Source organism: Artibeus jamaicensis, unplaced genomic scaffold (genome assembly GCF_021234435.1).
Source record: "Artibeus jamaicensis isolate MK-2021 breed Jamaican fruit bat unplaced genomic scaffold, CSHL_Jam_final contig_233, whole genome shotgun sequence".
Lineage (NCBI taxonomy): Eukaryota > Metazoa > Chordata > Mammalia > Chiroptera > Phyllostomidae > Artibeus > Artibeus jamaicensis.
The window spans coordinates 23,224,244-23,289,130 of NW_026521486.1; the positions used below are offsets into that span (position 1 = coordinate 23,224,244).

Consider the following 64,887-nt stretch of genomic DNA (forward strand, 5'->3'; position numbering starts at 1 on the left):
AAATTACCATCTTCACTACCTCTAGAGTGCTTCCACGGACTCCACTATTATTAATCTCCTCCTGTAAAATATACATGTTCTTTGTCTCATATTAATGCTCTTGGTGTTTACTTTAAATTAGCCATATTCGTAACTATAATATGCTGCATCCTATGGGATCTGATTTGACAGTGGAGGACTTATGTAGAATGTTATTTTTATGAGCCTGTATTGAAATTTCATACTTACTGGTGAAATTTTATATATATATATATATTCATTGCAAGAATTATGTCTTCATTCACTAGGATAGTGTAATTTTTAAAAAATTTTATTTAGTTATTTTTCAAGTACAGTTTTCTGTTTATTTCTCCCATCCCAGCCCACCCCTCCCCCATGCACCCCACCTCCCTCCCATTTCCACCCCCCTTATTGTCCCTGTGTCCTTTATACTTGTTCCTCTAAATCCCTCCCATTTTTCCCCTTAAATTCCCTCCCCTCTCCCCTCTGGTCGCTGTCCCCCTGTTCTCTATTTCAGTGTATTTGTTTTTATTTTGCTTGCTTGTCAGTTTTGTTGTTTAGCTTCCTGTTTAACAGGATAGTCTAATTTTTATTCTGTTTAAAACAAAGAGATCAAAATTTCAAATTCCAAGATACTGACTAGATTAGAACTAGATATAAATTGGTTTTATTTTTTCACTCTTCCTTTTATCTCAATTCAAAGCAATATAAAGTGTGCAGATATTATCTGTGCTGGTTCACACTACACTTTATTTTCTCAGTGGGATAGAAATAGGAAGTCAGAATCATTTAGGACCGTGATTTATCAGAAAAAAACCCCACATTTTTATTTGTTGCAATTTTTTTACAATGCAATTTTTTCCATTTATTTATATTGTTCAAGTACAGTTTTCTGCCTTTTACTCCCATCCCAGCCCACCCCTGAGTCTCCCCACCTCCCTCCCATTTCCACCCCCCCTTAGATTTTGTCCATGTTTCCTTTATACTTGTTCCTGTAAACCCTTCCCCTTTTCTCCTGAAATTCCCTCCCCTCTCCCCTTTGGTCCCTGTCAGCCTGTTCTCTATTTCAGTGTCTTTGGTTATATGTTGCTTGCTTGCTGTTTTGCTGTTTAGGTTCCTGTTAAAGGTAGGATCATGTGGTATTTGTCTTTCACCACCTGGCTTATTTCACTCAGCATAATGCTTTCCAGTTCCATTCAAGCTGTTGCAAAGGCTAGGAGCTCCATCTTTCTTTCTGCTGCATAGAATTCCATTGTGTAAATGTACCATAGTTTTTTGATCCATTCATTTACTGATGGTCACCTGGGCTGCTTCCAACACTCGGCTATTGTAAATTATGCTGCTATGAAAACAGGGGTGCATAGGTTCTTTTGAATTGGTGTTTCAGGATTCTTAGGGTATAGTCCCAGCAGAGGGATCGCTGGATTAAAAGGTAGGTCCATTTTTAGTTTTTTGAGGAAATTTCATGTTTTCCACAGTGCTCAGCCTTCTTTTTCTGTATTCCAGCAGGGACTCAGATGAGCAAAACCTTCAGTTCCACCTGTGAACTGGTGCTCTCTAGTGGTTGTGTGAGGCCTTAAGGAAAGAAAGAGCCAGCTTCTATGTCATTGTGAGATGGACAACCCTGCAGAAAATGAAGTTCAAAACCCTCATGCCGCTCTCCTTGCAAACATCTCCATCCCCCAGGTGAGTACATTTATGAGGTTCTACCTTCTTATTCAACCTTTAGCCAAACAGTAATGAAATCTCCTGGCTAGTCTTTGGGTTTCCATTCTAGATTTGCTACAATTGGCAGAGATTTGGGATCTAGTTGTCTAAATTTTAAACTACTTTATCTTAATGAAAGAAGTTAGTTTTTCTAGAACTGTGTTACTCTGTTTAGTTTGGGCCAAAGTGAATGTTTTACATTGATAGAAAAATTGTAAACTAGATTTGGTGATGATTATGAATATTTATATGTTGGCTAAAATTCATCCAATCATATACATGTAATAAATGCACATGGCTTGTAAATTAGACCTCCCAAAAGCTAAGTGAAAAAAAATCTAATTTCTGCCCTGCTTCATAAATATTGGGCCTTCTTTTCAAATATTAGAAAAGATCATTGGAAAACATGGTTTCTTTACTAAATTCTCCCCAATATTTTAAATACTGGAGTGGGCAGTAGGTTTACAGATGGAAAATAATACAATAATCAATGAACAATAATATAAGAATAAACTCTGTATTTCACATCATTGAAGCTGTAATCCTGCTTTTGCCAAATGCTGTATATATTTTGAATGTCTTTAAAATGCCAAAAATTGCCAGTTAATTTCTGTTCAAGTTATGTAATTATATCATTATTATAATTTGCAATATTTTTTGGATCAGAAAATAATTTAACCATTAGGTAATTGCAAGCTAGTATATTGAATTATATATTTGTGGATGAAAATGCTAAGCCTGACAAGCTCAGGGGAGGTCTGTGTGATGGCCTTGCAGACTCGGAGGCTAAAGTAGCCACATAGAATGGTGTCAAGTGAGAGCCTTTCTAACTAAAAGGTCATGGCGGGCAGTAATGTCCTACGCTGGAATCTTCCCTGACAAAAGTTAACCTTTACGTCAGTTGTGTCTACTGTCTTTTTGTGCCTAGGATAATATACATTTGGAGTGTCGAATTTCCTCTTTCTGGATCCCTCAAAGCACAGGCACTGCAGCAGAGAGACCCTGCAAAACCCCTCACTGTTACTGTTAATTGTTGAGTGTTAACTATTGTGTACCACCTGTGTGAAAGACGTATGTGTTTATCATTTTATTTTTTACTCAATCTCCGCTTTGCTTTCTCCTGCCTCCCTAATCTATCACTGATAGATTTCATGTAACCCAATTAGGCCTCCTCTTTTGATTTTTATGTGTAAAATAAGGTGCGAAACCGCCATTTTCCAGAGTGATTTCTCAATCTGTTGAGGTTTTGCTTCTCAGCAATTGTCAGTTTGGCTCAAAAAACCTCATAAAAATTCTCACTGGTTTGGATGTTTCTCATATTGACATATTAATGTATTAGGTAGAGAGCATAATCCCAAATACTCACATACCTATTTTCCATTCCCCTGACTTTACAGGTTATCAGAGTTTTTAAAAGAACAAATACAACATTAAATTTAATATATAGTGTAAACTTGAGAAATTGTGCTATCTAGGTCATGAGAAAAATAAAACAAGACATTTCCTCTGAGGTTTTCACCAGAGATGAAACTGTGAACCCTTGTATGTACCCTGTGTGGACAATGTGAGGACAAGTCAGTAGTTAGAGGACAGTCCCCTGATTGGCATCAGGTTTATTATTTTCATAATACATATCATATTAAAAAACAAAACATACACATACACACTTATCACACTGAAGATGCAAGATGAAGAGAGATACATGACATTGAACATGCATTTGAAAAGAAGGACTTCCATCCAATCATCCGAACTTACATATAAAGGTACCGAATTCAGTTTTTTCTAGGTAGTGTGGATTAATATGGGTGAGGATAGGTTAATATTAACATGAATATTAATGTGGATAGGGATTTCTAATATCTGTTCTTGAATTGTTTTATTTTTATTTTTTGATGTTTTTCTGTGTTTGTCTCCATCTTGTCTCTTACCTGCCTCTCTCGTTTATCAATGCGGGACTAACATTTGCTTTTTAAAATAACATTTGTCTCATATAATTACTTTTACTTTTTAATTTTTATTGTTGTTCAAGTAAAGGGATCTCCATTTCCCAGCACCACTTTCCTCCTCCTCACCGATATTCAGCTCCCACCCTCAATTTTAATCTTCTTTGACTTTGTCCATGTGTCTTTCATACATGTTCCTTGACAACCCTTCCCCTGCCTTCTTTCATTATCCCTCCTCACCTTCCCTCTAGTTTCTGTTGGTGTGTTCTTAATTTCAATGTCTTTGATAATATTTTGCTTATTTATGTTATTATGTTCCAGTTAAAGGTGAGATCATACGGTATTTGTCCCTCAATGCCTGGCTTATTTCACTTAGCATAGTGCTCTCCAGTTCCATCCGTGCTGTTGCAAAGGATAGGAGCTCCTTCTTTCTTCCTGCTGTGTAGTATTTCATTGTGTAAATGTACCAGAGTTTTTGATCCATTCATTCACTGCTGGGCATTTAGGTTGCTCCGAGCACTTGGCTGTTGTAAATCGTGCTGCTATAAACAATGGGGTGCTTAGGTTCTTTTGAATTGGTGTTTCAGGATTCTTAGGGTACAATTCCAGCAGTGGAATTGCCAGGTCAAAAGGTAGCTCCATTTTTTATTTTTCTGAGGAAACGTCATACTGTTTTCCACAGTGGCTGCACCAGTCTGCCTTCCCACCAACAGTGCACTAGGGTTCCCTTATCTCTACAGCCTCGCCAGCACTTGTTGTTTGTTGATTTGTTTATGATGGTCATTCTCACCTGTGTGAAGTGGTATCTTATTGTGGTTTTAATTTGCATCTCTCTGATGGCTACTGATGCTGAGCATCCTTTCATATGTCTCTGGGCCCTCTGTATGTCCTCCTTGGAGAAGTGTCTGTTCAGGTCCTTTGCCAATTTTTTAATTGAATTGTTTGTCTTTCTATAGTGGAGTCACATGGGTTTTTTATATATTTTGGGGATCAAACTCTTGTCTGAGGTACCATCGGCAAGTATATTTTACCATAAGGTCAGTTCCCTTTCCATTTTGCTGTTTTCTTTAGCTATGCAGAAGCTTTTTATTTTGGTGAGGTCCCATTTGTTTATTCTGTTCTTTATGTCCCTTGACTAGGAGGCATACTGAAAATATTGCTACATGGAATATCTGAGATTTTCTTGCTTATGTTCTTCTCTAGGACTTTTATGGTTCATAACATATTTAAGTCTTTTATCCATTTTGAATTTATTTATTTTTTTGGTATAAGTTGGTGGTTGAATTTCACTTTTTTGCATGTATCTGTCCAGCTCTCCCAACACCATTTGTTGAAGATGCTATTTTTACTCCATGTTATGCTTCTGCTCCGTTTGTTGAATATTAATTTACTGTAGAGACACAAATTTATTTCTGGGCTCTCTATTTTTAGGAGACTCTCAGAAAATATGTGCATTAAATTAAAATAAATAGTTAAAATTAATATTTGCTGTCGGTCATTCATCTCCTTATTATTCATAAAATATGGCATCTTAATACCAAATTTTACTTTACCTTGCCAAGACTTTAAAATATGTTTTTCATCAGGTGAATAACTTTGTTTTTTAGAAATAGAGATATTGGTGTGAAAGGTCACAGAATGTAGTAACTCCTCTGTGCAAACCTTTTCATATTCATTTTGTAGATGTCACTTGAAAACCAAATGTGTTTTATTCAAAAAAGGAGCTCAGGTTTCCTGTTAAAGGTGAGATCATATGGTATTTGTCTTTCAACTCCTGGCCTATTTCACTCAGCATAATGCTTTCCAGTTCCATCCATGTTGTTGCAAAGGGTAGTAGCTCTTTCTTTCTCTCTGCTGCATAGAATTCCATTGTGTATATGTACCACAATTTTTTTATCCATTCATTTACCATATGATCTCACCTTTAACAGGAAGCTAAACAACAAAACAAACAAGCAAACAGAATAAAAACAAAGACACTGAAATAGAGGACAAGGAGACAGTGACCAGAGGGAAGGGAATTTAAGGGGGAAGAAGGGGGAGGCATTTGGAGGAACAAATATGAAGGACACAGGGACGAGAACTAAGGGGTTGGAAATGGGAGGGAGGTGGGAGCACAGGGCGGGGGGGGGGCTGGGCTGGGAGAAATAGACAAAAAACTGTACTTGAAAAATAACTAAATAAAATTATTTAAAAAAGGAGCTCAGGAAGCTACAAATAATAAATTTGCAACCTTTAGTTACTTAAGTAGTATAAGGTAATATTTATATATTACTAATGTACCCTTTGTAAATATTTAATAAAGCTTGGTCAAATTTAGTAAAGCTTGGGTAAAACATTACATTTGAATCTAATTGACAATTTAATCCTTTTTATAATACATAGGGTTTTACTTAACTTTGTAATTGTATATTTGTATACCTTTTTCCATATCATGGCATTAATGATAATAAAAAGTTATATTTTTGTCATATATATAAACTTTCAGAATAATTATATGTAGTATTACTAATAATATAATAATTTAAAACAGATTGAAATGCACTGGAGAGTTTTCTAATCCTTAGTATATACTCCATTGTACTTGCACAGTCCGATTATCTTTTAAAATTACTTAAGCCCTGAACGGTGTGGCTCAGCTTGTTGGACATCATCCTGTAGACCAAAAGGTCACCAGTTTGATTCCTGGTCAGGGCACATGCCTTGTTTGGGGTACAGGTCCCTGGTTGCGGACATAAGAGAGGCAACCAATCGATGTTTCTCTTACACATCAATGTCTCTCTGTCTCTTTTTCCCTCCCTTTCTCTACTCCAAAATAATCTTTAAATAATTTTTAAAAAATGAAATTACTTGAAATATTGCCACTAACTTAATGCCCAGTTGGATTCTTTACTTTGTATTCCATTTTAGTTATGGATCACTTAAAATTTCTGGCTTATCTTATTTTATATATATGTATAGGTAAACACATTTTGAAATGACGATTATGTGATACATGTCAAACAGTATAATATAATTATTTTTTAATTATGTAAAAACATGTATTTTCAAAGTCAAATCTGTACGGCAAGGTAATTGCAGACATTTGCAGCTCCCATCCTGTCCCTTCCAGCCAGCCCCCTGCTGTGGGACATTTATGATGTTTGCATACTTTATTATATTTCTACTATAAGGCTTTACACATACATTTTTTCATATTTTCCACTATATCACTGGAGCAGATTTCTAGAAAGAATATTATTGGGTGATCATGTAAGTAGCTATAGAATTTTGCTAATTTTTTCTAAATATCCCTCCATAGCATTGTACCATTTCATATTTCCACCTTTTAAATATTTTAATTGCTTAATCTCTTGGTTAGCTCACTTAGTTGTTCCAATTAATTTTATAATAAATTTTGCAGACATTCAGCCCAAACATCTAAACCAAAACAAAAGTGTAGTTCAGTGTACTAAATTCCTTCCTGCTTTATCAATTACCTTAGGGAAAATTTATCTCTTTGACACTCAGCTTCCAGTTCAAACATGGTTGAATTTCTATTTCTTCAAGTCCACATTTATGCTTTTCAGTTATTTATATGTTTGTCTAGTTCTCCTCATATTGGTTTGGGCAATTTATTTTTATTGATTGATTGATTGGCTTGGGGAAACTTTTTATTTCTAAACTTCTTATTTGTTTTTGTTTCATTCACTAGCCAAAGCAATGCCTTTTCTTTATTTATACTTTTAAATGATATTGTATATAAAAGGTAATTGATTTCAGTATGTTAATTGTATGACTGCAGTCACTAATTATTTTATTCTCTGTGGTATTCTTTTAGTGTTGTGGAACCCATACTGATATTGTCTTTAAATAATTGTACGTCTTTTTTAATTGTTTTCACTTCATTTGGGTTATCTTGTGTGACTGCATTGAATAAAGCCTTCCAAGTATGATATAGTAATGGAGATTTGGGATTTTCCCCAAACTTCATTGAGATACAGTTGATATATAACATCGTATAAATTTAAGATGTATTGTGGACTGATTTGGTACATTTATATATTGCAAAATGATGACCCGGCAGGGTTAATAAATACTTCCATCAACTCACATAATTACAATGTTTTTGGAATAAGAACATTTAAGATCTGTTCTCTTAACAAGTTTAGAGTATATAATACAGCATTGTCACCTATAATCAGTATCTGTACTGTGGAACCCCAGAACTTATTCACCTTATAACTGGAAGTTTATACACTTGGACATCTGCCCATCACCCCTACCTACGGTGCTTGGAAATTATCATTCTATTCTCCGCTTCTGTAATTTTAGCCTTTTTAGGATCCATGTATAGGTGACATGTACAGTATTTGTGTCTGTCTGTTTTTACTTAATGTACTGTCCTCAAGTTCCATCCACGTCGACCCAATAGTGTATACGTATGTGTCATTCTCTTCATCCTTTCATTTGTAGACAGATGCATAGAATGTTTCCATGTCTTGAGTCTTGTGAATAATGCTGCACTGGCCACAAAAGTGCAAACCTGTCTTTGAGCTACTGCTTGCAATTATTTTGGTTATACCCAGAAGTGGGATTTATGAATCATATGGTAGTTCTGTTTTAAACATTTTGAGGAGCCTCCATACTGTTTCCTGTAGTGGTGGCATCATTTCACATTCTCACCAACACTTGTGATCTTTTGTCATTTTGGTAAGAGCCACCCCAACAACTGCGAGAAGGTAAGTCGTTGTTGTTCTGCTTGATGGTTAGTGGTGTTGAACATCTTTTCAGGTGCTCGGCCATTTGTGTGTCTTCTTTGGAAAACTGCCTATTTATTCATATTACATGCTTGGTAAATGAAACAGGTGAAAATGATTTGGGAATGCTACATTTAAACCAATGGTTAAGAGGGAACGGAGATGGTGGTGGAATCGGTAGATGTTACACTCACCTCTCCCAGGAACAAATGAGAATATATCAACTAAAATATAGAGCAAAAACTGGAATAACCAACTGAAGACTAGCTGAAGAGAAGTCTTATAACCAAGGACTTGCAGAAACCATATTGAGACTGGTAGGAAGGGCAGAGACACAAAAAGGACTTTGATCCCACAGGCAGGAGCTGAAATTCCAGACGGCTATTTCAGCTGCAGAGATTTCCCCTGAGAAGTGTAGAGTCTCAGCCCTAAGCTGGGATCCTGAGCCCAGAACACCAGAGGCAGGAAGGGCCTCCCACATAACACCTGGCTGTGAAAATCAGTACTGATTCTGTCTGCCACGAAGAGAAGGGAATCTGGTAGTGAAACTGGCACCCTCTTAAAGAGTCAACACACAAAGTATCATTCATGGCCACTCACCCTGAGCTCCAGGAGAGTGAGGGTGGGTCAGACTAAAGTCACATGAGGGGGGGACTGGGGTTTGTGGCTCTTGGGAGAAAGCTGAAGTCTCAGCCACCAGGATCCCTGTGCTGAGTCACTCTGCCACACCAGACACCATATCTCTTGGGTGGAGCGCTCACCTGCATATAGCATCAGCCTGGTAGCAACAACAGTCCCACCCTCTGAAATCCTTCTCTCTCCGCCTATGAAGCTTGTGTTCTGCTGAGGAATTACCTGCCTGGGCCTGGGTGTAAAGGTCTAGGCAGACAGGGGATGTCAGTGACTGAGTTGTGTGGGTTTTGGTGGGGGTCATTCCTCCCACTTTTTGTAAACCGGACTAGCACCTCCTCTATCACAGGAGATCCACTAGGGGAACCCACTAGCTCCATGTGCCTGGCTCCAGAGGCCCCAACTTCCTGACTCCTGGTGGCTCCACTCTGCTGAAGTCCAAGCAGAACACAAGATAATTGAGATGGATGGCTTGAGAAAGGGACCATTTTCCCCACCTTCAGTTCAAGCCCAACTGGCAACTGCCCTTATAGGACACTCACTAGCCTCATCTTCTCCATGTCAACCCCCTGCTGAGTTTGGGTTCCTGGCAGAATCTGGACCAGACTGAATTGTGTAACTCTGGATGACTCCCCCTTGCACTCCTAACTAGTTCAGAGCCTTCCCTTCACATGCCCAAATCTTGGTCTGTTTAGGCCTGATAAACTCTTCTAGCCTCACCCTGATGGTTCCCTGAGACCCGATCCCACAACAGATATGTGCACACACCCAGTGGGTAAAAACTAGACTTGGTATTATACTCTGGAACATTTGCTGAGTGGCCTCAGACCCAGCACTGCCATCAAGTTGGAACCTCTATCAGTCCGATGAATGCAACATGACGACTCCCTGAGAACATCATGCAATTTGAATACTGTCAGAGGCTTATTTGTGACTGAGCCTAACAGGCAGCTGGCAGATGATGGCAGATGGAGGCAGATCTTTGGGTGCCTTGGACTTTTGCTGACCTGTTCCCAGTCCTATGTTGGTAAAAATCAGCCTTGGTATGTAGCTTGGTTTTGTCCTCACACGCACAGGCCTAGCAGAGGTTGCCACTAACTGTGTATTGTTTTGTAACTCCAAGCTGTTGCCCAGGGCCAGTCACAGGCAGCGTCAGGTATTGCTATAGACAGGAATACCTCCCAAGAAGCCTCAGAACGAACACACCTAGTGGCTGGCTTCAGACAACATCTGAGCTAATCCAATAAGCTTCACAAGAGAAATATCCCAGAGAGATATGTGCAAATAAATGAAATTAGACTACCACCTTATACCATACACAAGAAAAACCTCAAAATGGATTAAAGACTTAAATGTTAGACTTGAAACTATAAAAATACCGGAGGAAAACATAGGCATAAAATCTCAGACATTTCTTGTAGCAACATTTTTTCTGATATATGTCCTTGGTAAAGAAAACAAAGAGAAAATAAACAAGTGAGACTACAACAAACTAAAGAGTTTTTGCACAGCAAAGGAAATCATCAACAAAATAAAAATAACCCACTAAATGGAAGAACATATTTGCCATTAATATATCTGATAAGGGATTCACATCCAAAATTTATAAAGAACTAATTAAACTCAACACCAAAAAGCAAACTATGCAATTTAAAAAATGAGTAAAGGACCTAAATAGACACTTTAATCCTTTGAAAGGACCAAATGGGATGCATAGATGGACAATACACATATGAAAAGATGATTAATGTCACTAGTAATCAGAGAGATGCAAATTAAAACCACAATGACATATCATTTCACACTTGTCAGAATGGCTATCATCAATAAGTCAACAAACAAGGGTTGGCAAAGATGTGGAGAAAAGGGAATGCTAGTGCAAATGCAGATTAGTATAGCCACTCCGGAAAACAGGATGGAGGTTTCTCAAAATGCTGAAAATGAGAATGCTTTATAACCCAGCAATTCCACTTCTGGGAATATATTTAAAGATACCCAAAACACTTATTTGAAAGAATATATGCACTCTTGTGTTCACTGCAGCCTTATTTACAGTAGTCAAGATTTGAAAACAACCTAAGTGCTCATGAGTATGTGAGCGGGTTAAAAAGCTGTGGAACATTTACACAATGAATATTATTGGCCATAAAAAAAGAAAATTTAACTTATGTGACAGCATGGATGGAACTGGAGAGTATCATGCTAAGTGAAATAAGCCAGTTGGAGAAAGACAAATACCATATGATTTTACTTATATGAACAAAATCTAATGAATAAAATAAACATAAACAAAATAGAAACAGACTCACAAATACAGAGAAAAGACTGATAGAGGGGTGGGGGATGGGAGGCTGGGAGAAGGGATTAAACAAAAAAAGAAACCCTCATGGACATGGATAACAGTACAGTGACTGGAGAAAAGGGGCATGGGGAGAGCAAGAAGTGGGTGCAGGGGGGTAAATGGTGATGGAGGGAGACTTGACATTGGTGAACACACAATACATAAATGCTGTAGTATAGAACTGTATACCAGAAGCGTATATAATTTTATTAACCATGTCACCCCAACAGCTTTAATAACAATAAAAATTGTGAAAAAGAATTAATACACAGATGGCATGTACACTGTTTACCCATTTTCACCAATGTAAGCCTCTTGCAGCATTATAGTACATCACAGAAAAGATATATTGATGGAGTTAAGATACAGAATATTTCTCCCCCTTCACTTTGAATTTTTATAGCCACATCCAGTTCCCTCTCAGCCTTACTCTCTCCTTAATTTCTGCAACCACTAATCTGTTTTCTATTCCTATAATATTGTCATTTCAAGGAAAACAGTGTGGTGATTTTGGGGGGAGGGTAGGGTGAGTGGAAGTGGAGGAAGGTATAAGGGGAATAAATGGTGATTGGAAAAGTAATTATATAAATAGATATTTAAAAATAATTATTGATAAAAAGAATGTTGTATTAATGAAATTACATAGTATGCTGTTAACTTTGGAGACTGGCCTTTTTTGTTCTTCTTTCAGCATAATGCTATTAGGTTCATCTACATTGTTTCATGTATCTATAGTTAATTTTTCTTTTTTTTTTAAGATTTTATTTATTTCTCTTTAGAGGGGAAGGGAAGGAGAGAGGGAGAGAAACATCAATGTATGGTTGCCTTTTGTGCGTCCCCTGCTGGGAAGTGGCCTGCAGGGAACCGGCCTGCAACCCAGGCATGTGCCCTGACTGGGAATCGAACCGCGATTGTCTGGTTCACAGGCCCGTGCTCAATCCACTAAGCTACACCAGCCAGGGCTTATAGTTAATTTTTCATATTGCTGAGTAATGTTCCATGGTATGTATGTAAAGCTTTCTTAAGCATTCACTGAAGGGCATCTGGATTATTTCCAGTTTATGGTTATTACAAATAAAACTGCTATGAACATCCAAAAACAAAGCAAGTGATTAATTAGAAAGTTTTCATTTGTGTGGATACATATGTGTGTCTGTAAGTACACATCACACACACCTGGAAGGAATTATTACATATACACATTAAAATTCTTCTTTTCACTGGTAAATTATGCCAAATATTAGCATTTTAAAGATTCAATATAACATGTGTCACAACTTCTGATCTCCCAGAATATTATCATTACTAAATAAATATTTTTCCATTTATTTAGTTTTTATGTTTTTGATGGACTAATATCCTTTGAACTTCAAAATCAATATTATGAAATATATAAAATTCTATTGTTACAATTGCTATCACTTATTGGAAATGCCCTTTTCTAAGCTAACTCATGTGATTGATTTCTCAGATTATTCTGTGATGTTGCACTGGTATAAAATCTTATTGGGAATATCTGGAATAGTAAATGGCATTCTGGTTTTGACTTTTATCTCCCTGGCATTGTTGGGTAAGTTAAAATTTCCTTAATAAGTAAATATATGAAAATGTATACTTTTTATGTCTTTTACCGTATTATGTCTCATTTCATATTCATTCTTTCTCATATTAACTAAGATTTATTAAGGTGCTACTATGTATAAAGCCATAGGTTATGTACTTCATAGTAATGTATTTAATATATTGTCAAATAAGATATGTATTTGTTTTTTAATAATCTTATTTGGTTATTTTTCAAGTACGGTTTTTTGTCTATTTCTCCCATCCCAGCCCCCCCCATGCTCCCCACCTCCCTCCCATTTCCTCCCCCCCCAGTCCTCATTCCTGTGTCCTTCATACTTGTTCCTCCAAATCCCTCCCCTTTTTCCCCCTTAAATTCCCTCCCCTCTCCCCTCTGGTCATTGTCCCCTTGTTCTCTATTTCAGTGGCTTTATTTTTATTCTGCTTGCTTGTTTGCTTTGTTGTTTAGCTTCCTGTTAAAGGCGAGATAATATGGTATTTGTCTTTCAACACCTGGCCTATTTCACTCAGCATAATGCTTTCCAGTTCCATCCATGTTGTTGAAAGGGGTAGTAGCTTCTTTCTCTCTGATGCATAGAATTTCATTGTTTATATGTACCACAATTTTTTCGATCCATTCATTTACTGACGGGCAACTAGGTTGCTTCCAACTCTTGGCTATTGTAAATTGTGCTGCTATGAACATTGGGGTGCATAGGTTCTTTGAAATTGATGTTTTAGGATTCTTGGGATATAATCCTTGCAGTGGAATTGATGGGTCAAAAGGCAGGTTGATTTTTATTTTTCTGAGAAAATTCGTACTGTTTTCCATAATGGTTGTACCAGTCTGTGATCCCACCAACAGTGAACTAAGGACCCCTTGTATTTGTTCTTAAGTAGCATAAAATCTGATTGGAGGAAAGTGTGTGTGTGTGTGTGTGTGTGTGTGTGTGTGTGTGTGTGTCTGTATGTTTGAGGTGAATATTTGGAGAGCTTTTTAAAAAAAGATTTTACTTATTTTTAGACGGAGAAAGGGAGGGAGAGAATTAGAGAAATATCAATGTGTGGTTGCTTCCTACATGCCCCCCACTGGGGACCTGGCCTGCAACCCAGGCATGTGCCCTGACTGGGAATCGAACTGCCGACCCTTTGGTTCACAGCCTGCACTCAATCCACTGAGTTACACCAGCCAGGGCTGGATAGCCTATCTTTTAATTTGTCAGTATTTTGGAAATAGATAAATATCCATATTTTTTATACATTTATGTAAGATTTTATTTAGTTTAGTCTTGCTTTTTTTTCCACAAATATTTACTGAGGAATTAGTATACCACAAACACTACTACAAATTCCCAAAGTTGAAGAAAGGAATAATCATGTTGAGGAAGCTCATATTGTATTAGAAAAAATAGATTTTATATTAATAATTACAGCAGAATGGGCTAAACATGATATCATAAGTTTTGGCAAAATGTTAAGAAAGCATTAAAAGAGCATGTGAGTGCCCTAGAGCAAGAACTTTGTCTTATTTGTCAATTTTTAGAACAATGCTTAGCACTGACTAGATCTTTAACACATATATGCTATATAAATGAATTAGTTGTATAGTATTTGAAATAATTTTCATTAGACATGAAAATAAAAACCACTTTCCAGTTATCCCTTCAGTGATTTCTCGTTCCAACCATCAGAATCATTCTAAAGAATTGGTCTCTGAGACATTGCAGAGAGAAGATATTTAACCAACCTTAAAATAATCCTGTTTTCAAGTTTCTCAAGGAGTGTTGCTAAGTTGTCAAAAAGGAAATAACTCAATTAACACCCAGGAAGATGTTGGAAAGCTGGCAATGAACAACGACACAAGAGGGAGCGGTGCAGATACGGGCCACTCTGTTTCGAGTGCTGCAGACCGTAGAGGTATCGTTCAAGTCTTCCACCTGCTCTTGTGTTAATCTTCTGGGTCTTCCAAGCGCGAAATATCTTACTAAGCACATAAATTAAATAAACAAATAAATATTTGATATACGTCTTCTTTTTACTCAAAACTTGATTTATATCTACATATATTTTTGCAGTGGGAGGAGAGCTGTACAACAGAATGTAAAAATTAGGTTCTTCCCTCCAAAATATAAAAGCAAGTTGAGACATATAAATATGAAAACTGAGAACAGGCTGACAGTGACCAGAGGGGAGAGGAAAGGGGATTACAAGGGGAAAGGGTGAGGGGTTTGCAGGAACAAGGATAAAGAACACCTGGACAATAACTAGGGGGGCTGGAAATGGGAGGGAGGTGGAAAGGGCTGGGGTGGTGGGGAGGGGTGGGAGAAAAAGGCAGAAAACTGTTCTCAAACAATAATTAAAAATGTTAAAAAACCTTCATTGTAGGCTAAGACAATATGCTAATAAATATTTTTGTTTCTTAATATACTTTTATGAAATATAAAAATAGATAAAAGCAGCTATATCAAATTTCATTTTTTAACTTTTTAACACTTAACTCTGAGAGTTGGACATTTATAGTATGTGATGGAGCAGCAAATTAACTTATTTTATAACTTTATTAAAATATTTTTTATCTCTAATTTGCATAGTCCTCTTTATCACATGTGAATTGTGATAATGTCACATATAAAATGTTAGTTTACTCTTTCTTTTGAATTATCTGTTTGTTCTATATGTACAGGTGAATTAAAATGAATGAATTTTATGTTGTATCTTTATCACATATTTCACATTCTGACTAGCCAAACCCTCATTACATTGTGTATCAGAATGAAACCTTTTCAGCGGTAAGGTTGCTTTCATAGGTAAACATGGAATCATATAATCGGCACTGAACATCCATTCAAGTCAGTCTAAATACTGTACATCAAACTATAAGGTAGTAATTTCTTATTACTTTTTTCTTCTTGTTTAATTGAAGTAATATTCACAAACATAAAGTAAGCCATTTAAAATTAAACAATTCATTGGTGTTAGGACAATCAGATGGGCAAACACCACATCTGTCTAGTTCCAAAACATTTTCATCAGCCAAAAAAAGAAATCTCACATACAATAAGCAATTAATCACCATTTCTTTGCCCTTCATCCTCTGGAAATAACTAATCTCCTTTCTGTTGCTATAGATTAACCTATTGTAGATTTTCATATAATGGAATCATGTGATATTTGACCTTCTATGTCTTTTTTTATACTTATTATGACACTTTGATGTTCATTCCTGTTTTAGCATGTATCAGCATGTTATTCCTTGTTATCACTGAAAAAAATCTTCCAATACATTTATACACTACAACTTGTTTAAGGTGGTAATACTAACCAAAGTGAGCTAGAGATCCAAAAAAATCCTTATCAAAATCCTTATAAAAATCTTATCTAATTTTTTAAAGAAATAAATGAGGTGATCTTAAAATTCATATGGAATTGCAAGGGATCTTGAATAGCAAAATCAATCTTAAAAAATAATTAATTTGGAAGATTCAAATTTTCCAACGTCAAAACTTACTACAAATCTGTAGCAATCAAAAGAGTGTGGTACTGGCTTTAACATAGACATATAGATCAATGAAATGGAATCGAGGGTCCAGAATACAACTCTGGCCAAATGACTGACCAGGGTGACAGCCGTTCAATGTGGGAAGAACAATCTTTTTAACAAATGGGGCCAGGTCACCTGGACAGCCAGATACAAAGATTGAACTTGGACACCTAGCTCATACAATATACAAAAATAAATTTAAAATAGATCAAAGACTTAAATGTAAGAGCTAAACTATAAATTTTTTCTATTCATTTAATGATATTTTATTGATTAGGCTGTCACGGTTGTCCCATCGTTGCTTTCTCCCCTTCATCCTCCTCCGCCTGGTACCCTGTTTCCTCCAGCATCTCCCCTTTCTTAGCTTCTGTCCATGAGCCATACATATAAGTTATTTGGGTTCTCCATTTCCTAATAAGAAGCACATATGGTAGGTACAAAATATAAATTTCTATAAGAAAATAGATATAAATCTTCAGAAACTTCGGTTAGACAATAATTTCAAATATGACATCAAAAGGACCAATGACAAAACAGAAAAATAGATAAAATCAATATCATCAAAAGTAAAGACCTTACTTCATCAAAAGATATTATCAAGGAATTAAAGACAGCACACCAACTGGGAAAAATACTTGCAAATTATGTATCTAATCAGTACGTAGTATCCAAAAACTCTTACATATATTTACAAAATATAAAAAACTATTATAATTTCAAAACAAAAGCAACTAAGTAAAAAAAATGAGTAAAAGATACAAAAGACACTTCTTCAAAGAAACTAAACAGAAGGACAATAAGCACATGAGAAATTGTTTAACGTGATTAATTATTAAGAAAACAAGAAATCAAAACCACAATGAGGAACTACTTCACACCCTCTAGGATAGCTATCTTCATGCAAACATAACAAGTGTTGGTGATGTGGAGAAATTGCTTATACATTGCTGGTAGGCATATAAATGGTCAATGATGCAACACTGTGATAGATAATTGGCCAGTTCCTAAGAAAGTTAAACAGAATTATCATATAACTTAACAACTCAAATCTTAGGTATAAACCCAAAAGAAAATGTATGCTCACACAAAACTTTATGCATGAATAGTTATAGCAAGAGTATTCATAACAATCAGGAATGGTCAAAAATGTCCATCATTTGATAAATGGATAAAAAAAATGCTACCTCCATGTGGTGGAATACTATAGAGCCATAAAAGGAGCGAAGTACTGATGCATGCTTCATTTGAATGAATCTTGAAAGCTTTATGCTAAGAGAGAAAAGCTAGTCACAAAAAGCTACATATTATTCCATGTCTATGAATGTCCATTATAGTCAAATCTATAAAAATAGAGAATAGATTAGTGATTGCCAAGTCTGGGAATTGGAGAAATGGGTAGTTAGTTGCTGCTTAATGTTTATGGGGTTTTACTTTGGGGTAATGAAAATATTTTGGAGTGATTTAGCAGTCATGTTTGAACAACACTGTGGATGTAGTAAAGCCCATGGCATTTACTGGAGTAAATGTTGAATTTTATTTTACATGAATTTTACCTCAAATAAAAGAGGTGATTATAATGGCTAAAAGTTTGGATAGTTATATTGGCCTGTAGTTATATTTTTATATATACATCACTTTCCCTCAGTATTACGCCAAAAGTCTCAGAGATCTTCAATTTGAGAATTCAATTTAATTTTAAGGAAATAACAAGTCTTGATAAAGTTGAAATTACAAAGCAGTTGAAAAAAATTAATCTCAATGTTATTTAATAACAAAAGGAAAATAATAAAAGAGATTACACACACATACACAAATGATAGAGATTCTAAGACTTTACATGGATAATTTCTAAGCAAATGGTATAGATGATATTATATTTAATTTCTCAAATAGTATTAATGCAATATATATCTTAGCTGGTTCATACTATTTAATGATTCTATTAGGTCATAGCATGAAAAAAATTTCTTTATGCCTCAGTTTTGCTATTTTACTACATTAGTTTTCTTAAGTTCCCCAAAATATTATATGTATTTTTAACACTGTGAGTCTGAACACTGTGATGAGTAATTTTATTATAGCTACACCCTTATTTATATAGCACATAAATATTTTCACTGTCAATTTTCAGAGATACACATGTGATTTAATTTCTTTTTGCTTTCCACATTTCTCAATAGGATCATGCCCATCAGAATGGCTCAAATATCAAGAAAAGTGTTATTGGTTCTCCAATGAATTAAAAAGTTGGCGTGACAGTTATGGGTATTGCTTGGGAAGAAAATCTCACCTACTAATCATTCAAGACCAACTTGAAATGGTAAGTGGTTTAGTGTCATGGTTATGGCATTAGCCTCTTTATAGCTCAAAATGGCCTTCCTGAACTTTGTTCCCACTCTTCTATTAAATCATCACTTATCTCCATAACTGAGTTTTAAAGGCCTTTTTAAGTTCAGTGCTCAAAGTCAGTGCCTTCCTTTGCCTCATGCTAGTCTTGATCTGAATACCTTTATTCAGTTTTGAAGTAGAATATTTATATGTATATGATGCAATGTGCATAAATAATATTTAAATTAATTAATATAAAAATATCTATGGAGTGGTAGCAGTCCAATATTCCAACAAATTGTAAAATCTTACTGAATATGTATGAATTAATAAAATATTTTGTTCATTTAGTTACTCATTACTTACTTTTTAGGCTTTTATACAGAAAAACCTAAAACAATCAAACTATGTGTGGATTGGGCTGAACTTTACTGCTCAGAAGAGGACCTGGAACTGGGTGGATGGTTCTCCGGTAGCTTCAGAGATGTGAGTCTTTAAGGCAATCTGATTAATGTCTGTTGTAAAACTTACCTTCAAAAACATGTCCAAGTTCACCACAGTCAACTCTGAAATAGTTCTTGGGACTAAAGAATTTGAAAAGACAAAAGATATATTGGCTTGGTTTTCAAAGCAAAAGGATTAAAAAACAATAATGGCTGGACTACTATTGTTTAAAAACTATTCATAACTTATATGGAAAGGTGGAGTGAACAAATGTACTCCTGTGTTTTCAAAGTTCTCAGTGTTTACTTTAGCCATCTTTAATAATTTTAAAAAATCTGTACACATTTTTATATGATATGCTTGATTATCATAACACTGAAAGACAAATGAGAAATAAAAGACAAAACAAAATACTACAAAAATATTTTCAACAATTCTAAGAGATTATTTAGGATTTAAAAAATTGTATCAATATTTTTGCTTTCATATTTTACAATAAAATTTTAATTAAAAGTACAAGTAATAAAAGCTGTAAATTCAAATTTTATCCTGCTGCTGGCAGACAGAATTATGTCTGTCTGCCAGTTGTGGTCCCAAAGATGTCCGTATCCTTATCCCCAAATCCTATGAACGAATTACCTTGCATGCAAAAAAGACTTGAATCTAATAATCTTGAGATAGGAACATTATTCTAGGTTATCTAGGTATGTGAACATAAGTCCTTTCATGAGGGAGAAAAGAGGGGCAGAGTCAAAGAAGGAGATGTAAAGATAAATACAGAGGTCCACGTGATAAAACTGTGGCCCACAGATTACGTGCAGCCTCTCCCAGCTGCAAAAGGCAATGAACAAATTTCCCCCTAGTGCCTGTGGAAGGCAGCTCTGTAGACATTTGATTTTACTTCCATCTAGAACTTCAAGATAACAAATTTTTGTTGTTTTAAGCCACGAAGTCTGTGGTAATTTGTTGTAGCAGCGGTAAGAAACTGATACACTATATAACCAAGTAACCAATTAATAAAACAATTGTGTTACTTTCCATTCACTCTTACTTTGTCATGAAATATTATTTATTTTCTATTTCCTGCACTAAATGAATCCATCTGAGCAATTCCACTGAAGACATTATTGGCATGGAAACTAAAATTATGAGTGGGTGGCATCTGAGGGTAGAGTTGTATTGTTGAATATTACCTGTTAGATCACTTATGAAGGTGCTAGCCCAGGTGTTTTCCCAGGCCAAACCCTGTCAGGGTTAGTTTTAACTTTAGAACATGCCTTGGGAATTTTGTTAAAAACATGTTCAGCACAGAAGGCAAGCATGAACGTGGGCAGGTGTATTTCCAATGTGAGACTCCAGTACCTATTGGCCCTTGATTCACATGGAAGTTTTGGTGACCTTGTGCATCTTTCCCATGATATTTCTTAAAGTTTTTCCTCAATTTAAATAAACTCCTAACAGAATAAAATCACCAGCATTTTATAGATAACTTTATTATTTTATTTATCCTTCTTCTTTATGGATAAATAATACAATAAATGAATAATCTATTTAGAGTTTACATGAATCAGTTTTTGTACTGAATTCTTTACAAACATCAATTCATTTAGCCTAGTAATAATATCATGAGATAAATATTATTAAAACCACTGTATAATTTGATATGAGAAGCCAACTGTCCATGTGACTTAGTCTTTTTTTTTTAAATCTAAGGGACCACAGGGAACAATGCAAAGAATACTAAAATGGGAATGTGGGCACACATTTATTCTTAGCTGTCATTTGCAAACAAACTCTGTGAGAACTTTCTGCTAATCAGGAACAGTAATGATAAGTTATAGAGATAACGGTAAAGTTTAGTGAGTGAAGGTATTTGAAAATGCCTTGAAATTTTTGCATTATCATTTTTTATTGTTGTTCGAATACAATTGTCTCCATTCTCCTGCCACCAGATTCCCCCACCCCACACACTCCTATCTCCCACCCTCACTCCTTCCCCCCTTTGGCTTTGTCCATGGGTCTTGTATCCACATTCCTTGATGACCCTTCCCCCTCTTTGGCCCATTATTGCCCTCTCCCCTCCCTTCTGGTTACTGTCAGAGTTTGTTCTTTATTTCCATATCTTTGGTTGTATTTTGCTTGCTCATTCATTTTGTAGGTTCCACTTAATTAGGTGAGATCATGTAGTATTTATCTTTCATCTTGTGGCTTATTTCTTCTTTTTTTTTGTAGTTCTACCCATTAAGTGAACACCATCAAAATTTGCATATATAAGTAAAATGCTCATGAGACTCTTAATTAATTTTTAATCGCACAGTGAATGCATAATTCCAAAATCCTTTACATCTTCAAAAAGGTTAGACCTGAAACTTCAAAACTCTGATCTTCATCCCTAATGCTATCATATCCTCTCCCATTTCCTCAGAGTGATATTATGTCTTTGGTACAAATTTTAGTTTTTTAGCCTTTGTTAGTGTGTCTGTTGTTTTATTTTATTTTATTTTTTTCCTGGCTTATTTTACTTAGCATAATGCTCTCCAGTTCTACCCATGTGTCATCAAAGGTAGGAGCTCCTTCCTTCTTTCTGCTGTGTAGTATTCCATTGAGTAAATGTACCACTGTTTTTTTGATCCACTCATTTACTGATGGGCACTTAGGCTGTGTTCAGCACTAGGCTATTGTCAATTTTGCTGCTATGAACATTGGGGTGCATCCGTTCTTTTGAACTGGTGTTTCAGGATTCTTAGGGTATAATCTCAGCAGTGGAATTGCTGGGTCAAAAGGCAGTTTCATTTTTAGTTTTCTGAGGAAATCCCATACTGTTTTCCACAGTGGCTGCACTAGTCTGCATTCCCACCAACAGTGCACTAGGGCTCTCTTGTCTCTACAACGGTGCCAGTACTTACTGTTTGTTTATTTGTTTACGATGGCCATTTTGATTGGTGTGAAGGGAGTGTATTAGCTGCAAATACAAATGGATTTCATCAGCAACAATGATTAACAATGTATTCACCGTCCCTTCTGCAGAGTCCTCATACAAGGAACAGCTATGGAAAACAGCTGTGCTGCCATCAAGGGAAACAAAATTTACTCCGAAACCTGCAGCGGTGTTTTCAAATGGATTTGTCAATGTTAGAATTTTAAAATATTAATAGCGGAATAATCAATGATCAATTTTTTTCTTGCCTATTAGGTTGTAATTTTAATCTTGATGAGTAAGAATTTAGAATTGCAATTAAACACCAAAATCTTTTTTCCATTTCCCTTCATCACCTACGTTGATCTGGCCTCAGAATAGCTCCTGTTAACAATCTAAAATATACCTTTTCAACCTTTAATATTTAGTATAAGCCTATGCATTTGTGTTAAGGGTTTTTTATTCTTTTTTTCATTTACAACAAATGTTATTAAATTATGTCTGCTTTTTTGTATTTTGCTTTTTTATTATTAACATACCCTGCGAAATTTTATGTAGATCTGAGTTGCATTACAGTGTGGAATTATAGATTCTTTACTTCTTAATTGATGAGCAGCAAGTTTGTTTTAACAAGCTTGTTAATATAATCTATGCTTCGATAAATATTCTAAATATTTTCTTAGATAATAGCATTTTTATTTTTGTGATACGAACCTTAAAATTGGAGGTTTTGGGTAAAAATGTTAAATATGTTATTTTCTTTAGATTTTATAAAAATTTTATATATACTTAGAATTTATTACAAGCTTTTAAGAAGATCATGGGTACAGAAAAAACAACTTAAACCTTTTAATGAACTTTTTAAGATTTTGTTGCCAAACTGATGTATTTTATTATGAAATTTCAAGTATCATCGAGTAATATTATTATACTTCCTACAAAAAATATTCTTCTCAATCACAATATAATGAGCAAAATCAACGTTAAATTGCCAGAGTACTACCAACTAATTCTCAGGTTACCTGCAGGGTTTGCCAGTTGTCAAAGTAATGTTCTTTAGAGTAAAACACCCAGTTCAAGGGGTCTATTTAATCTCCTTCTACCTAGAAGAGTTCCCTAGCCTTCCTGGACACTTAAGATGTTGACATTTGAATACTACAAGCTGATTATTCTGTAAAATTTCCTTCAATTTGAATAAATAAAATAAAAGTTGAATAACATTTATGAGAATCTGCCTGATTACAATGCCTGACACATAATAGGTGCTCGATAAATATTAATTGATGTTGATACTTGCTATAAATAAAAGTTGCATGATACTTATGAGAATCTGTGTGATGATCTCTCATGGTTGTATTCAATTCATACCTCCTTGACAGAAATAGCAGAGAAGTGATGTAGTGAATCTGTTTCTATATGTACCATAGTTAACTAGTTATTAATAAAAGAAAAAGAGAAAAGGGAATCAGACATTGATTTAATAAACCGAGGACTGTGACCCTGTTTGCTTTACCGGGAAGCGATAGCTTCATACCACAGGGTGTAGCAGCATTGCTCCAGCAAGGGGATTAGCACTCCTTTCCCTGTTCTGGTACCAGATTGTTGGACGGTGCAGGGAGAAGTGCTGGACCAAAGAGGCCTGTCAGTCTAGCTAGGGGGTAGATCCATCAAAAAGCCTGCAAAAACTTTGGAAGTTCACTGGTTATTTTGAGAAAGCACCTGGTCTATCTGAAACTCAAGCTAGTATATGAGGGGAGACCCAAAAACCCCAGAATGTATTTATTAAGAATTGTCTTTATTCTTATATGTTTAAATTTTAATTGCCATCAAAGTTCTCTCTGTTTGATGCAATACACCATTGAGACACTGTTTCCACTGCTCAAAAGTTTTTGAACTCATCGATTTTGATGCCTTAGTGCTTCTGCCATTTTTTGTTACACCTCTTCCACTTTAGCAAAATGTTTCCTTTTGAGAACTTTTTTTTTAGTGGAGAAACAAAAAAAGTCTCTCAGGGAGAGATTTGGTAGATTGGAAGAGTAGTGCATGGCATTTTTGGTCAAAAACTGACAAACAGCATGGTATGGGCAGGCGGACTGATAAATCATGAAATAAGCAAACGCATTGAAAGAGTCTACATAAAAATTCATTGAAGCCAAACACAGACTCTCACCACAGTGCCAGCTGATGCACTGATACAGATGGGTTCCTAGAACACTCAACTAGAGGGGGAACCCGGTACTACAAGGGGCCTGCCCTTCAGCAGATAATTCCAGTTTTGCTTCTGGATTCCCCCATAATTCCAGGGGAATAAGGAAACACACACTCTCTCTCCCGCTCTCTCTCTCCCACCCAGTAATTCCTTTGTCCCGTGCATCCCCTGCTCGCTTCTCACCCAGTAGCACATGACCATGTGGGCCTGGCAGCTCCTAGGGCGTGTGGGAGTCTGCATGGGCTCCAAAAGGTTAAGCTTTAACTCGAAGCAGAATCTCTGCACCTTGGCTTTTGTTTCGGCCTTGCTGAGGACACAGTTAGACTTTTCCCATGGTAAGATGGAAAGAGATGGGACATTGGATACCCATGGGGCGACTTCTATTTCCACCCAAATAAACCTTGCCACGCCTCAGTCTCCTGTGTGTGGGTCCTTGGAATGCTTTGCTTGTAATTTCATGTAGATCCTAGTTCCCACTGACTAAAAAAACTGTTCTCAATGCATCCTTTCAGATGCTCCAGACTTGTATTTGTCCCGTAATTGATCCTCTTCACCTTATTTACATGACTAATGTGCTGTTTAACACACTGTAAAGTCACTCTTTCCCTTTGTAATTGATTAATATTTGTGGGGAGTGACTAAGGTAGCCTTAACTTTCTCATCAGCTTGATTAAACTTTAGACCAGTTTCATTCTGCCTGACCTTGCACCCCGGCTTCCTTTTTTTTTTTTTAAAGAGCTTTTACATTAGAAACTTGTAGTTGGAAGTTCTTTCTCTGTCCCTTTGAGATGTGAAAAAGTTTTTAAGCCATCTGAAGGTTTTGTAACCCAGAAATCTCTTTCTCAAGGGGCTGAAAGTCATCCCTTTAAAGTGTAATCATCAAAAACGACAGAACCCTTATTTCTCTTTTCTGGAGGGGCAGGGGCCTAACTTAAGTGGGCATCTAGCTCCAAGTTGTGAAACTGCCTTGTATTATGAAGACCTGAGAAAGCTCAATTTCCCTTTAAGTAAAACCAAGTAACAAACACAGAGGTGTATGTTCTCCTCCCTCACCCAGCTCTTAAAAATTCTTGCTGCGCTTTATAGCAGCAAATTTTAGTTCAGACTGAGTTCTGGCCAATCTCCTTTTTTTCCGATAGCTTTGAATAAGGCCATTATTCCCTTTGTAAGACTGGACCGTGCACTTTGTGCTTTGACAGGAGCTACTTCTAAATTTTGTAAATATTCCATTCATCGTTAAAATTTCAATTTGTTCATTTTTGTATTTGTACCTTTGGCTAGTTCCATTTTCACACTTTGTTCAATGGATCATAATCTCCTATTTCAAAGATAAAATTGTTCCAAATCTAATCATGAGAGTTATCCTTCCAAGTGACACCTGTATACCTACCTGATCACCATAATCCTTTGGTGGCTTGTAGTTGTGTTTTTTTAATGGTAATAGCCTTCCACGAATACCAGTCATCATTGTTGCCAATGTTGGAACTGGCCTTTGTGTTCTAGCCCAGCTATTTTCAACTGGTGTGCTGTAAGAAGTACTAAAATGCCATACCTGACTAGTTAGTCTGGGGCACTGACCTCTTTTGTTTTCACCAGCTTTGCACGTAATCGGCTGTTCCTCGTCTGAGGCTGAAACCACTGTGTGTTTATGCCTAACACCTTCACGGTGATAGAAGTGAAAGGAGTCCATGTCCAGACCTGGGATTCATGGTGTGCACAGCTTCTCTCCTGTGGTCTGTGTGTGTTAACGACACCTTTGAAAAAAGAGCACCTAGTTCTCTTTCTCCCACGACACCTCGTCTCATCTCTCCTCTCTGAAGGTGCCACCCTCCAAGCCTCCGGGGTCAGGGACACTGACCTCTTTTCCCTTAGACCTTCAAATATAAAATGACAGCAGCCAACACATCAATAATTCTCTGGTGTAAATGAATAAAAAATTATATCTATTTTTTATCAGATTAGCAAAAAATATATTTTTGTTTGTTGCAGAATTTTAGTAGTTTATGTATGCCATGAGATGAGAAAGTTTGAAAATCACTGTTTAGCCTGATTTATACAAATAGTCAAAGAATTAGCCAGAGAAATATAAAAATAAAACTTTCTTTTTCCAAGTAATTTGTTGTTCTTTGTATCTTTCAAAATTACTGTATTTTATTTTCTGTCTCCTCATGTAATGTTTAAGCTCCATGGAGGTAAGCGTTTTGTCCTGTCTGGGTATGTGTAATGTCTTTATTACTTAAAGCAATGACTGGCACCTGATAGATGCTCAATAATTATTAGTTGAATGGATTTTGATAGGTGCTATAAATAATAGTTTCATGATCCTTATGATAATATAAAGTAGATCTGAGATTGTCACTGGATTCAGCTAACCCTTTATTAAATACGTTATTAATAAACTTGTATCTGGAGTGAGTAGAATTAAGTAGAAGGAAGAAATCTACTAAGTGGCTCTGGATAAAGCACCAACAGGTTAAAAAAGAAAAAAGCTTTTTGAGTTCAGTGAGTATGTTGGGCTTTTTAAAAAAAGGCAAAGAAAGTTACTGGCACTGAAAGCCAAAAGGGTGTAAGCTGGATGTGAAACATGGGTGGAAAATGGGAGTCAACCAGGCTGTGTATTTCCACTTTCATCTGAACAGAGATTGGAAGTGAGTTAGCAGAGTAGCTTGGTCAGTTCTGAGTTTCTAAACCATTATTCTGGCTACAGTATGGAAAAGTAAATGTGAAGAAGTGCATACTTAAGAGTCTTCATTATTAGACAAGAGATGATGTACTAGTATGAGAACTTTGAAGATAAAAAGGACTTGAAATATAAATATTAATATTTATTAATTGAGTGAATGGTAGATAAAGAAGAAATCAGTGTTAAGGAAAATACCAGGTTTCTGTTTTTATGCAACTAGTCAGATAGTAGTTTCATCTGATGCACTGAGGAGGGCCTTATTGGGTGAGGGGGTTATAAATTACATTTTAGACTCTCAGGTTAAGACATAATTTAGACATGGAAGTGGAGTGTGAAGTTAGATATTAAATCTGGAACTCAGAGAGAGTTTCATTGTTAATGTGGAAGTTTGGGACCCTTTAGAGTAGATATTGAGCCTGACTATATAAATTAGATTCCCTAGGGCAGAGTGCAAATGGAAAAGAAAAGAAGCCCTAAAACAATAGACTCATATGTATGGCAGAGACAAAGAAAAGTGTCCTGAAATCAGAGAGAGCAGAGAATTCAGGGAGCAAAGAGGAATCTCAGGGGAATATGGTATCATAGAAATTTTGGAAGACAGCATTTGAAGGAGGAAATAAAAGGTAAATGTTCAATACTTCTGGAGAAGACACCAGAGATATACAATGAGCATGGCTCTTGTGTACTTCTGTGCTGTGATGGGGAAAACTAGGTTGGGCTGGACTGATATGCGTGGGGGATATATTTTCCTTAGTTTAAAGAAGAACCTTGAAACAAGAAAGGGACAATCTAGCTCAGACATGCATCTAAGAAAGGTGGAACACAGAAATAAAATAAGCAGATCTTGAAAATAAAATGTCTTAGTTTGGTAGCAATGATATACAGAACAAAGTATCACAAATTGAGTAATTAAAAATAGAAATTTATTGTCCATATATCTGGAACCTGGAAGACCCAGCTGAAGTGGTCTGCTGGTCCATGTTCTTTCAGATGGCTCCAAGCGACAATTCTTCCTGGTCTCTTCTACCTAACAAAAGAGAAATAGAAAATAACTAACTTAAAACTTATATTATCAAAAATGAGATAAAACACTACTAGTGTTGAAATGTTAGAAAAAAATTTTTTAAAATGTGCAACAAGTCAAGAATAGTCACCGTCCATATTTTCCTGGCAGTTTTACCTTTATTAATTTGACAAGAAATAATAGTTATAAGACAAAGAAAAGTAAAACTTATCAGGTACTGTATTTTGCAGAATTTAACAAAATTTGCAGATTATTAGAAATTACAAAAAATTTCAGCATGGATGTTAAATAGAATAATAACCAAAAGCAGTTATATTTCTATGTAGAAAACAATTTTAAAAGATAATAAGATTACATAATGCCAATGGCAAAAAATAGGGATCACATAGTGAATATTTTTCAGTAACTATTTATAAAAATGGTAAGTTATATAAGAAGACAAAAATCAATACAAGATACATATTATAAATTAACAAGAAAATGATCTTATAAATACAACACTCTCAACCCTGACCTATAGAGTCTGTGAAATTATGATATTCTTCTAAAATTGATATAGAAAAACAAAGATCCAAGCCATCTGTAAAGTAAATAAAAACTAGGTTGAAGAAATTTACTTTAACAAAAATGAAGTTATAAAGAAGAAAAGGTTACAAATATCAAAACTATATTACCCATGCCCTGGCTTGTGCGGCTCAGTGGACTGAGCGCTGGCCTGTGGACCAAAAGGTCACCAGCTCAATTCCCAGTCAGGGCACATGCCTGGGTTGTGGGGCAGGTCCCCAGTTGCGGGCATGGAAGAGGCAACCAATCAATGTCTCTCTCACACACTGATGTTTCTTTCCCTCCCTTTCTCTCTCCTTTCACTTCTTTCTAAAAATAAATAAATAACATCTAAACATAGAAATAAAACTATATTACCCATGGTTATAAGTCCAACATTAGAAATATTTACTTGCTGTTTCTTTCCTTTCTGCAAATGAATTTTCTTTCTGTGTAGCATCTAGCTGTTGCTACACCATCATCACTGAGGTAGGCACATGTTTCATTTCCACTCACTTCAAATCTACAATAGAGAGAGTAGACTAAACACTAGGTACCAGGGAGTTCAGTGATCTCTACGTTGCTCAATAACACCTTTTAAAAATATCTGAGTCCAAAAAAAAGTGTCCTGTGACAAAGTACTTTCTTGCTAGAGTTAAGAGATTTGTACTAAACTGGACCACAAAAGTCTGTCTTCAAGAATTTATATTTGTTAAAATGATATTAAGTTAGTTATACTCGTTAAAATGATATTAAGTTAGTTATATCTGTTAAAATGATATTAAAATGACATGGAATCAGTGGAACTAGCAGTTCATATCCACCAAAGGTTTTAAACCTGGGGTAATTTTGCCTTCACAAGGGACACTTGACGAAAACTGGAGACATTTTTGGTTGTCACAGATGAAGGGAGTAAAGGCCAGAGATACTGTTAACATCCTACAATGCACAAAAAATGCCCCCTCCCGACAACAAAGGATGATTTAGACTGCTGGGCCAGTGGTAAACCTAAGGGGTTTACCCTTAGGTTTACAAACTAAGGGGTAAAGTGGCGGCACTCATCCTCTGGAGTGGTGGTCATGCTGAGATCATGTACACATGAGCTCAGGTCTTTAGGTCCAGTTTTTCTTATCATAAAATAGAAAATACAAAGACCAGGGTAAATTGTGTCTCAGTGCAAACAGAATCAGGTTATGATAAACACTGAATTTTTCATGAACTGTAAACAGGTGGCATAAAGCTTGAAAAATAGATATAGAATTAGAGAAGATAAGTTAGAATAAGAGGAACGTTTAATTTTTTTGGACTGTGCTTCTGAATAGTAGGTCTTTATTTTCCAAACAACCAACTAGGAGATCTTTCCCTTATATCTGGATCCCCAGATCCTCTGATTGACTCATGCAACTAATTCAACACTTCATAGAACTTCCCCATTTCATCTCTGCAACATTCTCTCAAATCTTGGGCTCTAGAGAAATGTAGCTAATGCACAAGTTCTTTTGGTTACACTGTCTAAATTTAAATAACCCCTGAAAGAAAAAAAACACTTACAATTGGTTAAATATTGCTCCATTTACCCATTTCCCCATTTGCTTTCCTTCCATCTTCAACCCAATCCAGTGATCAGAAGTGCATTTGTGTTGTCTTAGAAAATCCTTCAAAACAACGTAAATTTCATAATTTTACTTTTCAGTTTCTACTAGCATTCAAGTCCTAGCTACACAAGAAAATACCTGTGGCATTTTGAAAACAATTTTTTACTCTCTAACTCTTTTTGTGTGTGTGTGTGAAACAAAGATATGAGATACCTTTTCTTTAAGATACATTCTAATTACAAATAGATAACTACTCAGTATGAAAAATTTCCCCTAGGAGTTTTAAATAATAAACTTATGGAAAGTCAGAGTTTGTCAATTTTTAATCATTAGCCATGTACTATAATGGTTTTCCTCTTCCAAGTAAGAATCAATGCTGATTTTATTTCAACTTCTCTTCCAAAGTTATCACAGATGCACACATATCCATGCATGCTCACAAGCATACATATGCACACCCCAAATAACTAGTTCTTTCAAAATCTAATTATCAAATTGTATTTTTTGCAAATATTTCAAGTTTTAAAGCCATCATTCAGGGAAAATATAATTTTCCTGATATTTCTTCTTATTATTCATTCAATGTTAAAATTTCTTGCTACCTTAGGGCTCATTTGACCATAGAATTATATTGTATGTAAAAAGTCACCAAGTCTGCTCTGCTGCTAAATACAGTACCTGGAAAACCATAGGCTTTACATTATATCACTCCATGTTTCAATTTTATGGTAAATAAAGGGAATTGTGATATCACAACACTTATGGTTCATTTCTATCTAATCGTAGTGACATTTAGTAACCTTTGGCATTTGAATCTTCTGCAGTATTTTATGAATTTATTGTTTAGTAAATAAACAATCCTAAACTGTGGGATTACAAAAGGAATAGAATAATACAACATTCTCCCTGGATTTCAAATTATGTGAACATAGAGTTAGAAAATATCCTATTGCTAAGGAGAACATAGTGAATATAATAAAAACAAATTAAAATGTGAGTTTCCAGGAAGAAGTGTCTGGTCTTTATGGGAGACTTTCACACAGGATGTGCTCCATCGAAAAGGTAGACCTGGGAGCAAAGGTACCCAGCATGATCAACACGGGGTGGGGGAGGGAGAAAAGGGCATTCATGCTCTAGACTTAGCGGAGGGCTTCTTTAAATGCAGAAAAGAAAATATGTAAGAAAGAATGAATGTATTGCAAACAGACTGGTTACTGGGTAACAGGGAAAATTGGATGATGTTTAGTAGCTGGGGTCTTGGTGACAGGCCATTAGGAAGCATATTTTCTAGAGCCGGTAAATATTAAATCTATGATAGATATTAGTCTTTATTTGTTCGACACAGGGGTGCCCATGTAGCCTTTTGTTAAAGATGCAAGATAATTTTAAGTAGGTCAAAATGCACACAATAACTATTTCATAAAACAAGTTTTATCTCATTTAACTAAGAGTGACATTTTGTAATTTAAATACATACATATTATTTTTAACTGTTTAAGATAAACAGTCTTTTAAATAAATTTCTTTTTCACTCCTTCACAGACAGGTATACCTCTCTCTGATTGTCACTTACATTTTGCCCAGATTATGTAGTACAGGCTTCTATGATCTTCAAAATACATTAGGATGTTGTATGATGTGTTTTTTTTATCCAAACAACATTATCATTCTATACATTTAATGATTTCTCTTAAACTCAAAACTAATTTTTTTGTGTACTTCTGTTTCTTGTGTTCTGTGATATTCACTATTTTTTCAGTTATTGCCAACACGATTCTTTTAAGTAAAGAGTTTAAAAAGCTGGTCTTGCTAATTTTTGGTCTCTCAAACATTTTATTAACACTTGGTATTTTTCCATCTTCCTGCTAATCTAGCCTCTTTCCTCCCAAGAAGAACTATAAAAGGCAGCTTAAAGATTTCTCAGAATGCTCATTGCAAAAGTCTTGCAAAATTCGTGAATGAACCTATTGATTCTGGTGAAGAAGTTCTTCCCATAAAAAGGAGCCCAAGGATTTGATTTTCTGGTTGTCTTATTGTATCTAGATTTCTGCATTTGATCCAGGCTTCCACACCTTTTCTTGCTTCCAAAATAGTTTCGTTTCCTTGCACTGGTCTATGAATTCTCCCAGCCTGGTTCACTTCCATTTGAATTTGAGCCAATCTTTAGGTTGATTACATAAAAACTTTGTTCACCACAGAAATGACACACAGATCTAACAATGTTGACTGCTGTGCTGTACGCTTCACATCTTAAACACTTCTTCATTGTGCATTATTCATGGAAATACTTAAATCGTTACAGTACTTCTTATGTTGACCCTTTTAAAGAGGTTAACCAAACCAAAACAAACAAACAACAACAAAAAAACCCCACCACACACTTACTACAGAAATGATTGGGGAAATAACAAATTTCACAAGTGCAGAGCTACAGAATTTCATAATCTGTCATTAAAGTTCTTGGACATTCTCTTTACTCATAAAATTTTTGTCATGTAAATTAACATTTCTTCAAGAAAGATCCATTAAGCTTTTATTGGTATCTGCCATTATGCTACAGCAAAAGATACCATTTCAAGAAAAACACAGCATCTGCTCACTGGAAGCTCATACTCCTGTCTAGGGCAGAACTTTTGATTACACACCCATTGCATGACTAGTAGTGAGTAATGCACTGCAGGCTGCCACAGGACCTCGGAGACACATGGCAAAGCAAGGCTGAGACGCTGGAGGAAAAGGGAATAAAGAATCCCGTCCATCCTGAGGCAATTTAGTCATTGTGGAGTATTGGCTTTTAACATTTCCAAATATTTCAAGCTCTTCTATTTATATTTTTCAAAAGATAAAGATAATTATTAAGTTTATGTCTTGATATAAGTCTTACACTATCCAAACAAAAATATCACCAGGTATGTTCCATGGCATGTTTTGAACATCTTCAATATTCTGTGTAAATAGGCATGTGTAAAAATCTTAAAAATCATAATAAAATTTTAATATTTCCAGAGTCCCTATGTAATAATATTCATAATGAATGTGTATTAGATTACTAACCATCGTTCCTGTAGTGTTGTTGATCACAGTTAGATCAGCATGTTTAGCGTTACAGTAATTTCTACTTGAAGTCCAGTTCCTTTCATGATTAGAGAAATAATAGCAATAATCTTGAAAACCAATCCATTCGTCTGGGCAACAATACTGACTAGACTTATGTGGTACAACTGGAAATGAGACAAATACATATTTTAAGAACAAGATGAAACATTATGCTTTTGTATTTGCGATTGTTAGGGAAAGACAGAATTGTGACTTAAAGGATTACAATTATGATTAGAATTGTGTATTGATCCCTTAACAAGTACTTAAAAAGTTTCATGTTATGTTAAATGACAGCAGCTTAGGATTCGACAAACCCTCAAATTCACTGCAACTGTGATGCACTGGCATTCAGAGTAAACAGTGGAACTCCTGCTACTTTCACTTGTGTTCCGCTGCCCTTGCCATTTCTGGGTAAATGAAACATAACAAAATCTTAGCATTTTCTGCAAGTAATGAAATCACAAACTTGTACTAGACTGCTAATAATCTAGGAAAGGTGTTAAACTCTAAGGAAACAATGAAAATAATAAAACAGAATATATGACTAAGAAGATATGTTGGATTGCCTGTTGTCAAGTAGGTATCACCCTCACTGCACAGTCCTGGGTAAACCAATGCAGATCCACATGAGATTTGGGAGGTGGAAGTAAAGCAGAAGCCATTGTTCTGCTTGAAGAGACCTTGGGCATAGGAAGTTCACAGGCCTTTTCCCTTTTGTAGTCATGGCAGCTAGATGTCTTAGCTTCTTAGATTTTCCTCTAATCTCTGGGTTTTCCAAACACATTAGTAAATGAGTAATGTGCCAAAAGTTTTAGTTACTATTACCTGTCTAGTGACATAGCCTTTCAGACCATCACTCCCCAGCTCCTCCCACAAACATGTTGTCCCTAAATCCTGTACCAAAGTTTTAGTCTTCAAACATGCAGTGTCAACTTTTCTGAACACACACAGACTGAATCAATCTTTGGTACCAAACATGGTTCTGAAGAAACAACCATAAGGACGAGATATCATCATACTGGTTTTCCCATGTAATTTGCTTTAGAGGCATTAGTCTAATCACCAGCTGTAAATGGGATGCTGGTGACTAAGGGTCAACAGATGTAAAACATATTGATTAAATTACTGTCTACAGTCACTTGCTGCCAAGTACCTACAACACTCTTGTCTTAACTGCGGATATAATAATGAGCAAAAAGTATAAAAATAATGACATCAGAACAGCATGATTAACAAAACTAAGGCAATTGACAAACAGAGAGCCACATGAAACAAGTACAGAATGTGCATTCTTTAAAATGCACATGAAACATTCACCAAAATAAAGGGCAATAACATGGTAATAACCAAATGAAAAAAAAAAACTGAAGACACTTATAGTATGCCACCTGAATACAGTAAAGCTGAACCACATATTAATAATAAAAATCAAAATTAAAAATCACCCAAGTTTGTAAATTAAGTAAAGCAAGGCTAAATAGCTCATGAATCAAAGAAGAAACCTGGAAAGTAAAAAATGTTCTGAAGTATAAGAAAGTTACATATAGTTTGGTATGTATTGTACATATTATATCAAAACTTGTGAGATAAAACTAAACTTGTAGAAAATAGAACATTACCTTAAAAGTTAAAGGAAAATTTATTGTTTTAAATGAATGTTTTAAAAAATAAGACATTTTGACTTCCAGTCAAGATGGCAGCGTAGGCAGACATGGCTTGCCTCTTGGCACAACCACATCAAAATTACAACTAAAATATAGAACAACCATCACTCAGAACTGTCAGAAAAAAATTGAATGGAAGCCTGGCAACTACACAATTAAAGGGACCACATCTATCCAGACTGGTGGGAAGGGCACAGATGTGCAATGGGTTGGTCCCACATCCACGTGTGGTGAATAAAAATTCTGGTAGGGGAGAGGAAAGATGGTGGCTAGGTAAGAGGGTGAGGATTCCACTTCCTCCTACACATGGGAGAAAAACCCGGCCAATCTATGAAGGAACAGAGCAGACAGCCACCGGTACCACAGCATATATAAAAATAAGAGACCAAAAATTGTAGCAGATATTGAAAAACCAGACTATACAACATCCCTCCCAGATCTTAGCCCACTTCACGGTTTCCTGAACTCTATTACCATAGTGGTTAACCCTATTCTCTCACACACTACACCTATTTACTATCCTTTATTCTCACCTTACCTAAGAATCTTACCTCCCACAACCTCACTGCTTTCAAGATCCAACTCAATCCTTCCCTTCCAAAAAGTCTTATCTTTTTTTCCATCCTTTCTAAAAGGTGCCTAGTTGGGTGGAAGATCACGGTTAACAGTACACATAGCCAAGGGATCTCCTATCTCTTTACTGGCTGCTACTGTAAATAGCATAGAATACACTCTTGCTGTCTTAAAACATTTTGACTTACCCCTCCAAATGATCACAAAAAAGAGTAGGTAAAAGTGGTGAACACCAAAATACCTGAAGGAGACTGCACCACTGAATCTCACAGGTATTCTACCACAGAAGATCACACCATAAACCCAGGGAGTCAGAACAGATCAATTTAAGAAGCTGAGGCTAACAAGAACAGTCTCACAAACAATGGGAAGACAATGAAATAATCCCCAAATGAAAGGAAAGGAGGAAGCCTCAGAAGGAATGCTAAATGAAATAGAGGCAACTCAACTAACTATCAGATATTGAGTTCAAAGCAATGGTTATCAGGAAGTTCCATGAGATCACAGCAAATTACCAGAAACTACAGGGAAACTACAATGAACTCACTGCAAACTATATCGACATGAAAAAGGAAATAGAAACTATCAACAAGGGCCAAGAGAAAATGAAGAATGCAATATCTGAACTGAAGAACACAGTAGAAGGAATCAAAATCAGGATAGATAAAGCAGAAGATTGGATCAGTGAGGTGGAGGACAAAGTAGAAAAAACACCCAGAAAGAGCAAGAAAAGGAAAAGAGGCTCAGAAAGAATGAAGAGGTATTAAGAGAAATAAGACAATATGAAATGTAAGAATGTCTGAATAATAGGGATACCAGAAGGAGAGGAAGAAGAGCAAGGGATAGAAAACCTATCTGAAAAAGTAATGATGGAAAACTTCCCTAATTTTATTAGAAAAAAGTCACACGAATCCAGGAAACACAGAGAGTCCCAGTCAAGAGGAACCCAAAGGGGCCCATTTCAAGACACATCATAATTAAAAAGGCAAAATTTCAAGACAGAGAATATATAAGGCAGCAAGGGAGAAAAAGGAAATAACATACAATGGAGCCCCAATAAAGTTAGCAACTGACTTCTCAATGGAAAAGCTCCAAGCCAGGAGAGAATGGCAAGAAATATTTCAAGTAATGAGAACCAGAGGCCTGCAACCAAGGCTACTTTACCCAGCAAGGCTTTAATCAAGATAGAAGGCCAAATAAGGAACTTTCCAGACAAAAGAATTTGAAAAGAATATACCTCCACCAAACCACTTCTGCAAGACATGCTAAACGAACTGCTTTAAGGAAAGGAAGGAAAAGAGAGAGAGAGGAACACAGGTACAAAAATGACAATGAATAAGTACCTATCAATAATAACCTTAAACGTAAATGGATTAAATGCTCCAATCAAAAGACATGGAATGGCTGAATGGATAAGAATGCATGACCCACACATATGCTGCCTACAAGAGACCCACCTCAAGACAAAAGACCTACACTGACTAAAAGTAAAGGGCTGAAAACAAATTTTTCAAGCAAATGGTATTGCTGGGGTAGCAATACTCATATCAGACAAAATAGACTTCAAAAAATGGGCCATAAAGACAGACCCAGAAGGTCACTTCATAATACTCAAGGGAAGAATCCACCAAGAAGACATAAACATTATAAATATATATGCACCCAATGTAGGAGCACCCAAAAACATAAAGAAAATTTTACAGCACTTCAAGAAAGATATTTACAACACACAATTATAGCAGGAGATTTTACCACTGCACTGTCAAAAATGAACAGATCTTCCAAACAAAATATCAACAAAGATATTGTGTCATTGAACAATGCCCTAGATGAAATGGACCTAACTGATATATATAGAGCCCTTCATCCAAAAGAAGCTAGATACACATTTTTCTAAAACACACATGGAACATTTTCAAAGATAGACCACATGGTAGGACACAAAACAAGCCTCAACAAATTCCAGAAAATTGAAATCATACCAAGCATTTTCTCCAACCACAAGGAATTGAAACTAGAAACCAACCCCAAGGGAAAAATCCCAAACACCCAAAATCATGAAGATTGAATAGCATGCTATTAAACAAAGAATGGATCAAGAATGAAATTAAAATGAATAGATAAAGGGAAGAAATCAAAAAGTTTCTGGAAACAAATGAAAATGAACTCATAACAACTCAAAATTTATAGGACATAGTGAAGTCAGTCCTGAGAGGGAAGTTCATAGCAATACAGACCTACCTAAAAGAGATAGAAACATTTCAAACAAACAACCTAACCCTACACCTACAAGAACTCAAGGAACAACAACAAAGACAGCCCAGAGCTAGTAGAAAGAAGAAAATAACCAAGATCAGAGCAGAATTAAATGATATACAGATGAAAAGCACAATTCTAAGGATCAATGAATCCAGGAGCTGGTTCTTTGAAAAAATAAACAAAATTGACAAGCCTTTAAGCAGGCTCATCAAGAAAAAAATGAAGAGGACCCAAATAAACACAATCAGAAATGGAAGAGAAGAGATTACAACTGACACCACAGAAATACAAAGGATTGTAAGAAATTACTATGAAGAACTGTATACCAAGAAATTTAAAAACCTAGGTGAAATGGATAAATTTCTAGAGAGATAAAATCTTCCAAAACTGAATGAAGAAGTAGAAAGCCTGAGTAGACCAATAACGGCAGAAGAAATTAAAGCAGTAATCAAAAAACTCTTGACACACAAAAGCCCTGGACTGGATGGTTTCACAGGAGAAGTCTACAAAACACTTAAGGAAGAGCTAACCCCTATCCTTCACAGACTATTCCAAAAAATTCAAAATGATGGAAGACTCCCAAACTCTTTTTATGAAGCCAGTATCATCCTCATTCCAAAACCAGATAAAGACACAGCAAATAAAGAAAACTTTAGGCCAATATCACTGATGAACATAGATGCTAAAATTCTCAACAAAATATATTGGCAAACCAGATCCAGAAATACATTAAAAGATAATACACCATGACCAAGCGGGATTCATCCCTGGATGAAAGGCTGGTTCAACATTTGCAAATCAGTAAATGTAATACACCACATAAACAAAAGCAAAGATGAAAAACACATGATCATATCAAAAGATGCAGAAATAACATTTGATAAGGTACAACACCCATTTATGATAAAAACACTCAGCAAAGTAGGAATAGAGGGAGCATTCCTCAACATAATAAAGGCCATATATGAGAGACCTACAGCCAACATCATACTCAATGGGCAAAAACTAAAAGATTTTCCACTAAGATCAGGAAAAAGACAAGATTGTCCACTTTCACCATTTCTATTCAACATAGTATTGGAAGTCCCAGCCACAGCAATCAGACAAGGAAAGGAAATAAAAGGCATCCAAATAAGAAAGGAAGAAACAAAACTGTCATTATTTGTAGATGACATGATAATGTACTTAGAAAATCCTTTAGACTCCACCCCAAAACTGCTCTACCTAATAAATGAATTTGACAAAACAGTGGGATACAAAGTCAATATCCCAAAATCAGAGGCATTTTTGTATACCAACAATGAAACAGCAGAAGCAGAAATCAAAAAGAAAAAATTCCATTCAATATAGAAAAAAGAAAAATAAAATACCTAGAAATAAACCTAACCAAGGAGGTAAAAGACCTGTACTCAGAAAACTACACAACACTGAAGAAAGAAATCAAGGAAGACACAAACAAATGGAAACATATACCTTGTTCATGGATTGGAAGAATTAATATAATCAAAATGTCCATACTACCCAAAGCAATTTATAGATTCAATGCAATACTTATTAAAGTACCAATGGCATATTTCACAGACATAGAACAAATATTTCAAAAATTTATATGGAACCATAAAAGACCTCGAATAGCAGCTGCAATTTTGAGAAAAAAGAACAAAGTAGGAGGGATCACAATTCCTGATATCAAAATGTATTACAAGGCCACTGTAATCAAAACAGCCTGGTACTGGCATAAAAACAGACATATAAACCAGTGGAAGAGAACAGAGAGCCCAGAAATAAACCCAAGTCTCCATGGTCAATTAATATTTGACAAAGAGGGCAGCAACATGAAATGGAGTAAAAATAGCCTCTTCAACAAATAGTGTTGGGAAAACTGGACAGCTATGTGCAAAAAAATGAAACTCAACCACCAACTTACATCATACACAAAAATAAATCCAAGGTGGATAAAAACTTAAATATAAACTATAATACCATTAAAGTCCTAAAGGAGAACATAGGCAGGAAAATCTCAGATATTTCACACAGCAACATTTTTACTGATATGTCCCCTAGAGCAAGGAGCATAAAGGAAAGAATAAACAACTGGGTTCTCATCAAAATAAAAAGCTTCTGCACAGCTAAAGAAAACAGTATTAAAATAAAAAGAGAACCAACCATATGGAAAAACATATTTGGTAGTGATACCTCAGACAAGGGTTTAATCTCCAAAATATATAAAGAATTTACATGACTCCACTTTAAGTAGACAAGTAACCTAATTAAAAAATGGGCAAAGGACTTGAACAGACATTTCTCCAAGGAGGACATATAGAGGATCCAGAGGCACATGAAAAGATGCTCAATATCGCTAGTTATCAGAGAGATGCAAATTAAAACCACAATGAGATACCACTTCACACCAGTCAGAATGACCATCATAAACAAAGCAAGAAACAAGTGCTGGAGAGGTTGTGGAAAAAAGGGAACCCTAGTACACTGTTGGTGGGATTGCAGGCTGGTACAACCATTATGGAAAACAGTATGGAATTTTCTCAGAAAACTAAAAATGGACCTGCCTTTTGACCCAGCAGTTCCACTGCTAGGGTTATACCCTAAGAACACTGAATCACCAGTCCAAAAGAACCTATGCACCTTGATGTTCATAGCAGCACAATTTATAATAGCCAAGTGCTGGAAGCAACCTAGCTGCCCATCAGTAAATGAATGGACCAAAAAACTATGGTACATTTACACAATGAAATTCTATGCAACAGAAAGAAAGAAGGGGCTCCTACCCTTTGTGACAGCATGGATGGAACTGGAAAGCTTTATGTTAAGTGAAATAAGCCAGGTGCTGAAAGGCAAATACTATATGATCTCACCTGTAAACAAACAAGCAAAATATAACTGAAATAGAGAACAGGCTGACAGTGTCCAGAGGGAAGAGGGGAGGGAATTTCAGGAGAAAAGGAGAAGGGTTTACAAGAACTAGTATAAAAGACACATGGGCAAGAACTGGGTGGGGGGAAATGGGAGGGAGAGGGGAAGGGTTGGGTGGGTGGGCTGGGATGGGAGTAAAAGACAGAAAACTGTACTTGAACAACAATTAAAATAAAAAAAATTTTAAGTCGGGTGGGATATCTCAGGAATGAGGAGTCCCAACCCCACACCAGACACTCCACCCAGGGTTCCAGTGCCAGAAGATGTAAGTCACCACAACTTCTGGCTGCAAAAACCAGTGGGGATTGAGTTGGTGGAGGAAACTGCTAGAACCCCAAATAGTTCCTCTTAAAGAACACAGACAAAGACTCACCTACCCATTCTCACTCCCTCTGAGCTCCATCACCAGGGTAGCAGCTTGAAAAGCACCAGTGGCACACAGGGAGGAACAGAAATGTTTGGAAGAAAGGTGAGCAGAGGCCATTGTCCCTTTTCTAAACCCTCCCCCCCCCCCCCCCCCCCCCACAGAGCCACAGAGCCAGCAAGCTGGTGCCATATCTGAGATTCCATCAAACCAGCTAACACTGACCTGCTTTGGAGATTCCCAGAGACTCTGCCCCACCCAATTTATGGGTACACCCAAGCAGCTTTTTAATATGAATGGCTGGTCTTGGCTCATGCTTTACAACTTCCTAAATCCTCTCAAATAAGCAATGTCCAGGCTCAGTGAGCCCCAGGTCTGGCACTAGCAGCAACCAGCCTAGATTCACAGGATGGCTTCACCTGGGAATCTCCAAGCCTACCATTTCAGATTTTTTTATAGCTCAGGCAGGGTGGCCCGGGGTAAAGCACAGGTGGGGGTGGAAGTTTCAGCCTACATCACCCAGTTCACTCCAGGGCCAGTGCTCCCAGTGAACAGCTACAGACCATGTCAGAACCCCACCACCCTGCTCCTGGACAGCTGATCCTCCACAGAGGGCAGAAGTTGGTGGTAAGTGGTCACTGCCAAACCTTACAGCTGACTTGCCTGGATAAATCCCTCCCACTGATGTGCCAACAGTAGCCAAGGCTCAACTACAAGAGGAGGGTATACTCAGCCCAAACAAAGGATGGATGCACCTAGAGTACCCAACTTGGGTGATAGGAGAGCTTGTACCACTGAACCTTATAGGACACCTACTACATTAGGCCACACTATCGAGACACAGACTCAAAGCAGCTCTACCTAATACATAAAAACAAACACAGGGAGGCTGCCAAAAGGAACAGACAAAGAAACATGGCTCAAATAAAAGAACAAATAAAACCTCAAAAAAAGAGCTAAAAATGAAGATAAACAATTTATCATATGCAGAGGTGAAAACACTGGTTATAAGGATACTCAAGGAACTTAGTGAATACTTCAGCAGCATGAAAGAGATCCAGTCAGAAATGAAGGATTCACTAATTGAAATAAGTAACAATTTACAGGGAAACAACAGTAGAGTGGATGAGGCTGAGAATCAGATCAATGGTTTGGAACATAAGGAAGAAAAATAAAAGAACCAATCAGAATGATAAGAAAAAAGAATAAAAAAAATGAGGATAGTATAAGCAGCCCTGAACAACTTCAAGACACTCAACAGTCATATCATAGGAGTACCAGAAAGAGAAAAGAAAGAGCAAGAAATTGGAAATCCATTTGAAAAAATAGCGAAAGAAGACTTCCCTAATTTGGTGAAAGAAAATAGACATACAAATCCAGGAAGCACACAGGATCCCAAACAATATGGATGCAAAGAGGCTCACCTCAAGACACATCATAATTAAAATGCCAAAGTTTAAAGATAAAGAGAAACTCTTAAAAGCAGCAAGAGAAAAGCAGTTAGTAACCTACAGGGAAGTTCCCATGAGACTCAGCTTTTTTTCTCAAAAGAAACTTTGCAGGCTAGATGGGATTAGCAAGAAATATTCAAAGTCATGAAAAGTCACAACCCACAGACATGAACAATGGTGGGGTGATTGACTGAGGGAGAGGGCAGTGCTGGGTGGAGAGGGACAAAGGGGGAAAGTCGGGACAATTGTTATAGCACCATTAATATAATGTGATTTAAAAATAAATAAATTTGAAAAATAAGAAAAAAGAAAGTATTTTTAAAAAGATAATTATCTATCTCAAACAGTTAGTAAGAGTGCTGAATTAAAAGTAAAGTAGTAGAAAAACACAATTAAAAAAATAACAGCAGAAATCACCCTGGTTGGTGTAGCTGTCTGTCAATCAAAGTTTCACCAGTTCCATTCCTGGTCAGGGCACATGCCTGGATTGTAGGCCAGGTTCCTAGCAGGGGCACGCCAGAGGCAACAACACATTGACGTTTCTCTCCCTTTCTTCCTCCCTTCCCCTCTCTAAAATTAAATAAATAAAATCCTTAAAAAATAATAGCGGAAATCAATTGAAAAAAATTAACAGATGTAAACAGATGTAGAAAAAGTTAAAACCATAACTTGGCTTTTTCAGTAATTAAAATGGTGCAGAACAGTAGAAAAACTGATTTAAAATTTAAATTTCAAAGATTAGCAATACTATGGATTTTTTAAAAAGAGGAATTTCTGAAAAACACAACTTATCACAACTGAAAAAGAAAAAACAGTAAATGTGAATAATACTTTTTTCGTGAAGATACCAAATCTTTAATTTAAAAAATTTACCAAAGAAACCATTTAGGCCAGATGGCTTCAGTTGGGAATGCTGTTATTCTTCTAAGAAAGACATAACAACAATATTGCATATCCTCTTTCAGAAAATACAATAGAATAGGAGGAATTACCTTCCAACTCAAATTTTGAGGCCAAGGTAATCTCAATATCAATACCTGACAATGGTATTATAAGAAAAGGGAATTATAGTTCAGTCTTTTAGAAACATATGTGCATATATGTTAAAATATTAGCCAGTTTAATTCAAGAGTGTTTTTTGTAATTTAAGAGTGTTGAAAAGTTAATTCTTTATAGTTAAATTGAGTATATTTCAGACATGAAAAGTTAATTTAACATTAAAAAAATCTGTGATGTATCTCTCATGAACATAAATGCAAACATTCTCGACAAAATATTAGCAAATCAAATCCAACAATGTATAAAAAGAATTATACGCCATGAAAAAATGGGATTTATTTCAGGTCTTTAAGAGTGGTTCAACATTTGGAAATCAATTAAAGGTGTCCATTATATCAATAGGTTAAAAATGAAGAATCATAGTATCATATCAATATAAAAATCTGCTTAAATCTGACATTCATGACAAAAACTTTCATTAAAATAACTACACTTAATATCATGTTTAATAGTGAGAAATTGGATGCTTTCTCAGTATGTATTAGGTACTAGGCAAGGATGTCCTTTCTTACCGCTCCTTTTAAATATCATACTGGAATATCTACCTAATGCAATAAGAAAATAAAGAACATTGTGGTGTATAGGTTCTTGGATATTGATGGTTTAGGATTCTTAGGATATAATCCTAGCAGTGGAATTGCTGGGTCAAAAGGCAGGTCAATTATTATTTTTCTGAGAAAGTTCCATACTGTTTTCTGTAATGGTTGTACCAGTCTGCAATCCCACCAACAGTGAACTAAGGACCCCTTTTCCCCACACCCTCTCCAACATTTGTTGTTTGTTGCTTTGTTTATGAGCTGAAAGACAAATACCATATGATCTCACCTTTAACAGGAAGCTAAACAACAAAACAAATAAGCAAGCAGAAAAAAAAAGACACTGAAATAGAGAACAAGGGGACAGTGACCAGAGGGGAGAGAGAAGGGAAGTTAAGGGGAAAAAGGGGGAGGGATTTGAAGGAACAAATAGGAAGGACACAGGGACAAGAACTAAGGGGGGTGGAAATGGGAGGGAGGTGGGGAGCAAGGGGTGGGGGAGGCTGGGATGGGAGAAATAGACAAAAAAACTGTACTTGAAAAATAACTAAATAAAATTAATAAAACAGAAAAGAAAATAAAGAAAAAGGCATACAAATTATGAAGGAAGAAATAATCTTTGCAGGTGGTATTGCTGTTTTGTAGAAAGTCTGAAAGAATTGGATTAAAAACCTGGAATCTTATAAATAATCATAGCAAACCTGAAGGGTTTACAGGTAGATATAAAAAAGTCAATCATTTTCTTATGTACCAGTAATGAACAAGTGGTATTTGAAGTTAAAAACACGGTATCATTTATATTAGAACCCCCCAATGATATGATTATATATAAATCTAATAAAATATAAACAGGATATATATGAGAAAAATACAAAACTCTAATGAAAAAATTAAAGAACTAAATAAATGGAGAGATAATCCATGTTCAAGAATAGTAAACTTTAATATTTTCTCTGTGTTAGTTCTTGCTCAACTTGATCTATAGATCCAATGAAATCCCAATCAAAATCTCAGCAAGTCATTTTGTAGATAGCAACAAACTGATTATAAAATTTATATGAAGAGATGACAAAGATAGAAGAGTAAACCCAATATGGAATGAAAAAATCAAAATTGGAAGGCAGACACTATTCAACTTCAAGACTTACCTTAAGACTTCTGGTCAAGATGGAGGCATAGGTAGACACACTGTACCCTTTTGCACAACCAAAATTAAGGACAACATAAATTTAGAAACAAACAAACAAAAAAACCCAAGCAGAATTGACAGAAAATTGAACTGCATGGAAGTCTCGACAACCATTCATCCAAACCAGTAAGAGGGGTAGAGTCCATGATGGGAGGAGAGGGGTCGAGGTGGGAAAAAGTGGTGGCTGGTGAACCCAGGCATGCAGGTGGTGGCTGGCAGACCCTGGGTGTGGGGAGGCAACAAGCAGACCCTATGGGACGTGCAAGGCAACTAGCTGATCAGACATACATTCACACGCAGATAATCCAGGAGAAAATGGGCAGCAAGACAGACCACACAACCCAGGGCCCCAGGGCCTGGAAATAAAGCCTAAAAGCACCATTTGAAAACACTTGTGGGGGTTGAGATGCCAGGAGAGACTCCCAGCCTCACAGGAGAGTTCGTTGGAGAGACCTACAAGGTCCTAGAACATACACAAACCCATCTACCTGGGAATCAGCACCAGAAGGGCCCAATTTGCTTGTGGGAAAAAGCAGAAGGGACTGAAATCCGAGAGAGCAGAACAAACACCATTGCTCCCTCTCTGACCCTGCCCCAACGTACAGCATCACAACCCAGCCACTGCGTTGCCCTGCCCTGGTGAACACCTAAGGCTCTGCCTCTCATACATAATAGGCAGGACAAGACGCCCCCCCCCCCAAATGGCTTAAATGGAAGAACAGATCAAAGCCCCAGAGCCAATATTTTTAAGTGACCAAGAGATAGCCAACCTATCAGATGCACAGTTGAAAGCACTGGTGATCAGGATGCTCACAGAATTGGATGATTTGGGTTGCAAATTAGATGAAAAAATGAAGGTTGCACTACATGAAATAAAGAAAAATTCACAGGGAACCAATAGTAATGGGAAGGAAACTGGGACTCAGATCAATGGAGTAGACCAGACGGAAGAAAGGAACAACCAAACAGAAAAGAATAAAAAAACAAGAATTCAAAAAAATGAGGAGAGACTTAGGAACCTCCAGGACATCTTTAAATGTTCCAACCTCAAAATCATAGGGGTACCAGAAGGGGAAGAGAAAGAGCAACAAGTGGAAAACTTATTTGAACAAATAATAAAGGAGAACTTCCCCAATCTGGCAAAGGAAATAGACTTCCAGGAAGTCCAGGAAGCTCAGAGAGTCCCAAAGAAGGTGGACCCAAGGAGGAACACACCAAGGCACATCATCATTATATTAGCCAAGATTAAAATGAAGGAGAGAATCCTAGAAGCAGCAAGAGATAGGGGATAGTCACCTACAAAGGAGTTCCCATCAGACTGTCAGCTGATGTCTCAAAAGAGACTTTGCAGGCAAGAAGGGGCTGGAAAGAAGTATTCCAAGTCATTAAAGGCAAGAACCTACATCTAAGATTACTCTATCCAGCAAAGCTTTCATTTAGAATGGAAGGGCAGATAAAGTGCTTCTTAGATAAGGTCAAGTTTAAGAAGTTCATCATCGCCCAGCCCTTATTATATGAAATGTTAAAGGGACTTATTTAAGAAAAAGAAGATAAAAAACATGTACAGTAAAAAGACAGCAAACTCACAGTTTTTAACAACCACACCTAAAACAAAAGCAAACTAAACAAACAATTAGAACAGGAACAAAACCACAGAAATGGAGATCACATGGAGGGAGAGCAACAGGGAGTGGGAGGAGGAGAGAGTGGGAAAGGTACAGAGAATAAGTAGCATAGACGGTAGGTAGAAAATAGACAGGGGGAGGGCAAGAATAGTATGGGAAATGTAGAAGCTAAAGAACTTAAGACACATGGACATAAAGTAAAGGGGGAATGTGGGTGGGAGGGGGTGTGCAGGGTGGAGGGGAATGAAGGAGAGGAAATGGGAAAACTGTAATAGCATAATCAATAAAATATATTAAAAAAGAAAAAGGAGCCATAAAAAGGGCTTACTTTAAAGGTATAATAATCACGAGAGTGTGGTATTGGTTAAACAATAGACAAAATGACCAGTAGAACAAAACAGAGAACCCAGAAATAAGCTGCCATAAATACAGTCAACTGATCCTTGACAAAAACAAACCAAACTAAACCAACCAAACAAACAAAAAACTAAGCCAGTACAGTGAAACAAAAGATAGTTTTCTCAACAAATGGTACTGGGCATCTACATGCAAGAAAATAAATCTAGACAGACACAGACTTTGCAGCCTTCATAAAAATTAACTAAAAATAGTCCAAACACCTAAGTTTAAAACACAAAACTATACAAGTTCTGAGAGCTAACTCAGTAAAAATATGAGAAAGTATGTGAACATGCCCAGCACAAAATATTGTGGCTAAATGAAAAAATAAAAAGAAGCTTAATATAGTATGGGTCATCAAGAAAATTCTGATTAAGATCATGAAAAGGTGCCAATATTTACATTCCATGTCAGAATAACAACAACAGAAAAAGCTGATGATAAAGTGTTGACAAGTATGTTCAGAAGCTCACACTCTCCTTACACTTTTGGTTGGATTATCTATTATCTATTCATTATCTACTAAATCTGACTTAGGTACACCCTATGGCTTAATAATTGTTTTATAAGTACATTCCAAATGATACCCACTACTCACTAAAAGACTAAATATATGAAAACATTCAAAGCAATACAATTTTCAATAGTCAAAATGTGACATAATCCAAATGTCCGTTAATAATAAAATTAGTAATAATATATAGCACGAAATACTCTATGGCAAGAATTTGCAATCTGCAACCTGAGGCCACATTTAGACCTAAAATTCTTTTTGCATTTTAAAATGATAAAAAATAAAAGTAATTAGCCAAAATAATAAAATGAAGAATATTTAGTGATATATAAAATTTATATAACATTGCAATTTCCATGATCAATTTTGTTTCAACACAGCCATGATCGATTGTTTATGTATATTCTTGCACTGCTACAGAGAAGTTGCAACAGAGATTGTACTGCTAAAAAAGCCTAAGTTATTTACTCTGTTTTCTCACAAAAGAGTTTTTGTCTAAAAAAACTTCCAACCCTCTTCTACAATAATGAGTCAATGAAATTTTTCTACATGATATGACATGGAAGAATAACACAGCATAATGTAGAACAATTTTTAAAAATGAGATGCAAAGGATGCATGCAAATTGCCTGATTTTATGTTAAAAATTTTAAGTGGGAATAACTTGTGAAACAGAAGTCAAAATAGTGATTACCATTATCGTGGTAAACAAATTTGTCTTAATTTTTGCATCTCCCAGTGCCTTACATAGGTCATGTACTTCAAATAATTCATTCATTGATGCCCATTAAATATATCATGACTAATGGGAAGAGAGTGGGAATAGTAAGAAAAGATCATGAATGAGACAGAAAGAAAAATAATCATGCAATAGAAATCTCTGAACAAAGAAAAAATTGAAGAAATAAAATATGTAGTTTACTCACTTAATGTAGTAACTAAACCAATAATAATTGATAATAATACTACTACAAGTCCAGATAGTGCCTTAAATTTGTCACAACCTGAAAAACAAAAGACAAATACAGGTAGATTAAGAAACAGTCTGGTTGGTTGGACGGAGCGCTGTCTTGTGCACTGAAAGGTCATGAGTTCAGTTTCAGACACTTACTTAGGTTGCAGGTTCGGTCCCTTGCTGTGGTGCCTGTGGGAGGCAACTGACTGCTGTTCTCCTCAGGTTGATGTTTCTCTCTCTCTTTCTCTATCTCTGGAATCAATATATGCATATAAACATATATATGTATATATATTTTAAAAAGCATCTAATAACACTAAAATTTGCATTCTTAACTGCATCTAACAAACCTCTTTAGGCAGTTTTATTCTGATATTTCACAAGGACATGACACAAAACAAACTTTTTCTGTTTGTTGTAGGAAAAAAATCTGGTATTTTTTGGTTGAAATTTCTCAGGACATCCTTATATCCGATCCAAGTGTTACTATGAACTTGACTGCCAGTCTGAGAATTAAATATGCACCCCTAAAGATGGTGGGCCACCCCCAGTCTTCACTACTGTCGTTCAGGGAGGCAGTTTTCAACCATTTCCATTTGATGGCACACACAAACTAATTCTGTGGCACACCAAAATATATATTATACTTTTTGCTGATCTGATAAAAATAGGCATAATTTTTATTTATTCACACTGGAGAGCTTGTGTTGTGCTGCCTGTTGTCATTTTTTTTTAAATTTGACTATCTAAGGAAAAAGAAGTCAGTGCCACTGATGAAATAGTTGGGTGTTGCATGTTTGTGCCACTGCACAGGTTTGGAAATCGCTGCTCAGTGGCGACATATCAGCACATCTTGATATTGTTTGAATGTATCTAAGAAAATATACTTTCTAACTAATGAAAAGTCTATGTTAAATGATTGATGGCATAGCATATTTGAAAGATCATAGAATAATCAATCAAAAGATTTAGGATTAAGATCTTTGCCACAAACAAACAATGGGAACTTGGATAAGTCATTCTTTTTTTTTTTCCTGGTCCTGTACTTCCTTATCTGCAAAGTCATAGAACAGAATTCACCTCTGATCAGAAATTGGTTTTCTTTTACTAGTGCCCATTTTGGAAAATGTGGTACATTAGTTTTTTGAAATGAATTATTTTTATTTTACAAGATTATAAAGTATTTGTTCTTATTGCAAAATTTTATAAAATTTAAAAATATATAGAAGTTAATTTAAGCTAGACTATACATTTATGAGAGTGTTTATCATTCCTATCTTTTCCCCTAATAAATAACTATTTTTTGTTGAATATTTCATAGTGTATGTATTAAAGAAATGATATTTAAAGTGCATCCAAATTTACACTACTTAGAGATAACCAGCATTCCATTTGTATTAACATCCTTCCATCTTATGTGTTTCTCTAATCCTATTTTCACTCATATAGCCTTTCACCACCTAAAACCATAATTTTAAATGAGTACAATTATCTTGTACCCATTGTTGCATAACCCAATATTTTCAGTTGACAATATGTTCTTCCCATGTATGGGACACCATGGAAAATGGCCCTTCATAAGTCATGCCTCCCTCTGTCCACTATCCCTTGCACACAGGATATTGCTACTCTCCTATCAAGAGGTTCACTTTATTTCCTGACACCTGAATTTGAATTGATCTTGTGTCTTGCTTTGACCAATAAAATATGGTAGAAGTGGCAGTCTGGGACCTTAAAGCCCAGACCTAAAGAGATATTGCAATTGCAATTTCTGCTTTCACTCATCTGGAGCACAGCCACATCTTAAGAACTGGAGAGAGAGAGTGAAAGAGAGAGAAAAAGAGGCGAAGAGAAAGACAGAGACAGAGACAGGGGAAATATGGAGGATAAATAGCTGAATCCAACCACCATTAAGGCTTAAATCTGTGAGTGGTGGTATTTGGATCCCCAGTCCCTGCCCAAATATCCCAGCTGACATGATATGGAGGAGACCAGCCATTCCCACTGATTCCCGTCTACATTCCTAACCCAGTGCAAGTGCCAGCAGTGTCATGATTGTTGTTTTAAGCCACTAAAAGTTCAGAGTGGCTGTTCATTAAGAGCAACAGATGAAGTTATCCATTATGTAAAAATGTAACTTTACATCACAATTTTTCTTTAAAAATTAATATCAGATATTTTATTTTTTCAATTTTTTATTAAATCATGTTTTATTGTTATTCTATTATAGTTGTCATGATTTTTCACCCTTTGCCCTCCGCCCATCCCACCGCCCTGCTTCCACAGTCAATCCCTACACGGTTCTCCATGTTCGGGTGTCACTCACATGTGTTCTTTGTCTAGTCCCTTCCGATTCTTTGCACCAATATTCTCCTCCCCAACCCCAAGTCTGATTAATACTCTTTCATATGGCTCTACCATTAACATAAACATTAGTTCTCTTCTGATGGACATTTAAGCTGCTTTATTTCTTTTTTAAAACCAGAACTAGAATAAATGTAGTTTAAATGTTTTTGCACACTTATCCAATTATCTTATTGGACAATTGAAAAAACAAGTAAAATGATATATATCAGTTAAATGTTTTTCTAAAAGTATGGTACTAGTCTAAACTATCAGGAGTAATACATGAAAATACTAGTACTGATCAGAATTCACAGTAAAGTAATTTTTAAAAATATTGTAAGGAAGGAAAGGAAATGAAGAAAAGAATATCAACATTATTTTGGAATCACCCAGCCTTCATGATTTCATCTATCTGAGAAATGTAATTATAGAGTTGTGTCTAATTTTGTGCATTTCTTCCAAATTTTTGAAAAGTCTTGTCCTTACCTGTGCATTTTTTCTGCTTATCTGAAATTTCAAAACTACACAATAAGCATAATGTCTAGTAACTGCAGTGCCTCACCTTTGACACAGCACTGTGTTTATTCTTTCACCCTTTACCAAATGTTTATTAATCACCTACTATGTGTTAGTTTCCATTAACATAATAGTAAACAGAAAGACACAATGCATAATCTCCTGGAACATACATTTAGGCAAGACTGAGAAACTGATAAAAATGAATTTAAAATTATAAATTGCAACAGGAGAAAGAAAGGCAATAAGCACTCTTGATTCAAGAAGGGGGAAGAGCCTAAAAACGGTAAGCAAGAGGCTCACTCTGGGGAAACTACATTTAAACCAAGAGGTAAAATGTGAGCAGTAGCCATCTGCATGAAATTCTGCAGGACATTTGGTCCTGCCTAAAATGTTCGCCAAGACACTTTAGTCTATGCCTAAAGGTCCTCGGTAGTTGGTCTTGTCCAGAATGTCCAGGAACATATTTGGTCTTCACCAAATCCACAAATGGTCCTTCATGTTGATCCAAAATGTCCACACATAAGCAAATATGCCTGCATTCAAATAGCCCATAACCTTTATTTCTACTTTGGGTTTATAGAATTAATACATTATTAAAAATGCTATCATGTTTTCTTGGTCCGATAATTGTGTTGCAACTGTCCTGTCAGAATAACACTTCATGTCTCAGGGGCCTCAGATGGGTGGGCCTGGGTTCCAATCTTTCAGGTGAGCAGGAGTTCTATTAACTATGGACCAAATGGTTCCATGGGTATACTGAACATTAACCATACCAAATGAACAGGAAAGAGCTTTTTAAGCAGAGAGAACAGCAAATGCAGTTGCCTTGAATCAGAAAAGAAAATAAAAGAATGTAGCAAAGTACAATGGTGACTAGGTAAGAGGTAGTACAGGAGATATATGATGTAAGCTTTGAAGCTGATGGAAAAGCACTTGATCTTCTCGTAAGTACAGTGGGGAGCCACTGAATTTTTTTAGTGGTTCTTTGGCATTAGCAGATTCATGTTTTTAAAAGTTCTCGATGCGTACATCTGTCTTTTCAGCCTTTTGGGGGGCTGTCATATGGCTCAGGTGACAATTCAAGTTCAAGCTTTTAATCTACTTTCAAAAATTACCTTATTAATTTCTTTATCAATTTTCTTCAAATATTAGGTATCCATAAAACAAATACTTGTTTTCCATATCCTACACCATCAGTCAGCTTGATATGTCATCATGACACTGTGAATTAGTGTAATGGACAAAGGATTTTATTGTTATCAATACCACAGGTTCAAAATCTTGATTAAATATTTACTATGCACAATTTTATTTTCTTACTCTATTTTAGCATATATCTCTTCATCCATTAAATAGTACTATCTCTTTTTAAAATTATATATATAATATATATATTATATATATAATATATATATAATATAATATATATATATATATATAAGTCAGACCTGCTTTCAGAAGGTCTGACTTTTAAGAGCAATCATATAAAAGAAAACTTTTCTTATTATTTTTTCTTATGTTACCTGTCCCATCTTTTCATATTTTACTGATTATATATGAGGAGGGACAAAAGATTATTTAGCGCTGTACCAAGGAGAAATTTTAAATATACTTCTATTTGCTATTTTAAGCAGGGTAGTTAGGCTCTTTTGGAATATATTCTGCCTGAGCACTAAAACCTAGTTTTCTATGCTCAGTACGAATAGCTTTCATTTTATAAGGCCCTTCTTGCTATTTTTATTTTAAAAAACCAACAGAAAATGTTGGTCTCCTACTATAAACTTAGTATTAACAGACAGTTACTAGATTTAATGTGGTAACTACATGGTAAGATAAATATGAGACAATGTTGATCACTACACTGTACACTTGAAACTAATATAATATGGTATGTCAACTGTACTTTAATGTTTAAAAAGATGAATTTCAAAGAAGTTGCTCAGCCCTTAAAATGTGTTCAACAAAGGAATGTAAAAAACAGATGATGTCTGAGGGCAGCTCAACAAAAAACCCATTTAGTTAATAACTAATAATGGAAGAAAAAATGGAATAATCATGGCTAAGAGAGTTACTTAAATACACTCTGAAGGCCGTTTAGGAAAGGGGGAGGCTATGCGCATCTTGTGCATTAGTTCTCAGACATTCTGTTAAGGTGTTAACCTGTTGCAAAATGCAGCTCAAGACTGACTCATAACATCTTGGAACACCAAGTGCTATATAGTAACATAAGTATTTAACTGCCATGTGCATTTGAAAAGAATGTGTATTTTAGCTTCTTTGGGATGAATATATGTATATATATATATAGCTGATAATTAGCAATATTTTCACCAATATGTCCTGTAGAGCAAGGAAAATGAAGGAAAGAATAAACAAATGGGACCTCATAAAAATAGAAAGCTTCTTTCTGCACAGCTAAAAAAAGCATCAGCAAATGAAAGGGAACCAACCATATGGGAAGATGTATTTGCTAGTGATACCTCAGACAAGTATTTGATCTCCAAAATATATAAAGAACTCACACAACTCCACACCAGGAGGACAAATAACCCAATTAAAAAGTGGGCAAAGGATCTGAACAGACGCTTCCCCAAGGAGGACATACAGAAAGCCCAGAGACATATGAAAGGAGGCCCATCATCACTAGGCATCAGAAAGATGCAAATTAAAACCACGATGAGATATCACCTCAGACTGGTCAGAGTAGGTATCATAAACACAGCAACAAACAACAAGTGCTGGAGAGGTTGTGGAGAAAAGGGAACCCTAGTGCACTGTTGGTGGGAATGCAGACTGGTGTAGCCTGGGGAAAATGTTATGAAATTTCCTCAGAAAACTAAAAATGGAACTGCCTTTTGATTCAGTAATTTCACTGTTGAGATTACACCCTAAGAATCTTGAAACAACAAATTCAAAAGAACTTATGCACCCCAATGTTCATAGCAGCAGAATTTTCAATAGCCAAGTGCTGGAAACAGCCTAAGTGCCCATCAGTAAACAAGCAGATAAAAAAACAGTGGTATATTTACTGAATGAAATACTACGTAGCAGAAAGAAAGAACTCCAATCCTTCATGACAGCATGGATAGAACAGGAGAATACTATGCTGAGTGAAATAAGCCAGGTGGTAAAAGAAAAATACCATATGATTTCACGTATAAAGTGAAACCTAATAAATGAAACAAACTAGGAAGCAAAATATAACCAGAGACATGGAAATAAAGAACAAACTGACAGTAACCAGAGGGGAGAAGGGAGGGTGTTAAGGGCAAAGAAGGAAAAGGGTGGTCAAGGAACATGTATAAAGGAGCCATGGACAAAGACAACAGGGAGGGGGTGAATTTAATGTGGGAGGTGGGGGAGAGTAGGGTGGGGAGAGTACTGGGGGGAAATGGGGACAACTGTAATTCAACAACAATAAAAAATGACTTGACCTCTTTCTTGTGATTTTTGTCTCTCTGTTTGTGTATTGGAACTAGCCAATCTCTTTATTTAACCAGCAATCATTTATATGCATGAGAGAATTACGCTTTGTGATTTTTGCCTTTACAAACCTTGACCTTTTTGTTCTTTCTGGAGCAAAATTTAAGTTGCTGCCTGAATGCGTGTCTCCAGAAGTATAGCTCCTTTTCATAAGATAAGTGTTCTTTGATCTTTGTTACAAAATGAAGCTCTTCTTTGGTTAACGCAGTATAACTGAAACAGTACTACATTGATCTCTATAATAATCAGAAAAGCGAAGGATTCTAATTATGTTCCCTATGGAGAAGTTTTATTGGTTTAATTAATTTCTCTCAGTTTCTGAATCTAACCTTCTCCAAAGACAGTTAGCAGAAAAGAGCCAATGAATTTAAAGTCAAACAAAATACCCTATTATCTAGCTCATAGCTATAGAAAATAAATATGATAAGATGCCAATAAGTAGAATTAAGGACATATTAAAAAATAAAGTCCAAAATAAATCAATAGATGAATCATATCACACACTAAGTTACTACTATTACTATGGTGTTTATAATTTCAAATTATATATCTATACATTTTCTATTTAGTGTTATACATAATAGATATGATTTGTTTGATTTAATGTAATTTTAAATTCACATATTTATGACTTAGTGAAGTTGCTTGCATCTACTTGTTTATATCAAAGACAAAAAAATTCATGTTAGAAACAAAAGGCTTTGATATGAGAATGAAGTTAGCTGTTTCAGCATGTAATCCTCTCATTTATTGTCATGATATGCACCTCATCCGTCAAGAAGATATTCAGACTATACACACTAAGTGTTTGTGAGAAAGTTTGGTTTGGGTGAGCCAACTCTTTGGCAAAATTTTTATTTATATTTATTAGAGTTATAATAACTTTAACCCTCCCCCCACCCCATGGCTAAGGCTGAGTGAGCAACCTTCAGAATATAAACCACTAAGGAGACAAAGCTAATCTCCCTGGCAGGGATGCTGCTTCTGCCCCCTTTACTTCACCTTGCCTGGCCCCCAATTCTTGATTGGTTAGCCAATGATGTGTAAGATTCCTCAAGAGGGAAACGACCTAAGACAGGCATGATCATGGGGAGGCCCCAGGGAAGGACTTGGGAGACTACAGCAAAAGGGGAAGATAGACCCTCCCCCCCTCAGCTTTGACATAGCCTGAGTCCTCATTCTGTCTGCAAGAAGTCTCCTAATCTCTTGGCTGCCTGACTTAAACCTGAAACAATGACGAAGGGCGGTGCAGCCCTGTGCTGGAAAGGGCAAGTTCCCCAGGTGATCAGGCCTAAGAAAGAATACATAAAATTCTGTGAAACCTGCTTTGCTAAGAATGCTCTTGGTTAAATGATAAGGGTCTGAGCAGGAAATGAGTTTGTTTCCCAAAGTTTTGTAGCCCTTTAGCTAATAGACCCTGACTCAGAATAGGCCCTCATAGTTCTTTGTATGTTATCTATTATTTGATCCTCACTGCCTGACAATGATTAATGAACTTTACCTGTATTCCTGTGCTAATTGAACCCAATAAAAGCCTGTCCGGGCAAGGGTTGGTGCGCCCTGCCCTTGAGAAAGTAGCCATGCCGTCCCTTTTCCTCCACAGGACTCAGTAGTCGGTGTGAAGTTGTCTCATATCTCATCCATAAAGCCTGGAACACTCCAGGCTGGTGCATGCGTCAACAAATAGAAGAAGATAAAAAACTATTAACAGTAAAATGACAACAAACTCACAACCATCAACAATTGAACCTAAAAAAACAAAAGCAAAAGCTAAGCAAACTAGAACAGGAACAGAATCATAGGAATGGAGATCGCATGGAGGGTTATCGGTGGGGAGGTAGAGTGGGAGAATGGGGAGAAAACATTCAGGGAATAAGAAGCATCACTGGAAGACACAAAATAGGGGGAGGTTAAGAATAGTATAGGAAATGTAGAAACCAAAGAACTTATATGTGTGACCCATGGACATGAACTAAGGGGGGATGCTGATGGGTGTGGGGGTACAGAAAGGAGGGGGTATGGGGAGAAAAAAGGGATGACTATAATAGCATAATCAACAAAATGTGCTTTAAAATTTTTTTAAATGTAATATTTTTTAAAGAAAAATAGGAGGAAAAAATACTCCAGAAAGCAAACTTGAACACATGGAAATATGTGATATAAATGACAGATAATTCAAGATTGCAGTCCTGAAAACACACAGTGAGATGTAGGAGAGAATACAGAGAGGCAATTTAATGCACTCAGAAATCAAATTTATAAACAAAATGAGCACTTTACCAAGGAGATTGAAACTTTAAAAAAGAACCAAATAGACATTTTGGAGATGAAGCATTCAGTAAAAGAGATCAGAAATGCACTGGCAAGCACAGGAAATAGAGGCAACCAGGCAGAGGAAATAATCAGTGATATGAAAGATAGAAATCTAGAAATAATGCAGAGGAAAGAAGAGACTTGGTAAGCATAAAAAACAAAAGAGCTCCATGAGAACTACTTGACTGCCTCAGAGAAAAACAATATAAGAATAATAAGCATATCAGAAGAAAAGAAGGAGAAGGGAATAGAGACCCTATTCAAACAAATAGTTGATGAGAACTTATCAAACCTATGGAAAGAGGTTGATCCTCAAATCCAAGGAGAAAACAGAACACTAGTTACCTCAATTCAAAGAGGCCTTCTCCAAAGCACACTGTTTTAAAACTGTCAGAGATTAATGACAAAGAAAGAGTTCTCAGTGTTGATTGATATGTAAGGTCAAACTTAACACAGATTTTATGTGTGGCTAGAAAGCATTCTTAAAATTTTGGTTCAGATATTTTCATGTTACCACAAAAATATTTAATCACATTGTTTTCAATTCTCTTTGATTTAACCTTAGAAAGAATTATTAAATTGTATAAAAGGACTAAAGTATGTATGTGTTCTAATATGACCTGCAACAATAATTTCTGACTTGAATGTACTGGCAGGTTCAAATAAAATAAAGTGGCAAGGGTTTAAGACTTACAACAGTCCCCAAATCGTGGATTGGTGTATTCAAATCATTTTAGTTTCATTCCCTGCTTTCTTCACACTAGTTTGACTATAAATAACCTTGTCGAAATAATTTTAAAAGATTTTCCTGTTAGTTTAGAATTGGGATTGTATATATTCTGAGGTTGTAATTTAATACACCCAATAATACCACCTAGTTTTCTGAGATTTTTGGTACATTATCTTTACTCATCCTTTTTAAGGTTGTCAGGGGCATCCTCAAAAATATCAGTGTACTGGCAATTATTTAGATAAGGGCCAGGGAGAGAGACAATCTTTCTGCCATAAACTACCTCTGACATCTAGTTTATTCTCACATCTTCATAGTCCATAAACAATCTTTTAAGAAATTACAAATATTGGGCAATTTTCATATCTTGAGTGCGTTCTAGGTACTGAATGACTATGCAGATTATATTTAACATCTCCTCCAGTAATGCCGGTCTTCCTTAGCCAGTAATTCTAAGTAAAAGTGAAACTAAATCTTGAAAAGTTTTAAGTTGTGGTTAATCCTTCTCCAGTTTTAATTAAGATAAGATAAAGTGAATCTGAATTAAAAGCACAAAATACTCAATTACAAATCTTAATTTTGAAGTACTAATTTTCTTTCATGGGAAGAAAAATGAAAGAAAGAAAATTAGTACTTTATCTAAATATAAGATTTTTTTCTCCTTGAATGATGAAACTGCATGCAATGCAGCCTTACCTTGCTCTTTTGCACCAGTGTCTTGGCTGTTGATAGCGTTTTCTGGCACCCGAGGGGCATCTAAGGCGATGCTTTGTGTCATAGCTTCCAAAAACTCTCTTCAAAGTTTTCACTTTAAAGCAAAGGTGTTAGAGTTGTTTTTACAACACAGTTTCAGACTATAGTCACACTACTTCTGTAAAGAAAAATAAATGTTTAAATGCTCTTTCTCAAAATGAAAGTAATCACATGACTATGACTGAGTCATTGTTCTGCTGTGAAAAAAACCAGGAAATTAAAACAACGTAGTCGTCTTCTTTCTTAGTAAAGAAAAACTCACAGATACAAACGGCATGATGAGAACAAGAGGGATAGATAGGTAGAGAGTGGTAGGACAGGGTAAAAGGGGTTAAATGGGGATGGATGGAGACTTGACTAGATGTGGTGAACACACAATACACTATAATGATAGTGTATTATAGAAATGTATACATGAAACCTACCCATTTTATAAATCAATGTCACCCCAATAAGTTCAGTTTAAAAATAATCATTTTGAAAATAAAAAAGAAACGTGCAGAAAACCAAAGTGTCCTTCTATACAGGACTGGAAAAAGAAGATATGATACCTGCATACTATGGAAAAGTACTGAGCTATAAAATGAAATACTGCCATTGGCAAGAGCATGGATTGACCTTGAGAATATTATGCTAAAGAAAATAAGTCAGCAAGAAAGAGCTAAGAACCATATGATTTCAATCGTATGTGGGATTTAAAATCGAAACTCATAGACTCAGCAGTATGATGGTTACCAGAGGGAATGGGTTAGGGGGTTAGTAAAGGCTAAAGGGAGCCAAATGTATAGTAACAAAATGATTTTTCTTTGGGTGGTGGGCACACAGTGCACTGTGCAGATCATGTATCATAGAAATGCACACATGAAATCCATGTGACCCTATTGACCAGTGTCATCCCGACACATTAAATTTAAAAAACTAAAAAAGGAATAATAAGAAAACCATATATTCCTTCTTTTGCTTTTCAGGAAGCATTCCATTGTTGCTCCAACTTTAAAAAGTTTCACTAACAGAAAATCAACACCAGCAGAAAACATCCTGCATAACCTTGTTTAGCTTCTAAATCTTAGTTTTTGCTACTTTTCAACATATTTTCTCCAGTATGGACAGTCCTAACATTACCATAGGTACTTGGCTGATTATTAATAAGGAAGGGAAGCAAAGGGACCTGGACATTGAACTTCATAACTGGGGGCATGAGCCTGCTTGCTTCACCAGGTGGCTATAGCATCACACCCCAGGGAATCATAGCACTGATTGGCCAAGAGGATTTAACACTCCTCTCTTCCCCCTCTTCAGTATCAGATTGTTGGCCTGTGTAAAGGTAGGTGCTTCAACATAGATGCCTGTCAGTCTAACTAAGGGTTGTGGACCTATATCAAAACCCTTAGAAAACTTGGGAATTTCACTGATTACTTCGAAAAAGCACCTGGTCTATTCCAAATCTGAACTAGGGAAACAAAGAAGCTCTCTCTGTTTCTCTCACCCACCAGGTAGCGCATTTGCCCTACGCGTTGGCAGGTTCTCTCTCACCCTGGAACTTGTAACCCCGTGGCTCAAGCAGCTTTGGGGGCCCAGAGCAGACTGTGTGAGCTTCAGAAATATTAAGCTTTAATGTGAGGCGAAAACTCTGGATGCTGGCTTTTGTGTTGGCCTTGCTGAGGACATAGTTGAACTTTTTCCTTGGGGGAATGGACAGAAAGAGGACACAAGGACAGCCTTTGCTCGGATGAACTTTTTTGCTGCACCACAACATCCCATGCGTGTGTCCTTGGGATGCTTTCCTTGCAATCCCGTGGCAGAAATTGATTTCCACCAACAACATCTGGTGGGCCAACAGGAGTGAGAGAAGCTGTGGCTTGTGATAAGAAAGCCTGCTTTTCTCCACGTTATATTCTCTCTGGTCCAGCCTGCACAGCTCAGACTGCGTCTTAGGAATGCCCTGTCCTGCATGCAAAATGGCCCCAGCGCTGTGAGTCCCTGCAGGGTAATGGGCAGATGGGTGTCAGGAGACCCCAGAATGTGGGGAGTGGGCACACACTCACTGCTGCCTTGGATTTTATTCCTGGTGCACCAAAACCCAAGCATGCCCAGCTGTTCCATCCCCGTTCTCTGTGGCAACCCCAACCTTGCTCGTAGAATGGGGGACCTCCCTCAGCCCATGCTGAGCCCAGTCAAGCTGTGAGCACCACAGGCACACACAGCTCAGCTCCTCCTTTGCCTTTCAATGCCATCTCCCTGCCCCTCAGACTGCGCAGGCGCCATGCCTCCTGGGGCTCAGCATCCCGGCCCTGACATCTCCTCAGCTCTGGGGTCCACTGCCCAGAACAAGATTTGGGAATTCCTCTCCTTTCTTGGGAATTCCTTATCTTTCGACAGTGTCAGTCACTGGTACTCTTGTCCCACAGGCTTAGGCCGAAGCTCTGTGGGTGTCTGCCTCTCTGCAACCTGGGTCTGCGCACCATGGAGGGAGAGGCAGCAAAGAAAGCTAGCGGAGACCCAAGGTCCAGCAACTAGCATCCACGTGTTGTAAGGCAGCTGGAGCCACCTCTGTGTTCTACTCATTGGTCGCCACAGCCATGTAGTATGGAGCCCGGTAAATCTCAGCTTCTGCTACAAATGTAGTTGCTTGTCTGTGCCTCTGGGGCACCAAATTCTTAGTCCTCACTTAATGTTTCTACACAATAAGTAAAAAGCCTTGGATGCAGTTACTCACAGAAAATGGCTACCTCACCTTACCAGGATTCCTACAGGACAGAGGCTACTAGAACTTGCCCAATTGCTTAAGGTCAGTTAGGAGAGGAGATTTCTACCCAAGGCGGTGGAGGTACTAGGCAACCCCTACAGGTACTAGGGTAGAAACCTTCAAAAATGCCAGAGGCCATCAGAATCGCTCATGTGGAGTTAAATAAACCCAATTAAACAGTGCTGGCTCACCACTGACTTTTAATAAGGCTCTGCATAAGGCAATACTTACACTATTGTATTGCCACTTGGGGAAGGCCCCTACCCCCAGTGTGGGAGGGGTAAGGCAGAGGCTGTGGGAGGAACCCAACAGCTGGCACAGGCTGGATCAGGCTGTGGAACAGCCGTGGTCACAGACCATCCCTAGCTTTTGTTTGACGGAGGCTAGGGAGCATGGGAGAATTCTCATGTCTCCCTCAAAAAACCAGTATCTCCCTAGTTTATGAAAATAAAAGCCCCCCCCCCCATGAGAATGAATGTTTTCTTACAGTATTTTATGAGGATGAAAGTTTCCTCTCCTCAATGATAGTAAGCAATATAATCTCCAGCTACAGTGCCTCAAGAGACCCCCCTTCTAGGGTGCTCTCCACCTGAAAGGGTTTATGTATAATTGGCTTTGTGAAACCAAAGTCTGACTTTAAAATGCAAATAACTAGTCTCCAAAAATTCTTATCTGAGTCATGTTTTTGTTTATTTTTTAAATTTTTTAAAAATTTATTTACTTGTTGTTCAAGTACAGTTTTCTGTCTTTTACTCCCATCCCAGCCCACGCCTCCATTGCTCCCCCCTCCCTCCCATTTCCACCCCCCTTAGTTGTTGTCCATGTGTCCTTTATACCTAGTTCCTGTAAACCCTCCCCCTGTTCCCCTGAAACTTCCTCCCCTCTCTCCTTTGGTCACTGAGTCATCTTTTTAAAATGCAAATTCCTGGAAGATAAATTTTATCAAAAGTGAAAAAACCTTAGCCACCTGAGAAAATCAGTTTAACTTAGTTCACCTATGAACCTTCTAAATCAGTGAACTTTGTGCTATAATACCTATCTCATGAAAATTTGTCTCTCAAAAGTGTGAATGTGTACTAGCAGAGGAGTATATATTTCTAAAAATTATGAAATGTGTTTGCCAATCTAAAGAATGCCAATTGCCTACTTTTAGCAGTCTAATACAGAGTTAGAGTTTGGTCTTTTTCACTCTGTTAACGGGTCAAATTTTTTTCCTTTGCTTTATATTTTTCTTCCTACCTGATCTCTCCAGATTTTGCAGTTTTTAATGAGTGATTCATGACAATAAATTTCTTGACATAAATTCAATTAGATTAGTTTCCAATTGTGGTTTTTATAATCAAGACCTTGACTGAAATGTCATATGTAAACATTCCTGGACTTTTGATGTCACCAAAAAACCTTGAGGAATTGAGATTTTAAACATTCAAGTAAGTATATGATAATGTCTAAATGTAGTGTTAATTTGCATATCTCTAACAATGGGTAGAACATTTTCTCATGTGCTTATGCCAATTAATATATGTATTTTCTGAACCCTCTATTTAAATATTTTGCCTATTTTGTAGGATTATTTGTCTTCTTGAGTTATAAGATATGTAGAGATATATAGTTATATCTATATATGCATAAGGTGAGTTGTGAGATAATATACAAATAACTTGGAAACAATCCTTTTGTCAGATATATGTATTATAAATACTTTCTGTCATCTGCAGTATGTCTTTTCACAAAATTTCATAAAACAAGCACCTATCATAAGAGCTTATCTCTTTAGTCTTGCCCAGGTATATGTCAGTTCTCTTGATCTTTGCCATATTTTACTGAAAACTAGATATTTGACATATCTCAGAATATGATATAGTTTAGAGTTTATTATGCAAAATAAATTCACTACGTTGATGACATTATGCTCATTGTACCTGGTGAAGAATAAGCAGTAAACGTTCTACAACTTTAGTATATTTGTTTACCAGCAAGAACCAGATTTTTGGTGACCAACTTGACCCAATGGACCCTTAGATTTGACATGAACAGCAACATTCTATCATAGAATCAAAAGGGGCATATTGTAGGCTAAGCCTGAGCAGTTCCAAAAAGGCACAGTAAACTGCATGAGCAGATGGCTCAGACTCCCAAGGTATATTTCTTTTTTAATTTTCTCTTTTCACCTCAACCATGTATATGGCCTTGAAGCAAGAGATGAAAGTGTTGGAAAGGATTCCTTATGATCACACAGTGGAGAAATAAAAAGAAAAGTTTTATCACTGGATATGTGTAAGGAACCAGTTTGAAAATGGAGAATGTGACTCAGCCCTGCATCAGAAGTCAACAGGAGCCAACTGGTGGGGAGGAGCCAGAAACCTCAGACAGGCTTTCCCATGGGAGCTAGGCCCAGAAAGTGCATCCACGCTGTTTTGGCTTGCTCTTTCTAAAAGTCCCTTGTCCTGGTCTAAAACAGTAGATGTTTACTGCCTATCTTCAAGATAATTTCCAAAGCCTGTATGAATTTTCCCAAGGATGGAGTGTAATCAGCTCGCCACCTTTCCCTTTTGCATTTGTTATTTTCGTTGCCTTGATGGTACCTAAAATGTAGACAACATTATGTGTAATAGATAATAAGACCCAAGAGAAACAATAAAAGCCTGTCCAGGCAAGGATTGGGGCACTGTCCCCTTGAGAGAGTGGCCAAGGTGCTCTCTCCTTTAGAGAAGCAGCTGTAGGACTCTCATCCCTTTTTTTTTTTCTCCACAGGACTTCTGTAGTCTGTGTGCATTTGTTCTTCAGCCACAACATGCAGACTCTGCAGGTCAGAGTTTGCAATAGATATGAAATGCATGACAGCTAGAAGTAGATGATACATTATAGTCTCATTCAGGGGGTGCCCTTGAAAGACAGAAGTGGAGTTAAATCTTTGCATTAAACAGAAATTAGAGTGATAGATCTGGCTGTCCATCTGGCGGGAAAGATGAGCACCCAGAGATATAAATCTAAAATGACTCACAGTCAGAGATTAACAGGTTCAGTGACTGGTCAAGAACTCAAAAAGGACAAAATTAGAAAACTAGTGACAGAAAAATTGGGGGGAGAGGTGTGTATAGGTATTTGTGAAAAAGTTAATTCCCATATAAACACCCACAATTGTTAGCCAGCATTGAGGAGACTTTTAATA

At 36.5% G+C, this 64,887-nt stretch overlaps 2 protein-coding genes across 3 annotated transcripts; one reads left to right on the forward strand and one right to left on the reverse strand.

Annotated features, from left to right (window-relative positions):
• The first annotated feature begins 3,300 nt into the window (after window positions 1-3,300).
• On the forward strand, window positions 3,301-22,880 carry LOC119065717 (killer cell lectin-like receptor subfamily F member 1). Its single transcript, XM_037167851.2, has 6 exons — window positions 3,301-3,473; window positions 12,835-12,933; window positions 14,694-14,840; window positions 18,645-18,784; window positions 19,166-19,278; window positions 22,264-22,880. The coding sequence occupies exons 1-6, from the start codon at window positions 3,389-3,391 to the stop codon at window positions 22,370-22,372; spliced, it is 693 nt and encodes a 230-aa protein (XP_037023746.2). The 5' UTR covers window positions 3,301-3,388; the 3' UTR covers window positions 22,373-22,880.
• Window positions 22,881-27,951: 5,071 nt separating this feature from the next.
• Window positions 27,952-59,126, reverse strand: CLEC2B (C-type lectin domain family 2 member B). 2 transcript variants are annotated; one of them, XM_053661419.1, is made up of 7 exons: window positions 58,913-59,126; window positions 48,982-49,077; window positions 48,797-48,874; window positions 33,262-33,428; window positions 30,164-30,267; window positions 29,025-29,135; window positions 27,952-28,072 (listed from the first exon to the last, which is right to left on the reverse strand). In XM_053661419.1, the coding sequence occupies exons 1-7, from the start codon at window positions 58,992-58,994 to the stop codon at window positions 28,069-28,071; spliced, it is 642 nt and encodes a 213-aa protein (XP_053517394.1). In that variant the 5' UTR covers window positions 58,995-59,126; the 3' UTR covers window positions 27,952-28,068. The 2 variants fall into 2 exon arrangements, with proteins under 2 accessions (XP_053517394.1, XP_037023724.2); XM_037167829.2 differs by having other exon boundaries at window positions 28,991-29,135.
• Window positions 59,127-64,887: the final 5,761 nt, after the last annotated feature.

Coding starts and splice junctions, on each gene's coding strand:
- LOC119065717 (XM_037167851.2), top strand. CDS start 3,389: ATGCAAGATGAAGAGAGATACATGACATTGAACATGCATTTGAAAAGA. Junction 3,474..12,834: donor ATCCGAACTTACATATAAAG/GTACCGAATTCA, acceptor TTGATTTCTCAG/ATTATTCTGTGATGTTGCAC. Junction 19,279..22,263: donor TCTCCGGTAGCTTCAGAGAT/GTGAGTCTTTAA, acceptor TCCCTTCTGCAG/AGTCCTCATACAAGGAACAG.
- CLEC2B (XM_053661419.1), bottom strand. CDS start 58,994: ATGACACAAAGCATCGCCTTAGATGCCCCTCGGGTGCCAGAAAACGCT. Junction 30,268..33,261: donor ACAACACTACAGGAACGATG/GTTAGTAATCTA, acceptor GTTGTTTTGAAG/GATTTTCTAAGACAACACAA. Junction 29,136..30,163: donor GGAGCAATATTTAACCAATT/GTAAGTGTTTTT, acceptor TCTCTATTGTAG/ATTTGAAGTGAGTGGAAATG.